A 72,089-nucleotide genomic window follows, 5' to 3' on the forward strand; every position below is an offset into this window, starting at 1 on the left:
TGAATGGATAAAGAAGATGTGGACAATGGAATATTATTCTGCCATAAAAACTAATGAAATTTTGCCATTTGCAACAACATAGATGAAGCTAGAGTATTATACTAAGTGAAATAAGTCAGAGAAAGACAAATACCATATAATTTCACTCATATGTGGAATCTAAGAAACAAAACAAATGAGCAAAAAGGAAAACAGAGAGAGAGAGAGCGAGAGAGAGAGAAAGAAACCAAGAAATGGACTCCTAATTAGAGAACAAAGTAATGGTTACCAGAGGGGAATGGTTGGGAGGGTTAAGTAGGTGATGGTAATTAAGGAGTGTACTTTTCATGATGAGTACGAGGTGTGGTATGGAATTGTTGAATCACCATATGGTACACTTGAAACTAACACTTAATGTTAGTTAACTGGAATTAAAATAAAAACTTAAAAGAATAGAACAAATTTGGGGAAGACACAAATGTAAAGATAATCCATGTTCATGGATTGGAAGAACTAATATTATTAAAATATATATAACTACCCAGTGATCTTCAGTTTCAATTCAGTCCCTATCAAAATCTCAATGACATTTTTTCACAGAAAGAGTAAAAATAATCATAAAATTTGTTTAGAAGTACAAAAGATCCTAAACAGCCCAAGTAAGAAACAGAGGTAGAGGCACTGCACTTCCTGACTTCAAACTATATTAACAAAGCCATAGTAATCAAAACAGTATGGTATTTAACCTAAAAATAGATACATAGACCAATGGAACAGAATAGAGATTCCAGTATGAAAACATTGAAATGGATTAAAGACTTACATGTAAGACCTGACATTATAAAACTCCTAGACAAAATATAGATAAAATCCTCCTTGTTATTGGTCTTGGTAATGATTTTTTGCAAATCACACCAAAAGCACAGGCAACAAAAGCAAAAATAACTAAGTGAGGCTACATCAACCTAGAAAACTTTTTTAGAGCAAAGGAAATAAGAAACTGATACAACATTATATGACTTGGAGAAAATATTTATAAACCATATATCTATCTGATAAGAGGTTAATATCCAAAATATATAAGGATTTTATACAACTTTATAGCAAAATAACAAATACTCTGATTTAAAAAGGGCAATGGAAGGGCACCTGGATGACTTACTAAGTTAAGTGTTAGACTCTTGATTTCAGCTCAGGTCATGATCTCAGGGTCATGAGTTCAAGCCTTTCATGGAGCTTCCCACTCAGCAGGGAGCCTGCTTGAGATTCTATCTCTCACTCGGCCCCTCCCCTACTCTCTCTCACTCATGCTCTCCATCTCTCTTTCCCAAATAAATAAGTAAAATCTTTTTTTAAAAAGGGCAGTGGACCTGAATAGGCATTTGCCTAACACATACAAATGGTGAACAAGTACATGAAAAGGTGTTCAACATTACTAATCATCAGAGAAATGCAAATAAAAACCACAATGAGGGGATCCCTGGGTGGCGCATCGGTTTGGCGTCTGCCTTTGGCCCAGGGCGCGATCCTGGAGACCCGGGATCGAATCCCACGTCGGGCTCCCGGTGCATGGAGCCTGCTTCTGTCTCTGCCTCTCTCTCTCTCTCTCTCTCTCTGTGTGTGTGTGACTATCATAAATAAAAAAAAATTAAAAAAAAAATAAAAAATAAAAACCACAATGAGATAACACTTCATGCTTGTTAGGTTGGCTTTTGTCAAAAAGACAACAGATAACAGTTGTTGGTGGCGATGTGGAGAAATCAAATCCCTTGTATACTGTTGGTGGAAATGTAAATTGGTACAGCCATTATGGAAAACATTATGGAGATTCCTAGAAAAAATAAAAATAGAACGACCATATGGTCTAGCAATCCCACTTCTGGGTATATATCCAAAGGAAATTAAATTACTATCTTGAAGAGATATCTGCTCTTCCCTGTTCACTGTAGCAAATTCACAATAGCTAAGACATGGATACAACTTAAGTGTCTATCAATGGGGATGCCTGGGTGGCTCAGTGGTTGAGCGTCTGTCTTTGGTTCAGGTCATGACCCTGGCATCTGGAGATCAAGTCCTTTATCAGGTTCCCTGCAGGGAGCCTGCTTCTCCCTCTGCCTGTGTCTCTGCCTCTCTCTCTCTGTATGTCTCTCATGAATAAATAAATAAAATCTTAGAAAAAGAGTGTCTATCAATGAATAAATGGATAAACATGTAGTGTATGTGAAAACACACATACACACACACACATACACACACAATGGAATGTTATTTAGCCTTAAAAAGGAATAAAATACTGCCATTTGCTATAACACTGATGAACCTAGAGGACACTATGCTAAGTGAAATTAGTGCAAAAAGTGCTGTTTGGTCTCACTTATATATGGAATCTAATGGGAGAAATAACTCAGAAATAGTAGAAATGTGTTTACCAGGGGCTTGGGGGTAGGGTAGATGGAGTCATGCTTATCGAGGGGTACAAGACTTCAGATATAAGTGAAAATCCCCTGGGAAGCTAATGTACATGCTATAATGACATGCTGACTACAGTTTACAAAACAATTGTGTACTTGGAATTTTAAAGTAAATAGGCCTTAAGTGATATTATCATACATAAAAAAGGTAACTATGTGGGGACGCCTGGGTAGCTCAGCGGTTGAGCATCTGCCTTCAGCTCAGGGTATGATCCTGGAGTCTCAGGATCGAGTCCCACATTGGGCTCCCTGCATGGAGCCTGCTTCTCCTTCTGCCTGTGTCTCTGCCTCTGTGTGTGTGTGTGTGTGTGTGTGTGTGTGTGTGTCTTATGAATAAATAAATAAAATCTTTTTTTAAAAAGGTAACTATGTGAGGTGACAGATTGTTAGTTTACCTGTTTTTGAGAATAATTTCACAAATTATATGTATGTCAAATCATTTCATTGTAAAATTTAAATGTATACATTTTTATTTGTCAATTATACCTCAAAAAAAGCTACTCCAAAACATATGGATTCTGAAAAAAGCCATGCTAAGAGAGAAGTTTATAGTGTTAAATGCTTACATTAAAAAAGTGAAAAGATCTCACATCAATAACTGAACTTTATGTGTCAAGGAATTAGAAAAGAATGTTAGCAGAAGGATGGAAACTAAAGATCAGAGCAGAGATAAGTGAAATAGAGAATAGAAAAACTGTATAAAAACATCAGTGAAATCAAGAATTGGTTATTGAAAACACCAACAAAATAGACAAACCATTATCTAGACTAAGAAAAAAGGAGGAGATTCAAATAACTAAAATGAGAAATTTAAGAGGGGACATTACAACTGATGTCACAGCAATAAAAAGGATTATAAGAACTAAGAACAATTACACACTAACAAATTGGATAACCTAGAAGACATGGCTATATTCCTAGAAACATATACCGACCAAAACTCAATCATGTAGAAACTTTAAAGAATATGAACAGACATAACTAGTTAGTGGATGAGAGCAGTAATAAAAAGCCTTCCAACAAAGAAAAGCTAAGCACCAAATGGCTTCACTGGGAATTCTACCAAACTTTTAAAGAAGAATTCATACCAATCTTCCTTAAACTCCTTCAAAGAATTAAAGAGGAGGGAACACTTTTTTTTAACACTTTGAAACTCATTTTTAGGCCAGCATTATTCTGATACCAAAACCAAACACAAGAAAACTACAGACCAATATCTCTGATAAGTATTAATGTGAAAATATTCAACAAAATTCTAGTTAATAAATTCAACATCACATTAAAAGGATTATACACTTTGACAAAATGAAGCTTATACCTGAAAATCAATAGTGGTTCATCATATGAAAATCAATCAATGTAATACATGAAATTAATAGAATGAAGGACAAAACCACATAATCACCTCATTTGATGCAGAAAAGACATTTGAAAAAATTCAACACCCTTTCATGAGGAAAACACTCAACAAACTAGGAATAGAAGTAAACTACCCCAATATAATAAAAGGCAGGTGTGAAAAGCCTACAACTAACATTATACTCAGTAGTGAAATACTGAAAAATTTTCCTCTAAGATCTAAGCAATGATGTCCCTTCTTACCACTGCTTTTCAAACTGGAAAAAGGAAAGTCTCTTTAATAAATGGTACTGGGAAAATTGGACAGCCACATGCAGAAGAATGAAACTAGACCACTCTCTTACACCATACACAAAGATCAACTCAAAATGGATGAAAGATCTAAATGTGAGACAAGATTCCATCAAAATCCTAGAGGATAATATGGGCAACACCCTTTATGAACTTGGCCACAGCAACTTCTTGCAAGATACATCTATGAAGGCAAGAGAAACAAAAGGAAAAATGAATTCTTGAGACTTTATCAAGATAAAAAGCTTCTGCACAGCAAAAGAAACAGTCAACAAAACTCAAAGACAACCTACAGAATGGGAGAAGATATTTGCAAATGACATATGAGATAAAGGGCTAGTATCCAAGATCTATAAAGAACATTTTCAACTCAACAGCAAAGAAACAAACAATCCAATCATGAAATGGGCAAAGGACATGAAGAGAAATCTCACAGAGGAAGACATAGACATGGCCAACATGCACATGAGAAAATGCTCTGCATCACTTGCCATCAGGGAAATACAAATCAAAACCACAATGAGATACCCCCTCACACTAGTGAGAATGGGGAAAATTAACAAGGCAGGAAATAACAAATGTTGGAGAGGATGTGGAGAAAGAGGAACCCTCTTGCAATGTTGGTGGGAATGTGAACTGGTGCAGCCACTCTGGAAAACTGTGTGGAGGTTCCTCAGAGTTAAAAATAGACTTGTCCTACCACCCAGCAATTACACTGCTGGGGATTTACCCCAAAAGATACAGATGCAGTGAAACACTGGGACACTGCACCCTGATATTTCTAGCAGCAATGTCCACAATAGCCAAACTGTGGAAGGAGCCTCGGTGTCCATCGAAAGATGAATGGATAAAGAAGATGTGGTTTATGTATACAATGGAATATCACTCAGCCATTAGAAATGACAAATACCCACCATTTGCTTCGATGTGGATGGAACTGGAGGGTATTATGCTGAGTGAAGTAAGTCAATTGGAAAAGGACATTTTATGGTCTCATTCACTTGGAGAATATAAAAAATAGTGAAAGGGAATAAAGGGGAGAGGAGAGAAAATGAGTGGGACGTATCAGTGAGGGTGACAGAACATGAGAGACTCCTAACTCTGGGAAATGAACAAGGGGTAGTGGAAGGGGAGGTAGGTGGGAGGTTGGAGTGACTGGGTGACAAGCACTGAGGGGGGAACTTGGCGGGATGAGCACTGGGTGTTATGCTGTATGTTGGCAAATTGAACTCCAATAAAAAAAAATACCGAAAAAAATGGCACTGAGGGGACACCTGACTGCCCCCGCAGTCAGTTAAGCAACCAACTCTTGATTTCAGCTCAGATCATGATCTCAGGGTTGTGAGGTGGAGCCTTACATCAGACTCCACACTGGATATGGATTCTCTCTCTGCCCCTCCCCTGCTTACTCTCTCTCTCTCTCTCTCTCTCTCTCTCTCAAAAAAAATAGTAAAGTTCTGTACAGAACAATTAGGCAAGAAAAGAAATAAAACGATTCAAATTGGAAAGAAAGAAGTAAAATGATCTCTCTTCACAGCTGACATGATCTTACATGTCAAAACCTTGATGATAACACACACACACACACACACACACACACAACCCTGTTAAAACTAATGTATGATTTTAGCAAAGTTGCAGGATACAAAATTAACAAACAAAAATGAGTTATATTCCTATACCCTAAGAATGACCAATTCAGAAAGGAAATTAAACAATCACACTTATGGGTATATATCCAAAAGAATTAAAATCAGAATCTCAAAGTGATACTGCTCTTCCATGTTCATTGCCACATTATTCACAACAGCCAAGATACGGAAACAATGTAAGTATATGTCAATGAATGAATGGATTAAGAATGTATGTCATATGTATGCAATAAATATTATTCAGTCTTTATTTTTTATGATAGTCATACAGAGAGAGAGAGAGAGAGAGGCAGAGACATAGGCAGAGGGAGAAGCAGGCTCCATGCACCGGGAGCCTGACGTGGGACTCGATCCCGGGTCTCCAGGATCGCGCCCTGGGCCAAAGGCAGGTGCCAAACCGCTGCGCCACCCAGGGATTCCCTATTCAGTCTTTAAAAGAAAGAAATCTTGACATTTGTGACAACATGGAAGAATCTGGAGGACATCACACTAAGTGAAATAAGCCAGACAAAAACAAATATTGCACCATCTCACTTACATGTCAAATCTAAAAAGGTCAAACTCATAAAAACAGAGAGTAGAATGGTGATTGCTAGGGGCTGAGGGGTTGGGGAAAATTGGGAAACATCAGTCAAAGAGTACAAATTTTCAGCTAAGTAAGACACTTAAGTTCTGGAAATCTAATGTACAGCATGATTATTGGTATTATACTGTATTGTTTACTTGAAATTTGATAAGAGAGTAGATCTTGAGCATTCTCACTATGGGAAAAAAAGGAAAAATGGTAACTATGTGAGGTAATGTATATGTTAATTAGCTTGATTGTGATAATCATTTCACACTGTATATATGCATCAAAACACCATGTTGTATATACTAAATATATATAATTTCTCTTTGTTAATTATGCCTGTATAAAGCTGAAAAATAAGGTAGCCATATATCAAGCTAGGCTCTAAATTAAGTTCAGGTTTTTTTGTTTTTAATTTGATAATATATTGTATTTAACCCAATATACACCAAGTATTATTATGTTAATATATAATTCGTGTTTAAGAACTTTAAGTTAAACAATAATGCTAGATACCACAGTCTTTTGGACCACTAAATTCTTAATTAAAGAAACAATAAAAATCATAAAAACTAAATTCCATCTTCAATTTTTCTTCTATGACTGCAAGATTTCAAAACCTAAAGAAAAATATGCATGAATTGATCAATGTGTAATGTCAATATTAATCAGTAAAAGATGCTTAATAAACTATAGGTATAAAATGTATGGAAAATTCGGTTAAAATTTTTCAAATACTTTGAACAAATTTTAGTAAATAATGCAAGCCTTGAACCCAAAGGACATGTTGAAAGGCCTTTTCATTTTATTTTTTTAAAGATTTTATTTATGTATTTGAAAGAGAGAGAGAGAGAGCACAAGCAGGGAGCAGGGGTAGAGGGAGAGGGAGAAGCGGACTCCCCACCAAGCAGGGAGCTCAACTCAGGGCTCAGTCCCCAGACTCCAGGATCATGACCTGAGCCAAAGGTAGATGTTTAACCTACTGAGCCATCCAGGTGCCCCTAAAAGACCTTTTTAAAAATTACATTTTTAGAAATTACATTTTAAAATTATTCACACTGTAAAATATTTAAAGTTATAAACTGTATCCATGGATTGAGTTACTAAAAACACTTTTAGTCAGACATCCAGTTATCTAGGAGGCAGAAAATATCCAATTTCTCATTGTATATTAAAGAAAGCATTGACTTTATTTAATTCTAAATTGTTTCTAGGATGGTGAAAACTATTTGTTGATCTATTAATTAATTTTTAATATCCCAAAATATAGTTCTATTTTACTTAAATATAAAAATAACCAGAAACACAGGTAATATTAATGAGCAGTCTATGTCATCTTCTATAAAACGGATGAAAGGTTTCCAAATAATATTTACAATATATTGAAACTGATAAGGAAACTAAATTATGGACACTCATTAAAAGAGTGGACACATTTCTGAATAAATATCTAATATAGTCCTCAATCAAAATATAAATAATTTTTGCTAAGAGTCTGTTTATAAATGCTTCAGTATTTAAAGATAAATGAAACAAAAAATAGCAAATTTGATTGTCACTACAATGCACCAATGTAACAAAAAGATTTTATATTAAGATATTTCGAGTCAATAAAAAACAGGCATACAGATTAGAAAGGAAGTAATAAAATTAACTATTCACTGACATGAGGCGGGGGTAAGATGGCGGATCCCCAAGTCACCTCTCCCCACCAATTTACCTAGATAACATTCAAATCATCCTGAAAACCTACGAATGAAACCTTAGATTTAAAAGAGAACAGCTGGAATGCTACAGTGAGAAGAGTTTGCACTTCTATCAAGTACAACTTGTTTTTGGCCACTCTGCACTGAGCAAAATGACTAGAAGTAAAAACTCACCTCAAAAGAAAGAATCAGAAACAGTCCTCTCTCCCACAGAGATACAAAATCTGGATTACAATTCAATGCCAGAAAGCCAATTCAGAAGCACTATTATACAGCTACTGGTGGCTCTAGAAAAAAGCACAAAGGCCTCAAGAGACTTCATGACTGCAGAATTTAGATCTAATCAGGCCTAAATTAAAAGTCAGTTAAGGAGGAGGGGCAAGATGGTGGAAGAGTAGGGTCCCCAATTCACCTGTCCCCACCAAATTACCTAGATAACCTTCAAATCATCCTGAAAATCTACGAATTCGGCCTGAGATTTAAAGAGAGACCAGCTGGAATGCTACAGTGAGAAGAGTTCGCGCTTCTATCAAGGTAGGAAGACGGGGAAAAAGAAATAAAGAAACAAAAGGCCTCCGAGGGGGAGGAGCCCCGCGAGGAGCCGGGCTGAGGCCGGGGCGAGTGTCCCCAGGACAGGAGAGCCCCGTCCCGGAGAAGCAGGAGCTGCACCAACCTTCCCGGGCGGAAAGGGGCTCGCAGGGAGTTGGAGCAGGACCCAGGAGGGCGGGGATGCCCTCGGGCTCCCGGGGACACTAACAGACACCTGCGACCCGGGAGAGTGCGCCGAGCTCCCTAAGGGCTGCAGCGAGCACGGCGGGACCCAGGAGCAGCTCGGGGCTCGGGAGCGGCTCCAGGGAGGGAGCTGCGGGGCGGGAGCGCGAATCCCACAGCACAGGCGCCAGAGCACAGGGCGCCGGGACACAGCCCAGGATCCGGCCTCCCCCAGACAAGCAGAGGCCGGGAGGGCCCAGGACAGCAAGGACGCTCTTGCCCCGAGCTGAGCAGATCAGCGGCCCCGCCCCGGAGCCTCCAGACCCTGCAGAAGGAGAGCCCCGTAGTTCCTGCGGGGGCTGACTCCAGGCTTCCAGAGCTGCCATAACCACTGTGGTTGTTCCTCCAGGGCCTCACGGGGTAAACAACCCCCACTGAGCACTGCACCAGGCAGGGGCAGAGCAGCTCCCCCAAGTGCTAACACCTGAAAATCATCACAGCAGGCCCCTCCCCCAGAAGACCAGCTGGACGGACCAGTTCCAGGGAAAGTCAAGGGACTTAACGTACACAGAATCAGGGATCCCTGGGTGGCGCAGCGGTTTGGCGCCTGCCTTTGGCCCAGGGCGCGATCCTGGAGATCTGGGATCGAATCCCACGTCGGGCTCCCGGTGCATGGAGCCTGCTTCTCCCTCTGCCTATGTCTCTGCCTCTCTCTCTCTCTCTGTGTGTGTGTGTGTGTGTGTGTGAGACTATCATAAATAAATAAAAATTAAACAAAAAAGTCTACAGAATCAGAAGATACTCGCCCGTGTTTTTTGTTTTTTTTTTCTTTTTTCTTTTCTTTTTGATTTCTGATTGCTTCCCCCACCCCCCTTCTTTTCACCTTTCTTTCTTTTTCTTTCTCTTTTTCTTCTTTTTTCCTTTTTTTTTTGTTTTTCTTTTTTCTCTTTCTCTTTTCTTTCCTTCGCTCTCTTTCTCTCCTTTTCCCAATACAACTTGTTTTTGGCCACTCTGCACTGAGCAAAATGACTAGAAGGAAAACCTCAACTCAAAAGAAAGAATCAGAAACAGCCCTCTCTCCCACAGAGTTACAAAATCTGGATTACAATTCAATGTCAGAAAGCCAATTCAGAAGCACTATTATACAGCTACTGGTGGCTCTAGAAAAAAGCATTAAGGACTCACGAGACTTCATGACTTCAGAATTTAGATCCAATCAGGCAGAAATTAAAAATCAATTGAATGAGATGCAATCCAAACTAGAAGTCCTAACGACGAGGGTTAACGAGGTGGAAGAACGAGTGAGTGACATAGAAGACAAGTTAATGGCAAAGAGGGAAACTGAGGAAAAAAGAGACAGACAATTAAGGGACCATGAAGACAATAGCCAAACTGTGGAGGGACCCTCGGTGTCCATCGAAGGATGAATGGATAAAGAAGAAGTGGTTTATGTATACAATGGAATATTACTCAGCCATTAGAAACGACAAATACCCACCATTTGCTTCAACGTGAATGGAACTGGAGGGTATTTTGCTGAGTGAAGTAAGTCAATCGGAGAAGGACAAACAGTGTATGTTCTCATTCATTTGGGGAATATGAATAATAGTGAAAGGGAATATAAGGGAAGGGAGAAGAAATGTGTGAGAAATATCAGAAAGGGAGACAGAACATAGAGACTTCTAACTCTGGGAAATGAACTAGGGGTGGTGGAGGGGGAGGAGGGCGGGGGGTGGGGGTGAATGGGTGACGGGCACTGAGGGGGACAGGATGAGCACTGGGTGTTATTCTGTATGTTGGTAAATTGAACACCAATAAAAATTAATTTATAAAAAAAAAGATTCATGGAAACTAATGAGAATGAAGATACACTGTTCAAAATCTTTGGGATGCAGCAAAAGCAGTCCTGAGGGGGAAATACATCGCAATACAAGCATCCATTCAAAAACTGGAAAGAACTCAAATACAAAAGCTAACCTTACACCTAAAGGAGATAGAGAAAGAACAGCAAATGGACCCGACACCCAGCAGAAGAAGAGAGTTAATTAAAATTCGAGCAGAACTCAACGAAATTGAGACCAGAAGAACTGTGGAACAGATCAACAGAACCAGGAGTTGGTTCTTTGAAAGAATTAATAAGATACATAAACCATTAGCCAACCTTATTAAAAAGAAGAGAGAGAAGACTCAAATTAATAAAATCATGAATGAGAAAGGAGAGATCACCACCAACACCAAGGAAATACAAACGATTTTAAAAACATATTATGAACAGCTCTACGCCAATAAACTGGCAATCTAGAAGAAATGGACGCATTCCTGGAAAGCCACAAACTACCAAAACTGGAACTGGAAGAAACAGAAAACCTGAACAGGCCAATAACCAGGGAGGAAATTGAAGAAGTCATCAAAAACCTCCCAAGACACAAGAGTCCAGGGCCAGATGGCTTCCCAGGGGAATTCTATCAAACGTTTAAAGAAGAAATCATACCTATTCTACTAAAGCTGTTTGGAAAGATAGAAAGAGATGGAGTACTTCCAAATTCATTCTATGAGGCCAGCATCACCTTAATTCCAAAACCAGACAAAGACCCCACTAAAAAGGAGAATTAAAGACCAATATCCCTGATGAACATGGATGCAAAAATTCTCAACAACATACTAGCCAATAGGATCCAACAACACATTAAGAAAATTATTCACCATGACCAAGTAGGATTTATCCCCGGGACACAAGGCTGGTTCAACACTCGTAAAACAATCAATGTGATTCATCATATCAGCAAGAGAAAAACCAAGAACCATATGATCCTCTCATTAGATGTAGAGAAAGCATTTGACAAAATACAGCATCCATTCCTGATCAAAACTCTTCAGAGTGTAGGGATAGAGGGGACTTTCCTCGACATCTTAAAAGCCATCTACGAAAAGCCCACAGCAAATATCATTCTCAATGGGGAAGCACTGGGAGCCTTTCCCCTAAGATCAGGAACAAGACAGGGATGTCTACTCTCACCACTGCTATTCAACATAGTATTGGAACTCCTAGCCTCAGCAATCAGACAACAAAAAGACATTAAAGGCATTCAAATTGGCAAAGAAGAAGTCAAACTCTCCCTCTTCGCCGATGACATGATACTCTACATAGAAAACCCAAAAGCCTCCACCCCAAGATTGCTAGAACTCATACAGCAATTTGGTAGCATGGCAGGATGCAAAATCAATGCCCAGAAATCAGTGGCATTTCTATACACTAACAATGAGACTGAAGAAAGAGAAATGAAGGAGTCAATCCCATTTACAATTGCACCCAGAAGCATAAGATACCTAGGAATAAACCTAACCAAAGAGGTAAAGGATCTATACCCTAAAAACTATAGAACACTTCTGAAAGAAATTGAGGAAGACACAAAGAGATGGAAAAGTATTCCATGCTCATGGATTGGCAGAATTAATATTGTGAAAATGTCAATGTTACCCAGGGCAATTTACACGTATAATGCAGTCCCTGTCAAAATACCATGGACTTTCTTCAGAGACTTAGAACAAATTATTTTAAGATTTGTGTGGAATCAGAAAAGACCCCGAACAGCCAGGGGAATTTTAAAAAAGAAAACCAGAGCTGGGGGCATCACAATGCCAGATTTCAGGTTGTACTACAAAGCTGTGGTCATCAAGACAGTGCAGTACTGGCACAAAAACAGACATATAGATCAATGGAAAAGAATAGAGAACCCAGAAGTGGACCCTGAACTTTATGGTCAACTAATATACGATAAAGGAGGAAAGATGATCCACTGGAAGAAAGACACTCTCTTCAATAAATGGTGCTGGGAAAATTGGACATCCACATGCAGAAGTATGAAACTGGACCACTCTCTTGCACCATACACAAAGATAAACTCAAAATAGATGAAAGATCTAAATGTGAGACAAGATTCCATCAAAATCCCAGAGGAGAACTCAGGCAACACCCTTTTTGAACTTGGCCACAGCAACCGGAGAAGGACAAACAGTGTATGCTCTCATTCATCTGGGGAATATGAATAATAGTGAAAGGGAATATAAGGGAAGGGAGAAGAAATGTGTGAGAAATATCAGAAAGGGAGACAGAACATAAAGACTTCTAACTCTGGGAAATGAACTACGGGTGGTGGAGGGGGAGGAGGGTGGGGGGTGGGGGTGAATGGGTGACGGGCACTGAGGGGGACACTTGATGGGATGAGCACTGGGTGTTATTCTGTATGTTGGTAAATTGAACACCAATAAAAATTAATTAAAAAAAAAAGATAAGAAGCTTTTGCACAGCAAAGGATACAGTCAACAGAACTAAAAGACAACCTACAGAATGGGAGGAGATATTTGCAAATAACATATTGGATAAATGGCTAGTTTCCAAAATCTATAAAGAACTTATTAAACTCAACAGCCAAGAAACAAACAATCCAATCATGAAATGGGCAAAGGACAGGAAGAGAAATCTCACAGAGGAAGACATAGACATGGCCAACATGCACATGAGAAAATGCTCTGCATCACTTGCCATCAGAGAAATACAAATCAAAACCACAATGAGATACCACCTCACACCAATGAGAATGGGGAAAATTAACAAGGCAGGAAACAACAAATGTTGGAGAGGATGCGGAGAAAAGGGAACCCTCTTACACTGTTGGTCGGAATGTGAACTGGTGCAGCCACTCTGGAAAACTGTGTGGAGGTTCCTCAAAGAATTAAAAATAGACCTGCCCTACGACCCAGCAATTGCACTGTTAGGGATTTACCCCAAAGATACAGGTGCAATGAAACATTGGGACACCTGCACCCCGATGTTTATAGCAGCAATGTCCACAATAGCCAAACTGTGGAAGGAGCCTCGGTGTCCACTGAAAGATGAATGGATAAAGAAGATGTGGTTTATGTATACAATGGAATATTACTCAGCCATTAGAAACGACAAATACCCACCATTTGCTTCAACGTGGATGGAACTGGAGGGTATTATGCTGAGTGAAGTAAGTCAATCGGAGAAGGACAGTGTATGTTCTCATTCATTTGGGGAATATGAGTAATAGTGAAATGGAATATAAGGTAAGGGAGAAGAAATGTGTGGGAAATATCAGAAAGGGAGACAGAACATAAAGACTTCTAACTCTGGGAAATGAACTAGGGCTGGTGGAAGGGGAGGAGGGCGGGGGTGGGGGTGAATGGGTGACGGGCATGGAGGGGGACACTTGACGGGATGAGCACTGGGTGTTATTCTGTATGTTGGCAAATTGAAAACCAATAAAAATTAATTTATTAAAAAAAAAGTCAGTTAAATGAGATGCAATCCAAACTGGAGGTCCTAACTTGAGGGTTAATGAGGTAGAAGAACGAATGAGTGACATAGAAGACAAGTTGATGGCAAAGAGGGAAACTGAGCAAAAAACAGAAAAACAATTAAAAGATCATGAGGATAGGTTAAGGGAAATAAATAACAGCCTCAGAAGGAAAAATCTACGTTTAATTGGGGTTCCCAAGGGCGCTGAAAGGGACAGAGGTCCAGAAAGTGTATTTGAACAAATCATAGCTGAGAACTTTCCTAATCTGGGAAGGGAAACAGGCATTCAGATCCAGGAGATAGAGAGATTCCCCCCCCCCTAAAATCAATAAAAACTGCTCAACACCTCGACATTTAATAGTGAAACTTGCAAATTCCAAAGATAAAGAGAGAAGATCCTTAAAGCAGCAAGAGACAAGAAATCCCTAACTTTTATGGGGAGAAGCATTAGGATAACAGCAGACCTCTGCACAGATACCTGTCAGGCCAGAAAGGGCTGGCAGGATAAATCCAGGGTCCTAAATGAGAAGAACATACAACCAAGAATACTTTATCCAGCAAGGCTCTCATTCAGAATAGAAGGAGAGATAAAGAGCTTCCAAGATAGGCAAAAACTGAAAGAATATGTGACCACCAAGCTGGCTCTGCAAGAATATTAAGGGGGACCCTGTAAAAGAAAGAGGAAGTCCAAGGAAACAATCCACAAAAACAGGCACTGAATAGGTAACATGATGACACTAAATTCACATCTTTCAATAGTAACTCTGAATGTAAATGGGCCTAATGACCCCATCAAAAGACGCAGGGTTTCAAACTGGATAATAAAGCAAGACCCATCTATTTGCTGTCTACAAGAGACTCATTTTAGACCTAAGGACACCTCCAGCCTGAAAATGAAAGGTTGGAGAACCATTTACCATTCAAATGATCCTCAAAAGAAAGCAGGGGTAGCCATCCTTATATCAGATAAATTAGTTTATCCCAAAGACTGTAGTAAGAGATGAAGAGGGACACTATATCATACTTAAAGGATCTATCCAACAAGAGTACCTAACAATCATGAATATTTATGCCCCGAATGTGGGAGCTGCCCAATATATCAATCAATTAATAACCAAAGTTAAGACATACTTAGATAATAAGACACTTATACTTGGAGACTTGAATACAGTGCTTTCTACAATCGGCAGGTATAAGCACAACATCTCCAAAGAAACAAAAGCTTGAAATCATACACTGGACCAGATGGACTTCACAGATATTTACAGAACTTTACATCCAAATGCAACTGAATACACATTCTTCTCAAGGACACATGGAACTTTCTCCAGAATAGACTACATACTGGGTCACAAATCAGGTCTTAACTGATACCAAAAGTTTGGGATCGTCCCCTGCAAATTTTCAGACCATAATGCTTTGAAACTAGAACTAGATCACAAGAAGAAGTTTGGGAGGATTTCAAACACATGAAGGTTAAGGACCATCCTGCTAAAAGATGAAAGGTCAACCAAGAATTAAAAGGGGTCAAGAATTTAAAAGATTCATGGAAACTAATGAGAATGAAGATACAACCGTTCAAAATCTTTGGGATACAGCAAAAGCAATCCTGAGGGGGAAATACATTGCAATATTCAGTGACATGGTTGTCTACATAGCTAGTCCTAATAAATCTACAAAAAAACACCAAATCCTCCAGAAAATAATAATTTCATTTAGCAAAATCACAAGATACAAATTTAACACATAAAAATCAATCATATTTTCATATATTGCTAATGAACAGTTTGAAAACTGAAATTAAAAACAATACCATTTTATGTCTTCCTCTGTGAGATTTCTCTTCATGTCTTTCCCCATTTCATGATTGGATTGTTTGTTTCTTTGGTGTTGAGTTTAATAAGTTCTTTATAGATCTTGGAAACTAGCCCTTTATCTGATACGTCATTTGCAAATATCTTCTCCCATTCTGTAGGTTGTCTTTTAGTTTTGCTGCCTGTATCCTTTGCTGTGCAAAAGCTTCTTATCTTGATGAAGTCCCAATAGTTCATTTTTGCTTTTGTTTCTTTTGCCTTCGTGGATGTATCGTGTAAGAAGTTACTGTGGCTGAGTTCAAAAAGGGTGTTGCCTGTGTTCTCCTCTAGGATTTTGATGGAATCTTGTCTCACATTTAGATCTTTCATCCATTTTGAGTTTATCTTTGTGTATGGTGCACATGAGAAAACGCTCTGCATCCCTTGCCATCAGGGAAATACAAATCAAAACCACAATGAGATACCACCTCACACCAGTGAGAATGGGGAAAATTAACAAGGCAGGAAGCCACAAATGTTGGAGAGGATGCGGAGAAAAGGGAAGCCTCTTACACTTTTGGTGGGAATGTGAACTGGTGCAGCCACTCTGGAAAACTGTGTGGAGGTTCCTCAAAGAGTTAAAAATAGACCTGCCCTACGACCTAGCAATTGCACTGTTGGGGATTTACCCCAAAGATGCAGATGCAATGAAACGCCGGGACACCTGCACCCCGATGTTTCTAGCAGCAATGTCCACAATAGCCAAACTGTGGAAGGAGCCTCAGTGTCCATCGAAAGATGAATGGATAAAGATGTGGTCTATGTATACAATGGAATATTACTCAGCCATTAGAAACAACAAATACCCACCATTTGCTTCAACGTGGATGGAACTGGAGGGTATTATGCTGAGTGAAGTAAGTCAATCGGAGGACAAACAGTGTATGTTCTCATTCATTTGGGGAATATAAATAATAGTGAAATGGAATATAAGGGAAGGGAGAAGAAATGTGTGGGAAATATTAGAAAGGGAGACAGAACATAAAGACTTCTAACTCTGGGAAATGAACTAGGGCTGGTGGAAGGGGAGGAGGGCGGGGGGTGGGGGTGAATGGGTGACGGGCACTGAGGGGGGCACTTGACAGGATGAGCACTGGGTGTTATTCTGTATGTTGGTAAACTGAACAACAATAAAAAATAAATTTATTATAAAAAATGAAAAAAAACAATACCATTTTAATAGCTTCAAATAAATAAAGTATGTAGGTATAATTCTAACAAACCATATGCAATATCTGTGTGGTGGAAAGAACAAAATACTGATGAAAGAAATAAAGAAAAGCAAAATATATGGAGAGGCATGTCATGTTCATGAATTCAAAGACCCAACATTGTAACTCTGTCAATCTTCCAAAGTTGGTCCACAGGTTTTAATGCAGTTACAATAAAAAGGGTACTTGTTATGATGAGCAGTGGGTGTTGTGTGTAAGTGATAAATCACTGAATTTTACTCCAGAAACCAATATTGCACTGCATGTTAACTAACGAAATTTAATTAAAAAAATACTCCAGCAGGACTTTTTGTAGTTATAGAAAAGCTTATTCTAAAATTTATACAGAAATGCAAAGAAACTAATATAGCCATAGACAGTTTTAAAAAGCAAACTGAATGGGGGTGACAGAACATGAGAGACACCTAACTCTGGGAAACCAACAAGGGAAAGGGAGGTCAGTGGGGGGTTGGGGTGACTGGGTGATGGGCACTGAGGGCAGCACTTGGCGGGATGAGCACTGGGTGTTATGCTATATATCGGCAAATTGAACTCCAATAAAAAAAATTTAAAAAGCAAACTGAAGCTGAAGGAATTATGTGATTTATTTATTATAAAAACATAACATAAAATTTATCATCTTATGGTATGTAAATTTGTTTTTTTTAATTTTTATTTATTTATGATAGTCACAGAGAGAGAGAGAGAGAGAGGCAGAGACATAGGCAGAGGGAGAAGCAGGCTCCATGCACCGGGAGCCCGACATGGGATTCGATCCCGGGTCTCCAGGATCGCACCCTGGGCCAAAGGCAGGCACTAAACTGCTGTGCCACCCAGGGATCCCTGGTATGTAAATTTGTAATGTAAGTGCCTGACATTGAACTTTTGATTGCCAAGGCATCCATTTTAAAGACATCTGTCTTGAAGAAACATATTGCCAGCTACACAACTAGATAAAAAGCCAGGCTGCTCCACCCATGAAGTTCCCTTTTAGAAAGCCCTGATTGATTTAGGTAACCCATCACTTAAGTGACCCTACATTTCCCTTCATGTGCTTTAATCCTCAATCTTATGTTTTAAATTCACCAATACAGGGTGAACCCATAAAACCCTAGGCATCCCACCCTCAATCACAATAATTGGAAAGCCCCAGGTCCATGTTCTCTGTTTCTCACCTGCAACCTTGCTGTGTGGCCTCTGGTGTGTCAGCGACGTACTCTCCACGACTTAATGTGTAATGAACATTTTTTTCAAAGTTCCTTGATTATTGTTGCTGAAGTGCATCTTGCAATCATAATAAAAACCACAAGGACTGGTCCAGCCACAACACTGACTCTGATTGGGAGAAATGCATGTAGGGGCTCACCACAAGTTATATGGGCCCAGGTGAGTGCCCCCAGGGATTCCCAACTGAGAGCATCACTATTGATATGCTGAGACTGACACAAAACAGCCAGTTTAGCAGCAGGAGTGCATGATTGCTCTTGTAGTTAACTGAAGGGAATGCCCTTTAGCTGCAACTGACTTAATAACTGATTAACCCAGGTGTGTAGCACCATCTGGGAAGGTAACACTGCTTGCTAGTGGTCTGTCACTCTGCTATGTGCTTTTGCATATTGCCTCAGTTGTGTGTTGCCTGCAGTATCCATCCTAAAATGTCACTGCTGCCATAATAACTCAACAATCTCCCCAGAGCAACGTGATCAAGGCCGTATGGTCTAAGGAGATAATTAGACCACTTAATTGATAATGTGTGTGAGGGTCCTCCATGCCTTGAGGCCAAGGATAGCTAAGGATGGGGACTGTATCACAAGGCTATTGTCAGTGCAGGGTGGGGGTCTTGAAGCTAAAGGCATGAGTAAAGGATATTATCCTAGGTAAAGTGGGCCATGACTGCTGAGTTGGTGGGTCCAGCAAGGACTATGTGTCGGCCCAGATGAGTAAAATAGCCATGCAACAGGAGACCAATGGTACCATGAAAAGGGGAATGCAGCAGAGAACTACCATCTCTATATCAGTGCTTCAACTTGATGCTGTTGCTTTTCATCCCCTGACCTGATGGGTTATTGTGGGTCCAATTCCTGTGTGATGTTGCTTAAAAATTAATGGACAAATATAAAAGTCCTGAACGTCTGGTGCCAGCATCTCCTAAGAACCCCAAGGAGGTATACTAGCTTCTTGATAAATGCAAAACCCCTGTGAAGATTCCTGGGCGTTGCTTTGTGCCTTGGCATTCCAACATGCCAAGTCTCTGGTATTATGCTCCAGACTTTTCCCAAAGACTCTGCATATTGTGAAAGTTGATTCCAGTCCTAGGGAGGCTGGATTGGGACACTCTGGAAAGGGAAGTGGCTGCCTCTGAAGAAGGCTTACAGAGGTGTCGTCCACAAATTTTTCTGATGACCTGTAAATTTAAAGTAACAGGAGAAAATCAGAAAGTAGAAGCTGAGATCAGGAACTATACCTTAACTGAAATTAAAACCTTTTTTAAAAGATTTCATGCAGCAGGAAAAAGAGAAGGGAACTAATTAACTGTTACAGGTTTTAGAACAGCCTCTGAATTGTTACTGACAGCTGCCAAAATGCTTGAACTGACTAGTATCTCTAAAGATCCTAAAATCCATAACCTTCTCAAAGATACATCTAGGCTATATGTCCACCTCTTCTGGGACCACAGATCCTGAGTCCCCTTCATTGCCTTTTCTCTAAGTGGAGCAGAATCAAGAAGCATGCCTCGTGAGTCTTCCCTTACACCAAGGGAAAAGCTGACAGGGTTATCAAGGCCTCTAATAAGGAAGAAGAGGAGAAGGGAATGCAAAGGTCTCTAAAGCCATGGATATTAATACCATGGCCCTTTCTCTCCTCATATGGATAATCATTACCCGGCACCATGCCTGTTTTTCAATCACAGTAATCACTGTTAAAGTTCACAGTGAATGGAAAACATTAAATGAGGTCAGTCTCTTGCTGCACAAAATTGGCATGGTCCAATGGATTATCATTTCCATGACCACAGTGACCCAAATTACCCCCTCTATTTCTGACTCTGAAGAGGCCCCATTTTACTGAGTCCAGAGAATTCCTTTTACTGGGTGCTCCCTCTAATTCCAGGGTGGCACTGTTACATTTTATTGGGACTTCCAAAGCCATCTAAGAGACACTGAAGAAATAAATTATTGGTACTTCTCAAGATAAAACGCTTCTGCACAGCAAAGGAAACAATCAACAAAACTAAAAGGCAACCTTCAGAATGGAGAAGATATTTCCACATGATATATCTGATGAAGGGTTAGTATCCATAATCTATAAAGAACTTATCAAACTCAACACCCAAAAATCAAATAATCCAGTTAATAATGGGCAGAAGACATGAGCAGACATTTTTCCAAGAAGATATCTAGATCTCTAACCAACATGTGAAAAGATGCTCAACATCACTCATCAGGAGGAAAATACAAATTAAAACCATAATTAATAACACCTCACACCTGGCAGAGTGGATAAAATTAACAACACAGAAAACAACAGATGTTCCTGAGGATGTGGAGAAAGGGGGACCCACTTACCCTGTTAGTGGGAATGCAAACTGGTGCAGCCACTCTGGAAAACAGTATGGAGGTTCCTCCAAAAGTTAAAAATAGAACTGCTACATGATCCAGCAATCACACTATTAGGTATTTGCCCAAAGGTTACAAAAACACTGATTCAAAGGGATGATGCACCCCGATATTCATAGCACATTATCAACAATAGCCAAATTATGGGAAGATCCCAAATGTCCATTGACTGATGAATGGATAAAGAAGATGCAGTATATATATACAATGGAATAATACTCAGCCAAAAAAAATGAAATCTTGGCATTTGCAATGACATGGATGGAGCCAAAGTGTATTATGCTAAGCAAAATAAGTCAGTCAGAGAAAGACAAATACCATATGATTTCACTCATATGTGGAGTTTTTTAAAGATTTATTTATTTATTTTAGAGAGCTAGAGAACATGAGGAGGGGTAGAGAGATATAGAGAATATCTCAAGCAGACTTCCTGATAAGCACAGAGTGCTCAGTCCCACAACTCCGAGATCATGACCTGAGCTAAAATCAAGAATCAGATGCTTAACTGACAGAACCACCCAGGTGCCCTTCATATGTGGAATTTAAGAAACAAAACAGATGAACATGGGAAAAAGAGAGATGCAAACCATAAAACAGAATCTTAACTATAGAGAACAAGCTGAGGTTTACTGGAGGGGAGGTGGAGGGAGTATGGGTTATATGGTAATAGGTATCAAGGAAGGCACTGTGATGAGCAATGAGTATTGTATATAAATGATGAATCACTAAATTCTACTCTTGAAACTAATATTACGTTATATGTTAACTAACGAATTTAAATAAAAACTTGAAAATAAAAAGTAAGAAAAAAAATTAAAATTAAAGGTACTGGAGGGCATTGATATGGTTGCTAGACATGGGGGAGATCCCACCCAGATACTCAGATACTCCAGTCTCATGCCCCTCTACACACGCTGCCCCAGAAATTTCCCTTGAACAAATTTCCCTCAACAAAAAGGACTCCTCACTCCCTTCCCAATAAACCCTCACCTATTTTTGCCCCTTATAGAAATACACAGGTAAACCCCTACTGGGAGTTACACAAAGTTGAGGTTCTTGGCCACTTAATCTCTGGACAGCCAGTCTTTAAACCCCAGGCCCTAGGGGTTTAAAGAATACTAGAAAACTAGTATTCTTTCAGCTACAGCCCTGCCATCCATCCTCTTGCCACACAGCCACCCTCTAACTCTTCTGATGCCACTATTCCCTCTTCTCCCTTCCCTGACTTTGAAGATTGGCAGACATCTTCTAACCTCCTACCCTAGGAAATTGATGGCTCCCTGGGGCTTGTCCCACCTTTTGGGGACAATCGCCTCTGGTAGTCCATTGAGACAATAAAAATGCACAGTTCTGAAGCACCTGGGTGGCTCAGTCAGTTAAGTGTCAGACTCTTGATTTCAGCTCAGGTCATGATCTCAGGTTTATGAGATCAAGCCCTGTGTCAGGCTCCATGCTGGGCATGGCCTGCTTAGGATTCTCTCTCTCCTTCCTCTGATCCTCCTCACATCTCTAAAAAAAAAATGCATAGTCCTTTCTGGCCCTATTAGACATTGGAGCCCAAGTTACTGTCATTCCAAGCAATACCACCAAATTCCCCGAAGGGGAGCCCTTCTACCTACAGGACATTGCTGGTGTACAAACCCATTCAGGTGTAACTATTTGGACTAGTCACCTTAACTGGCTTCCTTTGGTGGTGACTCCTATGGTTCTTTCTTTCCCTATTATACATGTGGAGGCATTTGACACAATGCCATACTACATGGAACAAGCCCAAGTTCTTGGCCTTCCTGGTAGGATTTGCCAAATGGATACCAGCAACTTTCCCTCCTCAGGTCACTTCCCAATAACTGACTTAGAGATGACACTGAATGCCTACACCCCGTCATTAAAAATTTTCTTGAGACAGGAGTCATTAAGCCCACAAACTCCCCTAAAAGCCCATTTGGATGGTACTTAAGAGAACCACTAATGAATGGCATCTCATGATTGGCTATTGAAATCTCCCCCAATTAAGGCTCCAATTCCTATTATAAAATTGACTGGGGACATACAATGGCCCAAGGAGCATCCATGGGTCATTGACCTTGCTAATATGTTCTTCTCTGTTCCCATTTCAGAGGAATTCCAAAACCTTTCACTACTGAAGGGGCTCAGTATATATTTATGTGGTCCCCAGTAGGAAATTTAAATAGCCCTGCAATTGCATATAACCTCTGATGCCAGGATTTAAATCCCTCACAATTGGAAAGGTACCGTTTTTTGCCATTGTATGCTTAGGAGTCCCTCTGAGGAAGTATGGGAAAATTTACACATCCTCACAGACTTCCTACACCAACAATTGCACCTCACAAGGTCCAAGGCCCAGTCTCATCTCTCAAGTTTCTGGGCATCACCTAGTCCTTTGAGGGCTGAGAAATTTCTCCAACAATCAAACATAAATTATTCAGCATTAAACTATCCACTACATTCAAATAGGCACAACACATACTAGGACTTTTCATGTCCTGGAGGCAACACATCCCTCGTATCTAATTCTTTGCCCTATATATGCAATCATATGAAAGTCTACCACCTTCCATTGGGATGAAGCCCAACAGTGTGCTTTGGAAGCTGCCCAGCAGGCAGTTCAGTAAGCCTTACTTTTGGTCCCACCTGGCTTCACATTCCAACTCACACCACATCTGACTATGCCTCCTGGAGTTTCTGGACAAGACAAAAGAGGAGTCTACCTGGCTTCCTATGGAGTTTTGGACTAACTGCCTACCTCCAGTTGCAACTTGATATACTCCCCTTGAGTGCCAGCTTTTGTTGGGCTTTTAGAAAGTGAGGCCATAACAGGCCCCCACTGGGTAATACCTCAGACTCAAGTTCCTATATTGCCCTGAGAGATGCCTCCCAGTAGAACCTTAGCACAACCACTGATGCCTCCTTGGTTAAATGGAAATGGTACCTTTAGGAGAGGGTTAAACCTGATGTCAAAGGCCTTGCCAAATTATAAGAAAATACGGCTTCCCCCATGCTCAGTCCCTTGCCTGAAAGCCTAGAGGAAGTGATAGTGGTGCCCTGCTTCCTCTTCTTCTGGCTGTTTGGGGAACCACTTGGGATCAACCATCAGAGATGGACAATGAGTGTCGTTTACTGATGGAAGAATATACAACTTTGTACAACACTGTACACAATGCAGCTTTCTGTAGAGCCACAGCATTCTACCTAGCATTAGGTACCTCACTAGCTGTGGAGGACACTCGAGGCTCAACCCGGTGGAACTTGTAGCTAGCTGTTCACTTAGTTCTTAAGGAAGCAAAAAGGGGCTTTTCACAACTCCACATTTTTATATATTCCTGATTTGTTGCTAACAGTCTTGTGGTTTGATCTGGCCAGTGGCTAAGGGACAATTTTCTCATTAAAGGCAAGCCCTTCTGGGGCACTCAGATATGGAATTAATTAGCAAAGTCCCCAGTTTCTATTATTGTTTCTCACATTCTGCTCATATTAACCACTGCACACTAGAAGCCATTTCAATTTCAGAGTCCCTCATTAAGCCCTCCACACTCTGCCTGGTATGGGCTCCTCAGGTATTAACTTTTCCTGCTAGCTCACAAAATGGGTCCACACAACCTCAGGTCATCAGGGAATTCAGCCTTAATAACTGGGGTTCAAGTGAAGGGATGCCCTCAATCCTCAGTGCCAGCCAAGGTTGTGATAGATGAGTGCATTCTTTGTTCCCATACCAAACAATGGAGACTATCCAGATGGGGATATACTCCAGGGGGAAACCAACCATACTTCTGTTTTGGCATATTGACTTCATCAACCCACTGTCCCCTTCTGCTGGGGCTTCCAGATAAAAATCATTAAAATCATCAGTACTTACATGGAATTCTTCTCAGTGACCCTCACCCAGAATTTCTCTCCAAACAGGTAATATCTTCTTTACTAAATTTGTTCTTGTTCACTTTGGATCACCAAACATTATTGACTCTAACTACAGTACTCATTTTACCCCTCAGGAGACTAAACAGTGGTCTATCCAACATAATATTCTTCAGAACATCAATCTAGACTATTACTGCAAGGCAGCAGGCCTCATTAAGCACCATAACAGCTTTCCTTTTTATAGTATAGTTGACATGTAATAGCATATTAGTTTCAAGTGTACAACATAGTAACTAAACAATTACATAAATTACAAAATGCTCACAATAATAAGAATAGTTACCATCTGTCACCATTCATAGTTATTACAATATTATTGGCTCTATTTCCTATACTACAGTTTTTATCCCTGTGACTTATCAATTTTATAACTGTAAGTTTGTACTTCTTAATCCCCTTCACTCATTTTACCCATCCCCTCCTTCACTCCCAGCATCCACCAGTCTGCTCTCTATATTCAAGCCTATTTCTTTTGTTAATTTGTTTTGTTTTAAAATTCCATATATACATGAAATCATACAGTACTTGTCTTTCTATCTACTTATATCACTTAACATAACACCCTCTAGATCCATCCATGTTGTCACTAATGGTAAGATTCCATTTTTTTTAATGACTATTAGTCCGTTGTGTGTATATATATAATATCCTCCTTATCCATTCATTTTCCAATGAACACTTAAATTGCTTCCATATTTTGGCTCTTACAAATAAGACTGCAATAAACATAGGGGTACATATATCTTTTAGAATTAGTGTTTTCTGTTTTTGTTTTCTTTGGGTAAATACCCAGAAATGAAATTACCAAGTAGTATGGTATTTCTATTTTTAATTTTTTGAGGAACTTCCATTCTGTTTTCCATAGTAGCTATACCAATTTGCATTCCCACCAATAGTGCATGAGAGTTCCATTTTCTCCACATCCTTGCCAATGCTTGTTATTTCTTTTCTTTTTGATACTAGCCATCCTGACTGGTGTGGGGTAATATCTCATGGTTTTGGTTTGATTTCCAAAATGATTGGTAATGTTGAGCATCTTTTCATGTCTGTTAGCCATCTGGATGTCTTCCTTGGAAAAATATCTAGTCAGGCCCATTTTTAAATCAGATTATTTGTTTTGGTGTTGAGATGTAGGAGTTCTTTATATTTTTTGGATATTAGCTTCATATCAGATATATCACAAGTAAATATCTTATCCCATTCAGTAGGTGGTCTTTTCAATTTGTTGATGGTTTCCTTCACTGTATAAAAGATTTGTTTGATGTTTTCCCAATTGTTTCTTTTTTCTTTGCCTGAGGAGAATGTCTAGGAAAAAATGCTACTAAGGCTGATGTCCAAGAGATTACTTCCTATGTTTTCTTTCAGGAGTTCATGGTTTCAGGTCTTACATTTAGGTCTTTAATCCATTTTGAGTTTATTTTTGTGTATGGTGTAAGAAATTTGTCAAGTTTTATTATTTTGCATCTGGCTGTCCTGTTATAACCAGCGCCATTTATGGGAGAAACTGTCCATCCCCTCTTGTATATTATTTCCTTCTTCGTTGAAGAATAATTGACCATATAAGGGTGGGTTTATCTCTGGGCTCTATCTCCTGTCTATTTTGGGGGGTCAGATGATACTGTTTTGATTACTATAGATTTGCAGTATAGATTGACATCTGGAATTGTGATGCCTGCAGCTTTGTTTTTCTTTTTTAATGATTCCTTTGGCTATCTGGGGTCTTTTGTGGTTCCTACAAATTTTAGGATTATTTGTTCTAGTATTATGAAAAATACTATTGGTATTCTGATAGGTATTGTATTGAATCTATAGATTACTTTGGGTAGTATGGACATTTATTAGTTCTTCCAATTCATGAGCATGGTATATCTTTCTATTTATTTGTGCCTCCTTCAGTTTCTCTCATTAAGGTCTATAGTTTTTAAAGTACAGGTCTTTGACCTCCTTGGTTAAATTTTTCCTAGGTATTTAAGTTTTTTTTTTTTGTATTTAAGTTTTTTAATGCAATTGAAATAGGATTTTTTCTTAATTTCTTTTTCTGCTCACCCACCACTAGTGTATAGAGGCACAAAAAATTTCTGCATATTAATTTTAAATCCAGCAACTTTATTGAATTCATTGATTACTTCGAATAGTTTTCTGGTGGAATCTTATTTTAAGTTTTTATTTTAGGGCAGCCCGGGTGGCTCAGCAGTTTAGCACCACCTTCAGCCCAGAGCGTGATCCTGGAGACCCGGGATCGATTCCCACCTCAGGCTCCCTGCATGGAGCCTACTTCTCCCTCTGCCTGTGTCTCTGCCTCTTTCTCTCTCTCTGTGTCTCTCATGAATAAATAAATAAAATCTTTAAAAAAAGTTTTAATTCCAATTAGTTAACATTAAGTGTTATATTAGTTTCAGGTGTACAATATAGTGATTCAACAATTCATACATCACTCAGTACTCATCACAACAAGTGCACTCCTTAATCCTCATCTCCTATTTAACCCATCCCCACACCCACCTCCCCTCTGGTAACCATCACTATGTTCTCTATAATTAAGAGTCTGTTTCTTGGTTTCTCCCTCTCTTTTTTCCCCTTTGTTCATTTGTTTTGTTTCTAAATTCCACATATGAGTGAAATCATATGGTATTTGTCTTTCTCTGACTAACTTGTTTCACTTACCATAATCCTCTCTAGTTCCATCCATGTCATTTGCAAAAGGCAAGATTTCATTTTTATGGCTGAATCATATTCCATTGTATATACATACCACATCTTATCCATTCATCAATCAAGGGAGACTTGGGTGTTTCCATAAATTGGCTATTGCAGATAATGCTGCTATAAACATTGGGGTACATGTATCCTTTTGAATTCTTATTTTTGTATTCTTTGGGTAAATACCTAGTGGAGCAACTGCTGGATCATAGGGTAGTTCCATTTTTGTCTTTTTGAGGAACCTCCATACTGTTTTCCAGAGTGGCTGTGCCAGTTTGCATTCCCACTGACAGTGTTAGGAGGGTTCCCCTTTCTGCACATCCTTGCCAACACCTGTTGTTTCTTGTTTTGCTGACTTTAGCCATTCTGAAAGGTATAAGCTGACATCTTATTGTAGTTTTTTAGAGAGAGAGAGAGAATGTATACGAGGAGGGGGAGGAGCAAAGGGAGAAAAGAGAGAATTTTTTTTTTTTTATAAACAATAGAAATTTATTTCTCACAGTTCTGGAGGTTGAAAGTCTGAGATCAGTGTGCCAGCATGGTGATGGCCCTCTAGAAAATGGCAGACGTCTGTGAAGAGAGAGAATCTTAAGCAGCCTCCATGCTCAGTGCAGAGTCAGATTTGGGACTTGATCTCACAACCTGAGTCAAATCGAGTCATACACTTAACTGACTGAGCCACCTAGGCACCCTTCTCATTGTAGTTTTGATTTCCATTTCCCTAATGATGAATGATGTTAAGCATCTTTTCTTCTGTTGTCCACCTGGATGTCACCTTTGGAAAAATGCCTATTCATATCCTCTGCCCATGTTTAAATTGGATTATTTGGGTTTTGGATGTTGAGTTTGATAAGTTCTTTATAGATTTTGGATACTAACCATTCATCAGATATTTCACTTGCAAACACTTTCTCCCATTCCAAATGTTGTCTTTTAGTTTTGTTGATTGTCTCCCTCAATGTGCAAAAGCTTTTTATTTTTATATAATGCAAACAGTTTATTGTCGCTTTTGCTTCCCTTGTCTCAGGAGGTCTCTCTGGAAAAAAAGTTGCTGTGGCTGAGGTCAAAGAAGTTACTGCCTGTGTTCTCTTCTAGGATTTTTATGGTTTTAGATCTCACATTTAGGTTTTTAATGCATTTGTATTTATATCTGTGTATGGTGTAAGAAAATGGTCCAGTCTCATTCTTTTGCATGTTGCTGTCCAGTTTTCCCAATACCATTTGTTGAAGAGACTGTCTTTTTTAAAAAAAATATTTTATTTATTTATTTGAGAGAGATAGAGTGCACAAGCAGAGGGAAACGGAGGCTCTCTGCCAAGCAGGAAGCCCAATGTGGGGCTCGATCCCAGGACCCTGGGGTCATGACCTGAGCCAAAGGCAGATGCTTAACCAACTGAGCCACCCAGGTATCCCAAAAGTGTCTTTTCCCATTTGATATCCTTTCCTGCTTTGTCAAAGATTGATGGACAATATAATTGTGAGTTCATTTCTGGGTTTTTGATTCTGTGCCATTTCTGTGCCAGTACTATATTGTTTTAATTACTACAGTTTTGAAATATAATGTGAAGTCCCCCAAGTTTGCTTTTCTTTTGCAAACTTGTTTTGGCTATTCAGGGTCTTTTGTGGTTCCACACAAATTTTAGGATTGTTTGTTCTAGTTCTGTGAAAAATGCTGTTGGTATTTTCATAGAGATTGCATTAAATGTGTAGATTTCTTGGGGGTAGTATAGACATTTTAACAATATTCTTCAATCCATGCGCATGGAATGTCTTTCCATTTCTTCAGGTTATCTTCAATGGCTTTCATCAGTGTTTTCTAGTTTTCACAATACAGGTCTTTTCACCTCTTTGGTGAGATTTATTCCTAGGTATCATTTTGTTTTGATGTAATTGTAAATGAGATTGATTCTTTAATTTCTCCTGCTGCTTCATTATTGGTGTATAAAAATTCAACTTATTTCTGTGCATTGATTTTGTATCCTGCAACTACTGAATTTATCAGTTCTAGCAGTTTTTTTTTTTGTGGAGTTTTTCAGATTTTTTATATATCGTATCATGTCCTCTGCAAACAGTGAGAGTTTTACTCCTTCCTTACTGATTTGCAGGCTTTTTATCTTGTTGTTGTCTGCTGTAAATAGGACTTCCAGTACTATCCAGTACTATGTTAAATAACAGTAGGTGTGGATTTTTGTATATGGCCTTTATTATGTTGAGGTATGTTCCCTCTATCCCTACTTTGTTGAGGGTTTTTATCATGAATGGATATTGTACTTTGTCAAATGCTTTTTCTGCATTCATTTAATCAATCATATGGGTCTCAGCCTTTCTTTTATTAATGTAGTGTATCATGCTGATTGATTTGCAAGTATTTAACGACTCTGGCCCCTCAAGAATAAATCCCACTTGATTGTGGTGAATGATTTTTTTTAAGTGTATGGTTAGATTTGGTTTGTTAATATTTTGTTGAGGATTTTTGCACTTGTGTTCCTCAGGGATATTGGCCTGTTAGTTCTCTTTTTTAGTGGACTCTTTATCTCAGGTTTTGGTTTCTGGGTAATGCTACCTTCATAGAATGAACTTGGAAGTTATCCTTCCTTTACTACTTTTTGGAACAGTTTGAGAAGAATAGGTATGAATTCTTTAAATGTTTGGTAGGATTTACCTGTGAAGTCATCTGGTCCTGGACTTTCTTTGTTGGCAGTCTTTTTACTATTGATTCAACTTCTTGGCAGGTTTTCTATCTGTACAAGTATTCCATTTCTTCCTGTTTCAGTTTTAGTAGCTTACATGTTTATAGGAATTTGTCCATTTCTTCTAGATTGTCCCATTTGTTGGCACATAGTTTTTCATAATATTCTCTTATAACTGTGTTTCTTTGGTGTTGGCTGATATTTCTCCTCTCTCATCAGTGATTTTATTTACTTGGGTCTCTTCCCATTTCTTCTTTATAACTGGGTGAAAGCTTTATCAATTTTATTAATTTTTTTCAAGGAACCAGCTTCTGGTTTCATTGATCAATTTTTTTCTGTATTTCTATATCATTTGTTTCTGATCTAATCTTTGTTATTTCATTCCTTCTGCTAACTTTCATCTGTTCTTTTTTCAGCTTCTCTAGGTGTAAGGTTAGGTGTCTATTTGAGATTTTTCTTTTTCTTGAGGTAGGCCTGTATTGCTATATACTTTCCTCGTAGGACTGCTTTTGCTGCATCCCAAAGGTTTTGGACTGTTGTGTGTTGTCATTTTCATTTGTCCATGTACTTTTTTATTTCTTCTTTTATTTACTGATTGACCTATTCTTTGTTTAGTAGAGTATTGTTTAACCTCCATATATTTGTGGTCTTTGCAGATTTTTTTCTTGTGGTTCACATCCAGTTTCATAGCATTGTGGTCAGAAAATATGCATCATATGATCTCAATCTTTATGTACTTACTGAGTCCTCATTTGTGACCAGTGTGTGATCTATTCTGGAGGATGTCCCATGTGCACTTGAATACAATTTGTCTTCTGCTGCTTTAGGATGTAATGTTCTGAATATATTTGTTAAGCCCATCTAGCCCAGTGTGTCATGCAAAGCCATTGTTTCCTTATTGATTTTTGACTTTATGATCTGTCTAACTTAATCACAATGTTAGATTGGTGTTAAAGTTTCTTACTATTATTGTATTATTATCAATGAGTTCCTTGATGTTTGTTACTAATTATTTTATATAATAGGTGCTCCCATGTTGGGTGCATAAATATTTACAATTATTATGTCTTCTTGTTTGACTCTCCCCTTTATGATTACATAGCATCCTCTTGGTCTTGTGTTACAGTCTTTGTTTTAAAGTCTAGTGCATCTGAGGAGGAGGGGCAAGATGGCGGAAGAGTAGGGTCCCCAAATCACCTGTCCCCACCAAATTACCTAGATAACCTTCAAATCATCCTGAAAATCTACGAATTCGGCCTGAGATTTAAAAAGAGAACAGCTGGAATGCTACAGTGAGAAGAGTTCGCGCTTCTATCATGGTAGGAAGACGGGGAAAAAGAAATAAAGAAACAAAAGGCCTCCAAGGGAGAGGGGCCCCGCGAGGAGCCCGGCTGAGGCCGGGGCGAGTGTCCCCAGGACAGGAGAGCCCCGTCCCGGAGAAGCAGGAGCTGCACCAACCTTCCCGGGCGGAAAGGGGCTCGCAGGGAGTTGGAGCAGGACCCAGGAGGGCGGGGATGCCCTCGGGCTCCCTGGGACACTAACAGACACCTGCGAGCCCAGGAGAGTGCGCCGAGCTCCCTAAGGGCTGCAGCGCGCACGGCGGGACCCGGGAGCAGCTCAGAGGGGCTCGGGCGGCGGCTCCACAGAGAGGCGGCTGCGCGGCCGGGAGGGCGAATCCAACAGCGCAGGCCCCGGAGCACAGGGCGCCGGGACACAGCCCAGGATCTGGCCTCCCCCCGGGACAGGCAGAGGCCGGGAGGGCCCAGGACAGCAAGGACGCTCCTGCCCGGGGCTGAGCAGATCAGCGACCCGCCCCGGAGCCTCCAGGCCCTGCAGAAGGAAAGCTCAGTAGTTACTGCGGGGGCTGAATCCAGGTTTCCAGAGCTGCCGTAACCACTGTGGCTGTTCTTCCTGGGGCCTCACGGGGTAAACAACCCTCACTGAGCCCTGCACCAGGCAGGGGCAGAGCAGCTCCCCCAAGTGCTAACACCTGAAAATCAGCACAGCAGGCCCCTCCCCCAGAAGACCAGCTAGACGTACCAGTTCCAGGGGAAGTTAAGGGACTTAAAGTATACAGAATCAGAAGATAATCCCCCGTGTTTTTTTTTTCTTTTTTTTCTTTTTGATTTCTGATTGCTTCCCCCACCCCCCTTTTTTTCACCTTTCTTTCTTTTTCTCTTTTTCTTCTTTTTTTCTTTTTTTTCTTCTTTTTCTTTTTTCTTTTTTTCTTTTCTTTCCTTCTTTCTCTTTTTCCCCTTTTCCCAATACAATTTGTTTTTGGCCACTCTGCACTGAGCAAAATGACTAGAAGGAAAACCTCACCTCAAAAGAAAGAATCAGAAACAGTCCTCTCTCCCACAGAGTTACAAAATCTGGATTACAATTAAATGTCAGAAAGCCAATTCAGAAACACTATTATAAGCTACTGGTGGCTCTAGAAAAAAGCATTAAGGACTCAAGAGACTTCATGACTGCAGAATTTAGATCCAATCAGGCAGAAATTAAAAATCAATTGAATGAGATGCAATCCCAACTAGAACTCCTAACGACGAGCGTTAACGAGGTGGAAGAACAAGTGAGTGACATAGAAGACAAGTTAATGGCAAAGAGGGAAACTGAGGAAAAAAAGAGACAATTAAAAGACCATGAAGACAGATTAAGGGAAATAAATGACAGCCTAAGGAAGAAAAACCTACGTTTAATTGGGGTTCCCGAGGGCGCCGAAAGGGCCAGAGGGCCAGAATATGTATTTGAACAAATCCTAGCTGAAAACTTTCCCAATCTTGGAAGGGAAACAGGCATTCAGATCCAGGAAATAGAGAGATCCCCCCTAAAATCAATAAAAACCGTTCAACACCTCGACATTTAATAGTGAAGCTTGCAAATTCCAAGATAAAGAGAGATCCTTAAAGCAGCAAGAGACAAGAAGTCCCTGACAGACTGGATAAAAAAGCAGGACCCATCTATTTGCTGTCTACAAGAGACTCACTTTAGACAGAAGGACACCTACAACCTGAAAATAAAAGGTTGGAGAACCATTTACCATTCAAATGGTTCTCAAAAGAAAACAGGGGTAGCCATCCTTATATCAGATAAACTAAAATTTACCCCGAAGACTACAGTGAGAGATGAAGAGGGACACTATCTAATACTTAAAGGATCTATCCAACAAGAGGACTTAACAATCCTCAATATATATGCCCCTAATGTGGGAGCTGCCAAATACTTAAACCAATTATTAACCAAAGTGAAGAAATACTTAGATAATAATACACTTACACTTGGTGACTTCAATCTAGCTCTTTCTACCCTCGATAGGTCTTCTAAGCACAACATCTCCAAAGAAACGAGAGCTTTAAATGATACACTGGACCAGATAGATTTCACAGATATCTACAGAACTTTACATCCAAACTCAACTGAATACACATTCTTCTCAAGTGCACATGGAACTTTCTCCAGAATAGACCACATACTGGGTCACAAATCAGGTCTGAACCAATACCAAAAGATTGGGATCGTCCCCTGCATATTCTTAGACCATAATGCCTTGAAATTAGAACTAAATCACAACAAGAAGTTTGGAAGGACATCAAACACGTGGAGGTTAAGGACCATCCTGCTAAAAGATGAAAGGGTCAACCAGGAAATTAAGGAAGAATTAAAAAGATTCATAGAAACTAATGGGAATGAAGATACAACCGTTCAAAATCTTTGGGATGCAGCAAAAGCAGTCCTGAGGGGGAAATACATCGCAATACAAGCATCCATTCAAAAACTGGAAAGAACTCAAATACAAAAGCTAACCTTACACATAAAGGAGCTAGAGAAAACACAGGAAATGGACCCTACGCCCAGCAGAAGAAGAGAGTTAATTAAAATTCGAGCAGAACTCAAGGAAATTGAGACCAGAAGAACTGTGGAACAGATCAACAGAACCAGGATTTGGTTCTTTGAAAGAATTAATAAGATAGATAAACCATTAGCTAACCTTATTAGAAAGAAGAGAGAGAAGACTCAAATTAATAAAATCATGAATGAGAAAGGAGAGATCACTACCAACACCAAGGAAATACAAACGATTTTAAAAACATATTATGAACAGCTCTACGCCAATAAATTAGGCAATCTAGAAGAAATGGACGCATTCCTGGAAAGCCACAAACTACCAAAACTGTAACTGGAAGAAATAGAAAACCTGAACAGGCCAATAACCAGGGAGGAAATTGAAGAAGTCATCAAAAACCTCCCAAGACACAAGAGTCCAGGGCCAGATGGCTTCCCAGGGGAATTCTATCAAACGTTTAAAGAAGAAATCATACCTATTCTACTAAAGCTGTTTGGAAAGATAGAAAGAGATGGAGTACTTCCAAATTCATTCTATGAGGCCAGCATCACCTTAATTCCAAAACCAGACAAAGACCCCACCAAAAAGGAGAATTATAGACCAATATCCCTGATGAACATGGATGCAAAAATTCTCAACAAGATACTAGCCAATAGGATCCAACAACACATTAAGAAAATTATTCACCATGACCAAGTAGGATTTATCCCCGGGACACAAGGCTGGTTCAACACTCGTAAAACAATCAATGTGATTCATCATATCAGCAAGAGAAAAACCAAGAACCATATGATCCCCTCATTAAATGCAGAGAAAGCATTTGACAAAATACAGCATCCATTCCTGATCAAAACTCTTCAGAGTGTAGGGATAGAGGGAACTTTCCTCGACATCTTAAAAGCCATCTACGAAAAGCCCACAGCAAATATCATTCTCAATGGGGAAGCACTGGGAGCCTTTCCCCTAAGATCAGGAACCAGACAGGGATGTCCACTCTCACCACTGCTATTCAACATAGTATTGGAAGTCCTAGCCTCAGCAATCAGACAACAAAAAGACATTAAAGGCATTCAAATTGGCAAAGAAGAAGTCAAACTCTCCTTCTTCGCCGATGACATGATACTCTACATAGAAAACCCAAAAGCCTCCACCCCAAGATTGCTAGAACTCATACAGCAATTTGGTAGCGTGGCAGGATACAAAATCAATGCCCAGAAATCAGTGGCATTTCTATACACTAACAATGAGACTGAAGAAAGAGAAATGAAGGAGTCAATCCCATTTACAATTGCACCCAAAAGCATAAGATACCTAGGAATAAACCTAACCAAAGAGGTCAAGGATCTATACCCTAAAAACTATAGAACACTTCTGAAAGAAATTGAGGAAGACACAAAGAGATGGAAAAATATTCCATGCTCATGGATTAGAAGAATTAATATTGTGAAAATGTCAATGTTACCCAGGGCAATTTATACATTTAATGCAATCCCTTTCAAAATACCATGGACTTTCTTCAGAGAGTTAGAACAAATTATTTTAAGATTTGTGTGGAATCAGAAAAGACCCCGAATAGCCAGGGGAATTTAAAAGAGCTGGGGGCATCACAATGCCAGATTTCAGGTTGTACTACAAAGCTGTGGTCATCAAGACACTGTGGTACTGGCACAAAAACAGACACATAGATCAATGGAACAGAATAGAGAACCCAGAAGTGGACCCTGACCTTTATGGTCTACTAATATTCGATAAAGAAAGAAAGACTATCCACTGGAAGAAAGACAGTCTCTTCAATAAGTGGTGCTGGGAAAATTGGACATCCACATGCAGAAGAATGAAACTAGACCACTCTCTTGCACCATACACAAAGATAAACTCAAAATGGATGAAAGATTTAAATGTGAGACAAGACTCCATCAAAATCCTAGAGGAGAACACAGGCAACACCCTTTTTGAACTCGGCCACAGTAACTTCTTGCAAGATACATCCATGAAAGCAAAAGAAACAAAAGCAAAAATGAACTATTGGGACTTCATCAAGATAAGAAGCTTTTGTACAGCAAAAGATACAGTCAACAAAACTAAAAGACAACCTACAGAATGGGAGAAGATATTTGCAAATGACATATCAGATAAAGGGCTAGTTTCCAAAATCTATAAAGAACTTATTAAACTCAACACCAAAGAAACAATCCAATCATGAAATGGGCAAAGGACAGGAAGAGAAATCTCACAGAGGAAGACATAGACATGGCCAACATGCACATGAGAAAATGCTCTGCATCACTTGCCATCAGGGAAATACAAATCAAAACCACAATGAGATACCACCTCACACCAGTGAGAATGGGGAAAATTAACAAGGCAGGAAACAACAAATGTTGGAGAGGATGCAGAGAAAAGGGAACCGTCTTACACTGTTGGTGGGAATGTGAACTGGTGCAGCCACTCTGGAAAACTGTGTGGAGGTTCCTCAAAGAGTTAAAAATAGACCTGCCCTACGACCCAGCAATTGCACTGTTAGGGATTTACCCCAAAGAATCAGATACAATGAAACACCGGGACACCTGCACCCCGATGTTTCTAGCAGCAATGTCCACAATAGCCAAACTGTGGAAGGAGCCTCGGTGTCCATCGAAAGATGAATGTATAAAGAAGATGTGGTTTATGTATACAATGGAATATTACTCAGCCATTAGAAGCGACAAATACCCACCATTTGCTTCAACGTGGATGGAACTGGAGGGTGTTATGCTGAGTGAAGTAAGTCAATCGGAGAAGGACAAACAGTGTATGTTCACATTCATTTGGGGAATATAAATAATAGTGAAAGGGAATATAAGGGAAGGGAGAAGAAATGTGTGGGAAATATTAGAAAGGGAGACAGAACATAAAGACTCCTAACTCTGGGAAACGAACTAGGGCTGGTGGAAGGGGAGGAGGGCGGGGGGTGGGGGTGAATGGGTGACAGGCACTGAGGGGGACACTTGACGGGATGAGCACTGGGTGTTATTCTGTATGTCGGTAAGTTGAACACCAATAAAAAATTAATTTATTAAAAAAATAAAGTCTAGTGCATCTGATACAAGTATTGCTATTCCAGCTTTCTTTTGACAGTCATTTGTATGAGAAGTGGTGTCCCCCCTCAATCTGCAGGTATCTTTAGGTCTAAAATGAGTCTCCCGTAGGCAGCATATAAATGGGTCTTTTTTATTTCATCCATTCTGACACCCTATGTCCTTTTCATTGGAGAGTTCAGTCCATTTATAGTCAAAGTATTTATTGATAGATATGTATTTATTACCATTTTATTACTTGTTTTGTCATTGTTTCTGGAAGTTTTATCTGATCATTTCTTGTCTTTGTTACTTTTGGTCTCTCCTTTCCACTCAGAGTTTCCTTGAATATTTTTTGCATGGCTGGTTTAGTGGTCACAAACACCTTTAGTTTTTATTTGTCTGGGAAACTTTATTTCTCCTATTCTTAATGATAGCCTTGACAGATAGAGTACTCCTGGCTACAGATTTTTCCTTTCAACACTTTGAATATATCATGCCACTTTTTTCTGGCTTGGAAAGTTTCTGTGGATAAATCCCCTGATAGCCTTATGAGTTTTCCCTTGTCAGTTAAGGACTTCTTTTGTCTTGATGCTTTAAAATGTTTTCTTTGGGGAGGGGCAAGATGATGGTAGAGTAGAGGCCCTCAACTCACCTGGCCCCACAAACTTACCTAGCTAGCTTTCAAAGCATCCTGAACTCCTACAAATTCAACCTGAGGATTTAAAGAGAGAACAGCTGGAATGCTACAGAGAGAAAAGTTTTCGATTCTAACAAGGTAGGAAGGTGAAAAAAAGTTTTCAAAAAAGAATAAAATGGGGAAGAAGAACCACAAGTAGCTGAGCTGAAGTGGAGCAGCGAAAGCCTCCAGGACAGGAAAGCCCAGATCTAGAGAAGAGGGAACTTTAAAAATCTGTGCCAGAGTTTTCTGTGATGGAAAAGTGCTTAGCAGGGAAATCAGGCAAAATCCCAGGAGGGGCAGTGAATGAAGCCTCAAGATTCCCAGAGTCACTATAAGAGGAGGGTCACCCAGAGGAAAGCTCACTGCAAACCGAGGTCTGATATCTGTAAAGAGCTGGAGTTTCACAGCCCTCCAGGGCATTTGGGAGAAGATAGTCAGTTAGGCAGGCCTGCTCCAGATGGAGGTGGCTGAGCCCTCTTCCCTTCAGGCCAGGAGGCCCCTGGGAGTGTGGTTCTAGTGGCACAGGGCTCTGGATCCCAGGGCGCTCAAGCAGGCAAAGCCAGCGATCCTGTATTCCCCCTGGGACAGGCAGAATCATGCAGGGCACAGGAAAGTGAGAACTCTCCTGCCACTGGGTGCCCCACAAGCTGTGCAGGTCAGTGCACCTGCGCCTGCACCCAGGAGCATCTAGGGCAGTGCAGACTGGAAGACTACAGTTAGTTACTCATGGGGAGCTTGACTCCAGAGCTGGATATTTGGTTGCTGTCGTTGTTTTTTCCTATTTGTTTCACCTTGTGCTGGGGAGAGGTGGGGCTGCCAGGGAACAAAGGCCTCACAGGAAAAACAGCTCCCACTGGGCCTGGCACCTGGCAGAGGGTGGGGCATCTCCGCCCAGGCACAGACACCTGAGAATCAGCACAGCAGACCCCTCCCCCAGAAGAACAGCTGGAAGAACAAGGGAAGAGCAAGTTTATTGGCCAAGCAGCACTGGAAAGCTCAAGGATCAAGGGAAAATCTAGGGAAAATAATATATAGGACTAGAAAGTTCTTTTTTTTTTCTTTTTCCATTATGACTCATTTTTTCCACCAGACTAAAAATTTCCAATAATTTTTCTCTTTTCCCACCTTAACTACAATATTTTACCAGTTCTTCATTTTAAGTTTTTTTTCCTTTTTGACCTTCTATTTCTACAATTACATGTCATAGATATATTTCTCACTTTTGGATTCCCTTCAACGTATTCAATTTAATTTTGGTACATATACAAGATATGGGTTTTTGGTTTGTGTTTTTTGCTTTTTCTGCCTTGTTTTGTTTTACAATGGTGGAAGTTAATACCTTCTAAAACATGACCAACATACACCCAGAACCAAGTAGAATATCGTGCTGGTTCATTCTGTGAGATTATATTCTCTCTTCCTTCCCATTCTACCCCCTCTTTAATCTTGTTTATGCTTTGGTGGTCAATGCTGGGGCTTTATTTAAGTTTTGCTAGATTATATAAATTTGGGATTGGGCCTCTTCTAAGATACAAAACAAAATACACTCAGAAACAATAGGATCACCTGCTGGGACCCCTCAGGTAAACTACATTCTCTCTCCACTACCACTTCTTCACCAGCACTATCGCTCCATTTTTCTCTTTTTTTCCTCATTCCATTACTTTTTTCATTCTTTCAATCATTTTCTTTTTTCTTCTTTGTGGTTTTGTGGCTTTTATTTTTACTACTTTGTTTTAAAATTTGTTTTTCACTTTAGTGGTCCTTGTGTTTTATTTTGTTCTGTTCTGCTTTTTCTTTTAGTTTCTATTCTCTGACCTATTCAGAACTATGTAGGGTGTATTTTACTTAGGTCATGGTTGATATTTTTGACTCAGCCCGCTCATACGGTCACTCTGCACTGGACAAAATGACTAGAAGGAATCTCACCACAAAAGAAAGAACCAGAATCAGTACTCTATGCCACAGAGTTACATAATTTGGATTTCAATAGGATGTTAGAAAGTCAATTCAGAAGTATAATTGTAAAGCTACTGGTGGCTCTAGAAAAAAGCATAAAGACTCCAGAGACGTCATTACTGCAGAAATGAGATGTAATCAAGCCAAAATTTAAAAATAGATTAAATGAGATGCAATCAAAACTGGATGTCCTAATTGCTAAGGTTAATGAGGTGGAAGAGAGAGTGGGTGACATAGAAGACAAGTTGATAGAAAGGAAGGAAGCTGAGGAAAAAGAGAAAAACAATTAAGATCCCATGAGCAAAGGCTTGGAGAAATAAATGATTGCTTGAGAAGGAAGAACTTACATATAATTGTGATTCCAGAAGAGGCAGAAGAGAGAGAGAGACAGAGAGAGGACCACAAAGTATATTTGAACATATCATAGCTGAGAACTTCCCAAATCTGGGGAAGGAAACAAGCATTCAGATCCAAGAGATAGAGATGACACCCCCCCAAAATCAATAAAAACCTCACAACATCTTGACATTTAATAGTGAAACTTGAAAATTTCAAAGATAAAAAGAAAATTCTTAAACCAGTTCAAGACTAGAGATTCTTAACCTATATGGGGAGAGATATCATATTAATAGCAGACCTCTCCACAGAGACCTGGCATGCCAGAAAGGGCTGGCAGGATATATTCAGGGTCCTAAATGAGAAGAACATTCAGCCAAGAATACTTTATCCAGCAAGGCTCTCATTCACAAGAGAAGGAGAGATAAAGAGTTTCCAAGATAGGCAAAAACTGAAAGAATATGTGAACACCAAACCAGCTCTGCAGGAAATACTAAGGAGGACTCTGTAAAAGAAAGAGGAAGCCCAAAGAAATACTCCACAAAAGCAGGGATTGAATAGGTATTACAATGACACTAAATTCATATCTTTCAATAGTTACTCTGAATGTGAATGGGCTAAATGATCCCATCAAAAGACACAGGGCATGGGACTAGATAAAAAATCAAGACCCATCTATTTGCTGTCTACAAGAGACTCATTTTAGGCCTAAAGACACCTCCAGCTTGAAAATGAAGGGATGGAGAACCATTTACCATTCAAATGGTCTTCAAAAGAAAGTTGGAGTAGGAATCCTCATATCAGATAAATCAGAGTTATACCAAAGACTGTAGAAAAAGATGAAGAGGGACACTATATCATACTTAAAGGGTCTATCCAACAAGAAGAGCTAACAATCATGAATATTTATGTCCTAATGTGGGAGCTGACAAGTATATCAATCAATTAATCACCAAAGTAAAGAGATACTTAAATAATAATAATACACTAATAGTAGAATATTTCCACAGAGCACTTTCAGGAAATGACAGATCTTCTAAGCAGAACATCACCAAAGAAACAAGGACCTTAAATGATACACTGGACCAAATAGATTTCACAGATATATATACAACTTTCCATCCAAACGCAACTGAAAGCACATTCCTCTCAAGTGCACGTGGAAATTTCTCCAGAATAGACCACATACTGGGTAAAAAAATCAGTTCTCAACTGTTACAAAAAAAACCTGGGATTGTCCCCTACATATTTTCAGACCACAATACTTTGAAACTAGAACTCAATCACAGGAAGAAATTTGGAAGAAACGCAAACACGTGGAGGTTAAAGAGCATCATACTAAAAGATGAATGGGTCAACCAGTAAATGAGAGAAGAATTCAAAAGATTCATGGAACTAATGAGAATGAAGGTGCAACCTTTCAAAATCTTTGTGATACAGCAAAAGCAGTCCTAAGAGGGAAATATATCACAATACAAGCCTCCCTAAAAAATTGGGAAAAACTCAAACACACAAGAGAACCTCACACCCAAAGGGTGGAGAAAAAAAGAGCAAATAAAGCTATACCAACCAGAAGAAGAGAGATAATAAAGATTTGAGCAGAAATGAAATAGAGACCAGAAGAACTATAGAACAGATCAACAAAACCAGGGGTTGGTTCTTTGAAAGAATTAATAAGATAGATAAACCCCCAGCCAGCCTTATTAAAAAGAAAGGAAAAAAGACTTAAATTAATAAAATCATGGATGAAAGAGGAGAAATCACAACCAATACCAAGGAAATACAAATGATTTCTAAAACGTATTAGGAGCAGCTCTACGCCAATAAATTAGGCAACCTAGAAGAAATGGATGCATTTCTAGAAAACTACAAATTACCAAAACTGAAACAGGAAGAAGTAGAAAACCTGAACAGGCCAATAACCAGGGAGGAAATTGAAGCAGTCATCAAAAACCTCCCAAGACACAAAAGTCCAGGGCCAGATGGCTTCCTAGAGGAATTCTAGCACATGTTTAAAGAAGAAATAATACCTATTCTACTAAAGCTGTTCTGAAGGATAGAAAGGGACGGAATATTTCCAACTCGTTTTATGAAGCCAGCATTACCTTGATTCCAAAACCAAAGACCCCACCAAAAAGGAGAATTATAGGCCAATATCCCTGATGAACACAAATGCAAACACTCTCAACAAGATATTAGCCAATAGGATCCAACAATACATTAAGATTATTCACCATGACCAAGTGGGATTTATCCCCGGGATGCAAGGCTGGTTCAACACTCATAAAACAATCAACATGATAGATCACATCAAAAAGAGAAAAAACAAGAACCATATGATCCTCTCAATAGAGGCAGAGAAAGCATTTGACAAAATACAGCATCCATTCCTGATCAAAACTCTTCAGAGTGTAGGGTAGAGGGAACATTCCTCAGCATCTTAAACGCTATCTGTGAAAAGCCCACAGTAAATATCATTCTCAGTGGGGAAAAACTGAGAGCCTTTACCCTAAGATCAGGAACATGACAGGGATGTCCACTCTCACCACTGCTATTCAACATAGTACTAGAAGTCCTAGCCCCAGCAATCAGACAAGAAAAAGAAATAAAAGGCATTCAAATGGGCAAAGATGTCAAACTCTCCCTCTTCACAGATGACATGATACTGTGCATAGAAAACTCAAAAGACTCCACCCCAAGATTGCTAGAACTCATACAGCAGTTCGGCAGTGTGGCAGGATACAAAATCAATGCCCAGAAATCAGTGGCATTTCTATACACTAACAATGAGACTGAAGAAACAGAAATTAAGGAGTCAATCCCATTTACAATTGCACCCCAAAGCATAAGATACCTAGGAATAAACCTAACCAAAGAGGTAAAGGATATATACCCTAAAAACTACAGAACACTTCTGAAAAAAATTGAGGAAGACACAAAGAGATGGAAAAATATTCCATGCTCATGGATTGGAAGAATTAGTATTGTGAAAATGTCAATGTTACCCAGGGCTATTTACACGTTCAATGCAAACCCTATCAAAATACCATGGAGTTTCTTCAGAGAGTTGGAGCAAATAATCTTAAGATTTGTATGGAATCAGAAAAGACCCTGAATACCCAGGAGAATATTGAAAAAGAAAACCAATGCCGGGGCATCACAATGCCAGATTTGTAGCTATATTACAGAGCTGTGACCATCAAGACAGTGTGGTACTGGCACAAAAACAGACACATAGATCAATGGAACAGAATAAAGACCCCAGAAATGGGACCTCAACTCTATGGTCAACTAATATTCAGCAAAGCAGGGAAGAATATCCACTGGAAAAATGGACAGTCTCTTCAATAAATGGTGCTGGGAAAATTGGACAGCCACATGTAGAAGAATGAAATTAGACTATTCTCTTACACAATACACAAAGACAAACTCAAAATGGATGAAAATCTAAATTTGAGACAAGATTCCTTCAAAATCCTAGAGGAGAACACAGGCAACACCCTTTTTGAACTCGGCCACAGTAACTTCTTGCAAGATACATCCACGAAGGCAAAAGAAACAAAAGCAAAAATGAACTATTGGGACTTCATCAAGATAAGAAGCTTTTGCACAGCAAAGGATACAGTCCACAAAACTCAAAGACAACCTACAGAAAGGGAGAAGATATTTGTAAATGACGTATCAGATAAAGGGCTAGTTTCCAAGATCTATAAAGAACTAATTAAACTCAACAGCAAAGAGAGAAACAATCCAATCATGAAATGGGCAAAAGACATGAAGAGAAATCTCACAGAGGAAGACATAGACATGGCCAACATGCACATGAGAAAATGCTCTGCATCACTTGCCATCAGGGAAATACAAATCAAAACCACAATGAGATACCCCCTCACACCAATGAGAATGGGGAAAATTAACAAGGCAAGAAACCACAAATGTTGGAGAGGATGCAGAGAAAAGGGAACCCTCTTGCACTGTTGGTGGGAATGTGAACTGGTGCAGCCACTCTGGAAAACTGTGTGGAGGTTCCTCAAAGAGTTAAAAATAGACCTGCCCTATGACCCAGCAATTGCACTGTTGGGGATTTACCCCAAAGATTCAGATGCAATGAAATGCCGGGACACCTGCACCACGATGTTTCTAGCAGCCATGTCCACAATAGCCAAACTGTGGAAGGAGCCTCGGTGTCCACAGAAAGATGAATGGATAAAGAAGATGTGGTTTATGTATACAATGGAATATTACTCAGCCATTAGAAATGACAAATACCCACCATTTGCTTCAACGTGGATGGAACTGGAGGGTATTATGCTGAGTGAAGTAAGTCAATCGGAGAAGGACAAACATTATATGTTCTCATTCATTTGGGGAATATAAATAATAGTGAAAGGGAATATAAGGGAAGGGAGAAGAAATGGGTAGGAAATATCAGAAAGGGAGACCGAACATAAAGACTTCTAACTCTGGGAAATGAACTAGGGGTGGTGGAAGGGGAAGAGGGAGGGGGTAGGGGTGAATGGGTGACGGGCACTGAGGGGGGCACTTGACGGGATGAGCACTGGGTGTTATTCTGTATGTTGGCAAATTGAACACCAATAAAAAATAAATTTATTATTTAAAAAAAAGATTCCATCCAAATTCTAGGGGAGAACACAGGCAACACCCTTTATGAACTTGGCTACAGCAACCTCTTGCAAGATACATCTATGAAGGCCAAGGAAACAAAAGCAAAAATGAGCTATTGGGACTTAATCAAGATAAAAAGCTTCTGCTCAGCAAAAGAAACAGTCAACAAAACTCAAAGACAACCTACAGAATGGAAGAAGATATTTGCAAATGACCTATCAGATAAAGGGCTAGTATCCAAGATCTATGAAGAACTTATTAAACTCAACACCCAAGCACCAAAAAATCCAATCATGAAATGGGCAAAAGACATGAACAGATATTTCACCAAAGAAGACATACACATGGCCAACGAGCACATGAGAAAATGCTCTGCATCACTGGCCATCAGGGAAATACAAATCAAAACCACAATGAGATACCCTCACACCAGTGAGAATGGTGAAAATTAACAAGACAGGAAACAACAAATGATGGAGAGGATGTGGAGAAAGGGGAACCCTCTTGCACTGTTGGTGGGAATGTGAACTGCTACAGCCACTCTGGAAAACTGTGTGGAGGTTCCTCAAAGAGTTAAAAATAGAGCTACCCTAGGACCCAGCAATTGCACTGCTGGGGACTTACCCCAAAGATACAGATGCAGTGAAACACTGGGACACCTGCACCCCGATGTTCATAGCAGCAATGTCCGCAACATCCAAACTGTGGAAGGAGACACGATGTCCTTCGACAGATGAATGGATAAAGAAGATGTGGTCTATGTATACAATGGAATATTACCCAGTGGTCAGAAAGACGCATATCCACCATTTGCTTCAACATGGATGGAGCTGGAGGGTATTATGCTGGGTGAAGTAAATCAATTGGAGGACACACATCATATGGTTTCACTCGTATGGGGAATATAAGAAATAGGAAAAGGGATTTTGAAGGAAAGGAGGGGAACTGAGTGGGAAAAATTAGAGAGGGATACAAATCATGAGAGACTCCTAAGTCTGGGAAACAAACAAAGGATTGCAGAAGGGGAGGTGGGTGGGGGATTGCAGTAACTGGTGATGAGCACTGAGGAGGGCACTTGATGGGATGAGCACTGAGTGTTATACTATATGTTGGCAAATTGAACATTAATAAAAAGAAAAAAACAAAACAAATAAATAAAATGTTTTCTTTATCAGTATATTTTACCAATTTAATTACAATGTGTCTTGGTGTGGAACTGCTTTTGTTTATTTTTTTAGGGGTTCTCTGTGCCTCCTGGATCTCGATTATTTTTTTTTCTTTCCCAGATTAGGAAGTTTTGAGCTATTCTCACTTCAAATGAACTTGCTGCTCCCTTTTTTCTCTCTTCTGGGACTCCTATGATATGATTGTTACTATGTTTGAAGGAGTTACTGAGTTCCTTAAGTGTGTTCTCATTTTGCTTAACTCCTTTTCCTCTCTTGTTCAGCTTGATTATTTTCCATTACTCTGTCTTCTAGGTCATTAATTCATTCTTCTGCTTTTCCAGCTTACTGTTCATTCCATTAGGCATATTTCTCATTTCGTTTATTGAGCTCTTTATTTCTGCTATGTTATTCCTTACTTCTGTGTTAATGTTCTCACTCATGTCTTCCACTCTTCTCAAGTCCAGTGAGTTTCCTTATGGTCACTGTTTTATTTTATTTTTTTTGGTCATTGTTTTATTTTTTTTGTTTTTTTAATAAATTAATTTTTATTGGTGTTCAATTTACCAACATACAGAATAACACCCAGTGCTCATCCCGTCAAGTGTCCCCCTCAGTGCCCGTCACCCATTCACCCCCACCCCCCGCCCTCCTCCCCCTCTACCACCACTAGTTCATTTCCCAGAGTTAGAAGTCTTTATGTTCTGTCTCCCTTTCTGATATTTCCCACACATTTCTTCTCCCTTCCCTTATATTCCCTTTCACTATTATTCATATTCCCCAAATGAATGAGAACATACACTGTTGGTCATTGTTTTAAATACTCCATTACGCATGTTACTTATATCTGTTTTACTTAGATCACATAGCTGAGGAATCTTGTCACTCACTCATACTCTTCCTTTCCCCATGGAAGAAATCATGGGAGAGGGAGAGGGTGTCTCTTGTCACTGAGCTATGCCACCTTAAAGGAAGGGTGATGCAAGTGCAGGGATACTTTTCCTCTTACCATTTACAATAAGTCCAGGATCAGATTATTTTTGCTCCATTGTTATACAAGAACTTCTCCACTGGACCCCTGGACTTCCATGAAAGCACTCACATCTATAGAGGATTATGAAAATTAATGTTCTGAAGGTAGAGAAGATAGTGTAAACCTCCCAGTTTGCCATTTTGCTAATGTCACTCTGAATCCAGTAAGTTTTGTTATTTTGTTCTTTTGTTTTCATTTGTCTCAGATAACTTTTTCATTCTCTTGTAATTTCTTCTTTGATTATTTGGTTAAGAGTGAATAGTTTAACTTCTACACATTTGTAGACTTTCCTGTTTCTTACTATTGATTTCTGATTTCATTCCATTGTGGTCAAAGATTTTTTGTATGAATTCAATCTTCTTAAATTTGTTCAGCACTGTTTTGTGATGTAATGTGAATGCTTATGTGTGCTTGAGTAGAATGTGCATTCTGCTGCTGTTAAAATGAAATGTTCTATATACATCTGCTAAGTCTATTTGGTCTATTGTGTTGGTCCAGTCCTCTGTTTCCTAATTGACCTTCTGTCTGGTTTTTCTATCAATAACTGAAAATGAAGTATGAAAGTCTCCTATTGTTATTGTACTGCTGTTTATTTCTCCTTTTGGTTTTGTCAATGTTTTCTTCATACATTTGGGAGCTCTATTTTAGTATATGTGCTGCCAAAGCGAGCACTATTTGGGAGCTCTAATATTAGGTGCACATATTTATAATCATTATATCCTCCTTCCTTATGTATATATTTACCTTTACCAGGGAGTTTCATATTTTCATATGGTTTTGTGTTATCATTTTTAAGCTCAACTTGAAGGAATCCCTTTAGCATTTCTTATAGGGCAAATGTTGTGGTAATAAATTCAGGTTTTATCTAATAAAATCTTAATTTCTTTTTCATTTCTGAAGGATAGTTTTGCTGGATATATCATTGATTATATCATCCCACTTTCTTCTAACCTGGAAGATTTCTGCTAAGAAATCCATTAATAATTTTAATGGATTTTAAGGAGCTCACTTATATGTAATGAGTTGCTCTTGCTGCTTTCAAGATTCTTTGTGACTTTTGACTGTTTGCTGAAATGTGTCTTGGTGTAGGCCTCTTTATACTTATCCTAGTTAGAGTTTTATGAGGTTCTTGAATTCATATGTTCATTTGTCCTCAGATTTGGAAGTTTTCAGCCATTAGCTCTTCATATAGATTCTCTGTACCCTTTTCCTCTTTCTTCTCCTTCTGGAACTTCCATAATGCATATGTTGCTCCTCTTGATGGTGTCTCTTAGACTCTGTTCAGTATTTTCATTCTTTTTCTTCACCTGTCTCAGTAATTTTGAAGTCTTTGAACTTCAGTGATTCGTCTGCCTGGTCACGCCTACTGTGGAACCCCTCTAGTGACTTTTTCAGTTCAGTAATTATATTCTTCAGTTTCTGAATTTTATGTCTTTTTTTTCATAACTTCTAACTTTTTCTCAATATTCTAATTTACTTCCTGAATTTTTTCCCTTGATTTTGCCTGTATTCTCTTTTACGGCAGTTATTTTGAACTTGTTGCATGGTGAGTCATATATCTCTTTTATTCTAGGAATGGCATCAGTATATTTAATTTGTTCCTTTGACTGAGCCATGTTTCCCTGTTTCTTTCTATACCTTGTTATGTTCTATTGGGTCTTTGGCATTTGAAAAATCAGCCATCTCTCCCAGTCTTTGTGGTCTGGTTTTGTATAGGGAAGACTTTCTCCAATCACTCAGCTAGAGATTCAGGAATCGTCTAAAGCTTTTTCTGGGAACACATTCTCTCAGGGCTTGTATGTGAATTCCTAATTTAAGAGATTTGACAATGTCTGTTCGGCAAGCTCCCCCTGGTGTCTATTTGCGATACTGCAAGCCTGTAGTAGTATACTAAGCCACAGTACTGGACCACCATCTAGTGTCCTTTTGTGATATTGCAGACCCTGGTGCATGTTACTTTCCCTTGTTCTTAAATGCTTCGAAACTGACTTTTATTTAAGATTTTATTTATTTATTCATGAGACACACACACACACACACACACAGAGAAAGAGAGAGAGAGAGAGAAGGAGAAGCAGGTTCCATGCAGTGAGCCCGATGTGGGACTCAACCGCCACACTCCAGGATCATGCCCTGAGTCAAAGGCAGACGCTCAACCACTGAGCCACCCAGGTGTCTGGAAACTGACAACATTTTAGAGTCAAAGTAAGTAAGTAAGGCAAAAGCCAGTATCTCAGGCAACTCCCCCAAAAGTCAGAACACTGGATGTGTGTTCTACTCTTCTCTTTCCCTCCCAAGGGAAATTTGGGAGTTTTCTCTCAATCATGCCTACTGTGCTGGGAGGAGGGGCTCTAGTGAGTGAGTACCATGAATTTTTCTTAAAGATTTTTTATTTGTTTATTTGAGAATGAGAGAGAGGGTGGGTGAGGGGGCATAAATAGGAGGGAGGAGCAGAGGGAGAGGGAGAAGCAGACTCCCCACTGAGCAGGAAGCCTGATGCAGGACTCAATCCCAGCACTCTGGGATCATGACCTGAGCCAAAGAGAGACACTTAACAGACTGCCACTCAGGCACCCCTACCATGAATTTTTCTGTCAAGCTTTGATGCAGTTGGCTTCATACTCACCTGGGGTGCTGGAACCTCTTAACTGGTCTTTTGATATCCTACAAAGGCAATTGGTCTGTGTACTGTGTTAAGTTGGTGTTTGTGTGGGTGGAGGTTCTGGGGCTTCCTATCCTATCTTGCTGATGACACTACCCATGAGTCTATTCATTCTTTTTCTTTAAATAGATTTAGTGATTTATAATTCACATGCCACACAATTGACCCATTTAAAGTGTACAACTTAGTGGTTTTTAATATATTTACAGATATGGGCAACTACCACCAGTCAATTTTAGAGCATTTTCATCACCTCAAAAAGGAACCCTGTAAAATTTAGCTACCCTCATCTTTCCAAACCCTAAACAACCACTAATCTTCTGTGTCTACAGATTTCCCTATTCTGGATATTTCATAAGAATGAAATCATGAAATCATGATTGCTTAAGACTGGCTTGTTTTGTTTAGCATAATGATTTTAAGCTTCAACCATGGAGCACATATCAATACATCATTACTTTTATGGCTGAATAATATTCCATTGTATGGTAATACTATACAAAAAATTTATAAATATCTTTTCATAGTTTTTCAAAAAAAAACAAATCGAACCCCAAAAATGTATAAAAATAATTATATACCAGGACCAGTTTTTCCAACTATGAAAGGTTTGTCCAATATTTAAATATCAGTGTAATCCATTGTATTAATAGGCTTAAAAAACCAGTATCAGTTCTTGAGAAAACTTAATACTTACATGTGAATTTAAATAAAGCTATTTTTTAAGTCTTTGTATACCAGGAATAGAAGGGAACTGTTATTTTGTTGGTTTTTTTTACATTTATATTCATAAGGAATATTGTTCTGTAGTTTTATATTTTATGTGAAGTGTTTGGCTACTTTTGGCATCAAGGTAATACTGGTCTCACAGAATAAAGCTGAAGCTGTTCCTTTTTTTATTTTTTGAAGAGTTTATATAAAATTGATACTTTTTTAAATAATTAGAATTTGCTAATGAAGTGATATATGGTCCTGGGGTTTTTGTTACAGGCATACATTTTACTGATATAACTTAGATAACATAAAATCCAACCTCATAAAGCATGCATTTGTGAATTAGTATGTTAGAGTTGAGAACTCTTACCACAATTAATTTTAAAATACATTCACTGCCTTTTAAAAAGTCTATACCAACTAGCATTCTCTTGCCCACCATGCTCCCCACTATATTCCTATGCAACCAATAATTTACTTTCCAGCTATGTTTTTGCCTATTACGCACATTTCATATAAACTATAGGGTTCTTTGTGACTCGCTTCTTTCATGTAGCATGTTTTTTCTTATTTATTTACTTACTTACTTATTTTATTGGAGTTCAATTTGCCAACATATAGCATATCACCCAGTGCTCTTCCCGTCAAGTGCCCCCCTTGGTGCCCGTCACCCAGTCACCCCGACCCCTCGCCCACCTCCCCTTCCACTATCCCTGTTCGTTCCCCAGAGTTAGGAGTCTCATTTCTGTCACCCACACTGAGCATAATGTTAATTTCATCTAATGTTAAATCATATATCAGTACTTCGCTGTTTTGAATGCCTGAATAATATTTCATTGTATGGAAATGTCACATTTGTTTATCCATTAATTGACATTTAGATTGTTCCCACTTTTTGGAAATTATCATGAATGCTGCTATGAACATTTGTGTATAATTTTTTATGAACATGTTTTCACTTCTCTTGCATATATACCTAGGAATAGAATTTGTCTATGTTAACTCAATGCTTAACCTTTTGATGTTTTGTTTCACATAGCAGTTGCACCATTTCCCATTACTACTAGCAATATATGAGGTTTCCAATTTCTCTGTCGTTATCATTTGTTATTCTTTCTTTTAAGTAGGCTCCACACTCCCACGGAGCCCAACGTATGGAATGAACTCATGACCCTGACATTGAGATCTGAAATGAGATCAAGAGTCAGATGTTTAACCAACTAAATCACCCAGGAGCCCCTATCTTCTATTATAGCCTTACTTCTGTGTGTCAAGTGGAATCTTATTGTTGTTTTGACTTGTATTTCTCTAACAACTGATGATAGCATCTTTTCAAGTGCTTATTGGTCATTTATATATCTTCTTTGAAAAACTCAAATCCTTTGTCCATTTTTAAGTTGGGTTGTATGTGTTTCATTTTGTCATTTACATAGGCTACACACCCAGCATGGAGCCCAATGTGGAGCTTGAATTCATGACCCTGAGATCAAGACCTGAGCCCAAATCTAGTGTCGGACACTTAACTGAGCCACCCAGGTGCCCCAGGTTGTAGGTCTTCAGTTGAAAGAACTCTTAAATGAATGTTAAGAGTTCACACATTCTAGATACTAGACTCTAACCAGATATATGATGCAAATATTTTTGTGGATTTGCTTTTCATTTTATTGAACATGAATTTTCTTTTTATAGAAAATTCCTTACATGAATTTTCAATGAGTAAAATTTTAGTGTCATTTGAAGAAAAGAAATTCTTAAATTTTGATAAACATAATTTATATTTTCTTTTGTTATTTTTCCTTTAGGTACTATATCTAAAAAGCCATGACCTAATCTAAGTACAAGAACATGTACACTTATGACTTTTTAAATTGTTTTTATTTTAATTCCAGTATAATTAACACACAGTGTTGTATTAGTTTCAGGTGTACAATATAGTGATTCAACAATTCCATACATCACCCAGTGCTCATCACAAATGCACTTGTTAATCCTCATCACTTATTTCACCATCACATCTATCAGAATGGCTAAAATAAAAAAGCAACAAGTATTGACAAGGAAGTGGAGAAAAAGGAAACCTCTTGCACTGTTAGTGGAAATGCAAACTGATGCAGCCACTGTGGAAAAAAGTATAGAGTTTCATTAAAAAGTTAAAAATAAAACTACCCTACATCCAACAATTGCACAATTTGTATTTACCCCAAAATACAAAAACACCTATGCCTTCTTGTAATAATTTTATAGTTCTACTTCTTACATATAGGTCTTTGATACAGAGTTAATATGCATATATAGTGTGAGACAGGGTTACAAATCTCCCAGCAAGATTTGTTGAAAAGATTGTTTTTTTTTTTTTCTATTGAATTGTCTTGGCATCCGTATTGAAAAGCAAGACATACTGGTTTATTTCCGGACTCTCAATTGTATTCCATTGATCTATATAACTATCTTCATGACAGTATCACACTGCTCTGATTACTATAGGTTTGTAGTAAATTATGAAACAGGGAAATGAGTCCTCCAACTTTGTTGCTCTTTTTCAAGATTCTTTTAGCTCTTATAGGTTCCTTGAATTTCCATATGAATGTTAAGATCAGATTGCCAATGTTAAGGAAAAACAAGCGTCTGAAATTTTGATAGAGATTACATTGAATCAATAGATCATTTTGGGTAGTACTAGCATCTTAACAATATTAAGCCCTCCGATCTATAAACATAGAATATCTTTTAATTTATTTAATTTAATCCAATATTGTGTAATTTTCAGTGTACAAGTCATTCATTTCCTTGCTTATCCTAATATTTTATTCTTTTTGATGCTATTGTAAATAGTTATTTTAATTCATTTTTGGATTATTAATTGCTAATATAAAGAAGTACAACTGATTTTTATATTGGTCTTGTATCCTGCAATGTTTCTGAACTCACTTATTTTTTTTAAAGATTTTATTTATTTATTCATGAGAGACAGCGAGAGAGAGTGAGAAAGAGGCAGAGGCAGAGGGAGAAGCAGGCTCCATGCAGGGAGCCTGATGTGGGACTCGATCTGAGAACTCCAGGATCACACCCTGGGCCGAAGGCAGGCACTAAACGGCGGAGCCATCCAGGGATCCCCTGAACTCACTTATTAGTTCCAAAAGTTTTGTGTGTGTAGATTCCTTAGGAAATTATATAGAAAATTATGTCTTCTGAAAGTAAATATAGTTTTACTCCTTTCCTTCTGACCTGGATATTCTTGTTTTTTCAGGTTTAATAAGATGGAACTGACAAATCAAAATTGTATACATTTAAGGTATACAATTTTGTGGGGTTTTTTTTTAAGATTTTATTTATTCACGAGAGACACAGAGAGGCAAAGGGAGAGGGAAGAGCAGGCTCCCTGTGGGGAGCGTGATCAGGACTTGATCCCAGGACCCCGGGATCACGACCTGAGCCAAAGGCAGAAGCTCAACCACTGAGCCACCCAGGCATCCTGTGATGTTTTGATAAATGTATACATTGTGAAATGACCACCACAATCAAGTAAATCACCATAGCCATCATCTAATATAATTACCTTTTTGTGGGTGTGGTGAGAACACCTCTTAGTAAATCTCAAGTTTTTGTTTTTTTTTTAATTTTTTATTTATTTATTTATGATAGTCACAGAGAGAGAAAGAGAGAGAGGCAGAGACATAGGCAGAGGGAGAAGCAGGCTCCATGCACCGGGAGCCCTATGTGGGATTCGATCCCGGGTCTCCAGGATCGCGCCCTGGGCCAAAGGCAGGCGCCAAACCGCTGCTCCACCCAGGGATCCCAAATCTCAAGTTTTCAATACAATATTTCTAAGTAGTCATTATGCTATACATTAGATCTCTAGGACTTCCTTATCATGCATAACTGAAACTTTGTACTCTTTTCCCATTTCCCCCTCATCCTAGCCGCTGGCAACAACCTTTCTATTCTTTGCTATGAATTTGACTGTTTTAGATTCCATATTGCATTAGGGTTCTCCAGAGAAACAGAACCAATAGGATGGATGAATTGATATAGAGCTACAGATACAGATACAGCCATATAGCTATGAGGACTGTTATAAACTAGCTCATGTGATTATGGGGGCCAGGAAATCCCAAGATCTGCCGTTTTTAAGCTGGAGAACACAGAAAGCTGGTGATGTAATTCAGTCTGAATCCAGAGGCCTGAGAAATGAGAGGTCAATGGTGTAAGTCCAGTCTGTGTCTAAAGGACCAAGAGCCAGAAGTACCAACCTACAAGGTCAGGAGAAGATGGATAGTCCAACTGAAGCAAAGAGTAAATTTGCCCTTCCTCTGTTTGTTCTATTTAGGCCCTCAATGGATTGGATGATGCCCACCCATATTGGTGAGCCTGGTCTTTATTCAGTCTACTAATTCAAATGTTAATTACTCTGGAAACATCTTCATAGACACATCCAGAAATAATGTTCTACCAACTATCTGAGCATCCTGTAGCCTAGTCATGGTGATATGTAAAACTAACCAACATAAGTCCGTGACTTGTCAGCTTGGCACCATATATATATCTCCTTAAACCATACTTATCTCCAAATAAAAACAATAACAAGGTCATAATTCTACCTAACATGATACAGCTCTCCTGCATGTAACTGAAAATGTATTCATCCTTTCTCCAGAAGATGAGGTAGAGTCCTTGAGCAGTGTTTACTCTTCTGTAATTTAAATAAAATTAGCAAAATTAACACTTAAAAACGGATATAAAGTCAATTCATAAGGGAATAAGAAACAAAGATATTTACTTAATTTATGTGTATATATGACAAACCTATTTGTAACAAAATGAGGAAATATTCATGATCATTACAGTTCTCATTTCTGTAACTAGTCATGGTTGTAGGTGGGATTTATAACTACCTTCTTCTAATACACATTCTGTATTCCCTTTGCCTTCAATGAACACCTACCTCAGCTGGCCATTTTTCTTTAGCTGGCAGGGTAACCCTAACTTTCATTTCTGAACGGTGTGGGCCATTAGTAGTCCTGCCTGGATTGGTTTGTTGTGGTTTTCCATTGATTGTGATCACAAGGCATGGTAATACTGAGAAAAATCCTAAAAGACTATTCCGGACATACTTTTCCTAAGTTCCACTGTGTAGTAGTAATCCAATTTCCCCTTGATAGTCAGGAACAATCATCCCAGGCAATGCCACAACTCTTTTCTTTGCCTGTTGATTTAGAAGCATGAGGACCCCAAAGTGGCCCGATGGCAGTCTTAACTTCCAGCTCAATGGAATCATTGTTGTGTCTCCCAAAAGAAACTTTCCTCCCTCTGGCCTCTAGGCCAGCAGAACATTATATCATGAGAACAGGAAGCAAAAATTTATGGGTCATTATGATAATAGTGAGTGGTGAGCTTTCATTTCCACCTCTTGATTCCTGTACCTGTGAATCCTAGCTGTTGGAAAAACAGCACCACATATTGGACATTTATTCAGAGCATATACAATTTTCTGGAAGGGCTAGCAAAGTACTGCCACCTAGCTGGTACTATAACTCTTAAAAAGGTCATTCCACTGTTAAATGAAGCAAGCTGCTTCAGGATAGGGAATATAGTAAGACCAGTGAATTCCATGACCATGAGCCCACTGTCATACTTTGCTGTGAAGTGAGTTCCCTGATCTGCAGGCAATGCTCTGTGAAATACCATGATGGTGAATAAGGCATTCTTTAAGTCCACAGATGGTAGTTTTGGAGGAAGCATTGCATGCATGGTAGGCAAATCTGTATCTATATCTAGAATGTCTATCCCAGTAAGGACAAATGCTGCCCGCCCCCCTAGATGGGAGCAATCTAATGTAATCAACCTGCCACCAGGTAGCTGCTGGTATAATCAGCCATATAGTACCATATAGGAACGGTACTATATAAGGCACTCAGTTTTGGTCTCTACTGTTGGCAGACTGCACACTCAGTGTTGGCCATAGCCATGCTGGGCTTGGTAAATGGCAGTCCATGTTGCTAAGCCTATGTATAAACCACCATCCTAACACTATGGCCACTTTGTTCAGGAGTTGACTGGGCAATGACAGAAGTGGCTGGAAAAAGAGGTGAATGATATCCACAGAATGGGCCATCCTACCCACTTGATCATTAAAATATTCCTCTGGTGAGGAAACCAAATCTTTGGTGAAGATTCACACAGGATATAAATATCTTCACATCTTTTTGTCTTCACATCTTTTTCTAGGATAGAGGCCTATCCATATACCTCTTCCCTAAATTTGTTTGTCACCAATTTTTTAATCATGTTCCTTTCAAAGTTCATGACCATTGGCTGCAGCCCATGAACTGGTATATAATCACACATCTGGTCATTTTTCTTTCCAAGATAAGTTGAATAATCAGAGGTACTACCTGAAGTTCTGCCCACTAGACGGATTTCCCTTTACCACTTTCCTTCAGGGATGTCCCAGGGAGGAGCCACAGTGCTGCAGCTGTCCCCTTTTGAGTGGTACCTGGCATATCATGTAGAACCATCTATAAACCAGGGCCTAGTCTTCTCTTCCTGCCAGTTGATTATAGCAATCAATGCAGGCTGGGAGAGAAATGGCAGTATAGCAGGAGTGGGGTCCATGGGCATTTGGGCTACTTCGTCATGTAGTCTGTGTCTTTAGAGCCTGTTTGGGCCTGATCACATATATATCACTTCCATTTGATGATGGAGTATTATTTTGCATGCCCAACTTTGAGGCTTGCTGGGTCAGACAACACTCAGTTCATGAAAGGCAGCTCAGGTCATATGGTAACTTGGTGGTCCCTGGTCAAGTGTTCAGTCTCAGGCCCAGTAGCAGGCCAAGAGCAGTTTCTCAAAAGGATAGTATTTATCTCCAGATGTTGGCAGGGTCTTCCTCCAAAATCTGAAGGACTATGCTGCAATTCACCTATAGAAGTCTACCAATGGTTTCAAATATCATCTCTGTCACTAACACTTCAAGCACCAATGATCTTCTGGATCATATGGCCCAAGTGCAATACACCTTGATCAGGAGCCTGGACTATTGCAGAGCCTTCTCTTGTTCTGGATTTCAGTCAAACCTAGCAACTTTCCAGGCCACTCAGTAAATGGACTGGAGTAACACAACCGAATGAAAAACATGTTCCTTCCAAAATCCAGAGGCCCACTAGGTACCGTGCCTCTTTCTCAATCATAAAAGGGACCAAATATAATTTATCCTTCACCTTAGATGTCTCAATGTTGATGTTCCACACCACTGGATCCCTAGAAATTTCAGAGAGAAGATCCCTGCATTTTAGTTGAATTTATTTCCCACCCTCTGACATACAAGTATATCACTAGTAAGTCTAGACTAGTTGCTAATTCTCACTCACTAGGTCCAATTAGCATAATGTCATCAATACAAGAGAACAGCATGACATCTTGTGGAAGGTAAAGGCAATCACAATTCTGTAAACTAAATGACATAGAGCTTGATGGTTGATGTACCCCTGAAGTACAACAGTGAAAGTATACTGCTGGCCTTGCCAACTGAAAGCAGACTGCTTCTGGTGGGCCTTATGGACAAGGATAGAGAAAAAATGCATCTCCCAAATCAATAGCTGCATACTATGTGCCATGTAATCTGTTAATTTGCTCAAGCAATGAAAACACATCTGGTACAGCACCTGCAACTGCAATCACTACCTAGTTAGGCTTAAAATAACCATTATTCTCCATCTGTCTTCTGCATAGGTCAAATAGAAGAGTTGAAGGGGTATGTGGTAGAAATCACCACTCCTGCATCTTTCACCTCCTCAATGGTGGCACTAGTCTCTACAATCCCTCCAGTAATGTGGATTTTTAAAAAATTATTATTGAAGTATTTTTGATTTATTATTTTCCCAGGTAGAGGCAGTTTTAATAGCTTCTATTTGGCCTTCCCCACCATAATAGCCCTCACTCCACAGATCAGGAAACCAATATGGGGAGTCTGCCAGCTGTTATGTGTGTCTATTCCAGCTATAGTCTGGAACTGAGGAAATAATCACAGAATGGGTTTGGGGACCCACTGGACTCACTGTGAGACAGACCTGAGGTAAAACCCCATTGATCACCTGACATCTATAGGCCCATACTCTGATTGCAGGGCCACAGAGATGTTTCAAGTCTCCTAAAATCAGTGTCAGTTCAAAGTCAGTGCCTAGTAGTCCCTGAAAGGTCTGATTATTTCCTCTTGTTCAATGTAGTTACCTCACGTTGGTCCTATAGAGTAACAGTCTAAAATTTCAATGTACTGAGGTCCTTTCTCAAGGGAACTGGCCTCCTCTTCATTCAAAGGGTTCTGGGCTTGCCAACTGCCTCAAGTGTGGGAATTTATTGAGAAGTTGTGACTCTTGATTTTTAGGATATGAGTTAGAATTTTGTTCATGTGACCTATAACTTTTCTGTTTATACAAACCAAGTAAGACTCTAGTAGGTTTCCTATTTATTTCACTTTTTAGAACACAATAACTAGTCAGTGCCATAAGTCTGCATGAATCATAAAAATCTGCTGTTTGACTCTACTGTCCATTACAATAACCACACCCACCTTCCCTTTGGGGTTTGAGAGCCACTACTTGGCCCCTGCCATCCCAGGATCCAATTACTCCCATTGCATTTAGGTTTTCCAACTGAGTGTCTGTAATTCCCACTGTAAGTTCTGGCCTACAGAGAAGAGCAATCACAGAGCTCTTTAAGGACGCTAGGGCTCCATCATATCCTTCAACAGATAAATGGATAAAGAAGATGTGGTGTGTATACACACACACACACACACACACACACACACACACACACACACATACACACACACAATAGAATATTACTCAGCTATCAGAAAGGATGAATACCTACCATTTGCTTCCACATGAATAGAACTGGAGGGTATTATGCTCAGTGAAATAAGTCAATTGGAGAAAGAAAATCATCATATGGTTTCACTCATATATGGAATATAAGAAATAGTGAAAGGGACTATAAGGGAAAGGAGGGAAACTGAGTGGGGATAAATTAGAGAGGAAGACAAACCATGAGAGACTCCTAACTCTGGGAAACAAAGAGTTGCAGAAGGGGAAGAAGGTGAAAGGATGGGGTAACGGGGTCATGGGCACTAAGGAGGGCACTTGATGGGATGAGCACTGAGTGTTATATTATGTTGGCAAACTAAATTTAAATAAAATATATTTTTAAAGATTTTATTTATTTTTTCATGAGAGACACAGAGAGAGAGAAAGAGACGCAGAGATACAGGCAGAGGCAGAAGTAGGCTCCATGCAGGAAGCCTGACGTGGGACTCGATTCCAGGTCCCCAGGATCAGGCCCTGGGCTGAAGGCAGCGCTAAACCACTGAGCTGCCCGGGCTGCCCAATAAAATATTTTTTAAAAAAGGATGCTAGAGCTCCAGTCACAAAATTATTTCTCAAAGTATTAGTGAAAGGTATGTCTTCTGGACCCTCCCAGTATGGATGAGTACATCTTAAGTGACAAATCCATTTGAACACTCCAATCTAAACCTCTAAACTCCTTCCTCTACATTAAACCAAGGAAGATGGGACATTTCCAATTCATGTAAGGTGGGCCATCTTTTGGTCCATATTTCAATCAATGAACAAATCAACCATTACAGCCCTTTCTAACTTCTGAAGATATATTACATGCAGAATTTCTGCTTAGTGAGCAGAAGAAGGTCACTGAGATAATGTGACCACTGGTTGACCCATGAGCAGAACCCAAGAAATCAGATGCATAAAGCTTTTAACTAATATTTATGGAGAAGACTTTTAAGATTTGTATTTGCCCTTGATGAATAATCTTATGGAAACTGTACACTAAATTTGGGGTAAGGAAGCATCAATAGTAGTTGGTATTTTAAAACTTGATCTGGGGACACCTGGGTGGCTCAGCAGTTGAGCGTCTGCCTTCCACTCAGGGCATAATCCCAAGGTCCTGGATCAAGTTCCACATCAGGCTCACTGAGAAGAGCCTGCTTCTCTCTCTGCCTATGTCTCTGCCTCTGTGTGTGTGTCTCATGAATAAATAAATACATTAAAAAAAAAAGAATGCACCAGCCCCAGGCACCTTGGAATAGCAAAACAAACAAACAAACAAAAGCTATGGCTTTAAAGAGCAACAGAAATATCAAAGAACAAGTCCTAAAGCTCAAAGAGCAGGGTTGCTGCAAGAACTCTCTGGAATTGAAGGGACTGGTGGCACCATTGTTTACATTCCCCTTCCACATTAACAGTGACGATAGGAACAGGGTTTAGGTACCCTAGCCACTTAGCTGCTCAACAAGTACTAGGCCCAGCCCACACCAGTCCCAGATTACCCCCAAGATGGTCCAACTGCTTGAAATCACCCTGAGCTCCAACCAACCCACCAAGACAACTCCAGCGGGACATACTGTAGGACAATCCTAGACAGTGACCATTACACTTCCAGCCAACTGACCAAGGTGTCACAAGTACAAAGAATCCTGGAACATTTCAGGCCCACACCTAATTCAGCTCCAATCTTCCAGGGCAATCCCTGCATGAAGTGCCATGAAACCTCCCAGCCACAGCCATGTCAGCTCCAGTTACCCACCTGGGCAACCATTCATGGAACATCACAAAACTTCCCAGCCCACAGACACTTTAGGTCCAACCAGCCTGCCAGTGTATCCCATGTATAAAGTACCCTCAAACCACTCAGCCTGCACCCACTTTGGATCTTACAATCTTGCGAGCGTCCACTGTGGGGAGCACCCCAGGACCCCATGGCCCATGCCTGCTTCAACTCCAGATGCCCTGTTAGGGCACCCACTGTGTGGAATGTGCCAGGATTCCTATGCTGTACCCACTACAGCTCCAGCCTCAGCCAAAGAAACCAGGCACACATAGTCTAAACAGGGAATGTATCTACATAAGACTATTCCTTCAATTATAGAAGTAGCTATACTGTATAATTCACAGGAAGAAACAAAAACTCAAACAAAATGAGGAAAGAGGAATATACTCTGACAGAACAAAACAGAATCTCAGAAAAAGAACTAAACAAATGGAGATAAGCAATCTACCTGATAAAAAGTTCACAGTAATGGCCATAAGGAAACACACTGGATGTGAAAGAATAGATGAACTCAGAATTTCAACAGAGAAAATATAAAAAGAACTAATCACACCTGAAGAATATAACTGAAATGAAAAACACACCAGATTGTACTACAAAGCAGTGGTCATCAAGACAGTGTGGTACTGGCACAAAAACAGACACATAGATCAATGGAACAGAATAGAGAACCCAGAAGTGGACCCTGAACTTTGTGGTCAACTAATATTCGTTAAAGGAGGAAAGACTATCCATTGGAAGAAAGACAGTCTCTTCAATAAATGGTGCTGGGAAAACTGGACATCCACAGGCAGAAGAATGAAACTAGACCACTCTCTTTCACCATACACAAAGATAAACTCAAAATGGATGAAAGATCTAAATGTGAGACAAGATTCCATCAAAATCCTAGAGGAGAACACAGGCAACACCCTTTTTGAACTCAGCCACAGTAACTTCTTGCAAGATACATCCATGAAGACAAAAGAAACAAAAGCAAAAATGAACTATTGGGACTTCATCAAGATAAGAAGCTTTTGCACAGCAAAGGATAGAGTCAACAAAACTAAAAGACAACCTACAGAATGGGAGAAGATATTTGCAAATGACCTATCAGATAAAGGACTAGTTTCCAAGATCTATAAAGAACTTATTCAACTCAACAGCAAAGAAAAAAACAATCCAATCATGAAATAGGCAAAAGACATGAAGAGAAATCTCACAGAGGAAGACATAGACATGGCCAACACGCACATGAGAAAATGCTCTGCATCACTTGCCATCAGGGAAATACAAATCAAAACCACAATGAGATACCCCCTCACACCAGTGAGAATGGGGAAAATTAACAAGGCAGGAAACAACAAATGTGGGAGAGGATGCGGAGAAAAGGGAACCCTCCTGCACTGTTGGTGGGAATGTGAACTGGTGCAGCCACTCTGGAAAACTGTGTGGAGGTTCCTCAAAGAGTTAAAAATAGACCTGCCCTACGACCCAGAAATTGCACTGTTGGGATTTACCCCAAAGATACAGATGCAATGAAATGCCGGGACACCTGCACCCCGATGTTTCTAGCAGCAATGTCCACAATAGCCAAACTGTGGAAGGAGCCTCGGTGTCCATCGAAAGAAGAATGGATAAAGAAGATGTGGTTTATGTATACAATGGAATATTACTCAGCCATTAGAAACGACAAATACCCACCATTTGCTTCAACGTGGATGGACTGGAGGGTATTATGCTGAGTGAAGTAAGTCAATCGGAGAAGGACAAACATTATATGGTCCCATTCATTTGGGGAATATAAATAATAGTGAAAGGGAATAGAAGGGAAGGGAGAAGAAATGGGTAGGAAATATCAGAAAGGGAGACAGAACATGAAGACTCCTAACTCTGGGAAACGAACTAGGGGTGGTGGAAGGGGAGGAGGGCGGGGGGTGGGGGTGAATGGGTAACGGGCACTGAGGGGGGCACTTGACGGGATGAACACTGGGTGTTATTCTGTATGCTGGTAAATTGAACACCAATAAAAAATAAATTTATTAAAAAAAACACCAGAGGAAATCAAAAGCAAATTAAAAGATAAAGAGGAACAGATTAGTGATCTAGAGGCTGGGTAGCAGGAACCACCCAAGCAATACTACAAAAAAAAAAAAAAGAATTTAAAAAAAAAGATTAAGGGACTTCTGAGAGACATCAAGCATACTAATATTCACATCACAGGGGTCCCAAAAGAAGAAGATATAAAGAGGCAAAAAACTTACCTGAAGAAATAGCTAAAATCTCCCTAGCCTAGGGAAGGAAACAGATATCCATATCCCAGAAGCAAAGATACACAAACAAGATGAATCCAAGGAGATCCACATCAAGACGTAATTATGAAAAGTATCAAAACTAAAACATAAAGAGAAAATCCTGAAAAACTCAAGAGAAAAGAATACTTACATACAAGGGAAATCCCACAGGGTTATCAACTGATTTTTCAGCAGAAAGTTTGCTAGTCAGAAGGGAGTAACATAAAAAAAAAAAAAAGGAAGGGAGTAACATGATATACTCAAAGTGCTAAAAAGAAAGAACTTACAACCAAGAATACTCGACCCAACAAGGTTATCCTTGAGCATTAAGAGACACTTACCCAGAGAAACAAGAGATAAAGGAGTTCATCACCAGTAAATGTTCCTTATGAAAACGGTTAAAGGGACTTCTTTAAGTGGAAAACAAAAGGTAATAAAATTATTTGTTTAATAAATAAAATTATGAAAGAAAAAAGATTCACAAGTAAAAGCATACATATAGGAAAGATGGTAGATCAACCAATTATAAAACTAGTATGAAAAGTAAAAGACAAAAGTAATAAAATCAATTATACCTAAAAAATCAGTTAAGGGATTCACAAAATAAAAAGATGTAAAATATAACATCATATACATAAAACACAGAGGGGGAAGTAAAAAATGAAACAGACTCTTAACTGTAGAAAACAAAGTTATGGTTACCAGATGGGAGTGGGAGATGGATGAAATAGGTGATGGGGATTAAGAAGTGCACTTTTCATGATGAGCACCGGGTGATGTACAGAATTTATGAATCGAATCACTCACTATATGGTAACCTAAAACTAATATAGTATGTATGTTAACTATCTTGGAATTAAAAAAATTTTTAAATGAAGGTCTTTTAAAATGTGTTAAAATTTAAATAACCATCAAATTAATACAGAACACTATATACTTAGGATATCAATCTATAAACTTCGTTATAAGCACAAACCAAAACCTATAATAAATACACAAAAAAATAGAAAGGAACCAAGTATGCCGCTAAAGAAACTCAACAATTACAAGGGGAAAAAGAGAACAAAGAACAACAAAACATCCAGAAAACAGTAAATAAAATGGCATAACTACACACCTATCAATAATTAAATATAAATACTCTAAATGCTCCACTAAAAAAATATAGGATGACTGAATGAAAAACAAAAAGCAAGATCCATCTATAAGATGTCTGGAAAAGACTTCAAACCAAACAACCATTGAAAGTAAAAGGATGGAAAAACATATTCCATGCAAATGGTAGTGGGAAAAATGTATGGGCAGCAATGCTTAGACAAAATAGACTTTAAAACAAAGACTAAGAGGCCGGGAAGATGGTGGAGTAAGAGGACCTAAGCTTGCCTCCTCCCATACATACAACTAGGTAACACTAACATCAGTGTAAATAACCAAGAAAATGACATAAAGACTAACAGAACAAACTCCACAACTAAAGACAGAGAAGAAGCCACAGAGAAAAAAGGAGGAAGGGAGGAGACCTGGTCTGGGAGTGAAATGGACTTGTGGAAGTCCACAGTCGGAAGGAGCTGGGGGTGCAGAGAAGGGCAAGAGACAGAGTATAACACTGTGGAGTATAGACACGGAAGAAGAATCCCCATAGTATTTGGTTTTGAAAGCAAGGGGGTGCCAAATTTCATAAGTTGTTACAATGAGCGAGACTTAAGATCTGGAATTTTAAAAATCAGTGAGCTCTGTCCTAGGAGCACACAGAGGATGTTAAAAAGCTATGCTCCACTCTCAAAGAGACAGCATGACAAACCACTTGCAGAGATACAGCCTATCGGGTACATGGAAGGGAGAGTGATTTCCTCATCTCTGAACTTGTGTTGGAGAAGCAGGGATCACAGGGAGACTCCTCGAGGAACAAAGGAGCTGGAAGGTGCCATGTCCATTCCCCGCCCCTCAGCATAAACACACAGCCGCCTGTAAGAACCAGTGTGATGCCAATACTCACTCCCTAACTTGCTTACACAATCCTGTCTCAACTGAGAGATCTACCCTTTCAAGTCATGTTGGCCTCAATCTCTTGCTAAAGGGCCTCTTCCCCAGAAGACATGTCCAAGCATTGTCAGTCTCCCATCCCACGTATTTTGTGGGACCTTAGTTCTGGTGATGGCCACAAAAGCAACTGCAACTACAGCAGTGGTCCCTACTGAAGCCTGAGGCATGCCTTGTTAAGGTTGCACATACTGTTCACATGTACTTTGCAGATCCCCTTAGCCAGCCTAATCCCGGCATCAGGTCTCATTTCAAAAGCAGACCAGCATGTATCTTGTTACAATTAACCCAACACAAGCCAGGGACAAAACACAACACACAACAAAGACAGCCACTGCACACAAGTGAACTGAATGAAAACTCAGCCAGGACACAACAAGGAACACAAAACATGCACAGGAGATACCTCCAAAGTGCCAGGTCCTGGGGAACAGGGACATTGCACTGTGTAGCACTATAGGACCTGTACTTCATACAGCTATTACCATCAAGAGAGAAAGACAGAAGTGACTTAACACAAAGAAACAGAGAGTTACACAAAATGAAGAGACAGAGAAATATATCCCAAATGAAAGAACAGGGGGAAAAACCACAGCAAGGAACCTAAGCAAAACAGATATACGTAATATGCCTGACAGAGAATTTAAAGTAATCATCAGATACTCACTGAAGTTAGAAAAGACTGGAGAACAACAGTGAGACTCTTAACAGACAAAATGAACCAATCAAAAATAAAGAACATAATAAATCAAAAATAAACTTGATGGGGGCACCTGGGGGGCTCAGTTGGTTAAGAAGCTGCCTCTGGCTCAGGTCATGATCCCAGAGTTCTGGGATCAAGCCCCACGTCAGGCTCCCTACTCAGCAGGAAGTCTGCTTCTCCCTCTACTCTCTGCTCAAGCTCTTTTTCACTATCTCTGTCTCTCTCATAAATAAATAAAATCTTTAAAAAAAATTTTTTAAATGAACGTGATGGAATAAATAGCAGGTAAGAGGAAGTAGAGAATCAAATTAAGACCTGAAAGATACAGTAATGAAGACTCAACAAGCTGAAGAAATGAGGGAAAAACTTGCACAAAATGAGAATAGACTCAAAGAACTCCGGAACTCCATCAAGCATAATTTTGCATTATAAGGATCCCAGAAGAAAGAGAGAAAATTTGTTTGAAGAAATAATAGCTCAAAATTTCTCTAATCTAAGGAACAAAACAGATATGCAGATCCAGGAAGCAAAAAGGTCACCCCCAAAACTCAACCCAAGAAGCTCTACATGACTAATAGCATTAAAATGGCAAAAACTAAAGATAAATAAATTTTCTTTAAAGTAGCAAGAGGAAATAAAAAACTTATATGCAAAGGAAACCCCATAAGGCTATGAGCAAATTTGTCAGCAGAAACTTTACAGGCCAGAAGAGAAGAGCATGATATATTGAAACTGCTGAAAGGGAAAAATCTGGAGCCAAGAACACTATATCCACTATGACTATCATTCAGGGGTTCCTGGGTGGCTCAGTCAGTTGAGCATCTGCCTTCAACTCAGGGAATGATCACAGGGTCCTGGGATTGAGCCCTGAGTCAGGCTCCCTACTCAGGAGGAGCCTGCCTCTCCCTCCCCTCCTCACTTGTGCTCTATCACTATCTCTTTCTCAAATAAAATCTTTAAAAAAAAAGAAAAGACTATCATTCAGAATAAAAGGACTAATAAACAGGTAAATGAAACTAACAGCTGGTTCTTTGAAAGAATTGATAAAATTGATAAAACCCAAATGAATGCTTTTTGTTTTTGTTTTTGTTTTAAATCATGGTGTCTTTCATTTATTTTTTTTATAGGAGTTCAATTTGCCAACATATACCATAACACCCAGTGCTTATCCCATCAAGCGCCCCCCTCAGTGCCCATAACCCAGTCACCCCCACCCCCCGCCCACCTCCCTTTCCACCACCCCTTGATCATTTCCCAGAGTTAGGAGTCTCTCATATTCTGTTTCCCTTTCTGATATTTCCCACCCTTTTCTTCTCCTTTCCCCTTTATTCCCTTTCACTATTTTTTATATTCCCCAAATGAATGAGACCATATAATGTTTCTCCTTCTCCGATTGACTTATTTCACTCAGCATAATACCCTCCAGTTCCATCCACCTCGAAGCAAACGGTGGGTATTTGTCCTTTCTAATGGATAAGTAATATTCCATTGTATACATAGACCATTATCTTCTTTATCCATTCATCTTTCGATGGACACTGAGGCTCCTTCCACAGTTTGGCTATGGTGGACATTGCTGCTATAAACATCGGGGTGGAGGTGTCCCAGCGTTTCACTGCATCTGTATCTTTGTGCTAAATCCCCAGCAGTGCAACTGCTGGGTCGAAGAACAGATCTATTTTTTTTAGCTCTTTGAGGAACCTCCACAGAGTTTACCAGAATGGCTGTACCAAAACATTCCAACCAACAGTGCATGAGGGTTCCACTTTCTCTACATCCTCTCCAATATTTGTTGTTTTCTGCCTTGTTAATTTTCCCCATTCTCACTGGTGTGAGGGGGTATCTCATTGTGGTTTTGATTTGTATTTCTCTGATGGCAAGTGATGCAGAGCATTTTCTCATGTGCTTGCTGGCAATATCTATGTCTTCCTCTGTGAGATTTCTCTTCATGTCTTTTGCCCATTTCATGACTGGATTGTTTGTTTCTTGGCTGTTGAGTTTAAGAAGTTGTTATAGATCTTGGAAACTAGCCCTTTATCTGATACATCATTTGCAAATATCTTCTCCCATTCTGTAGGTTGTCTTTCAGTTTTGTTGACTGTATCTTTTGCTGTGCAAAAGCTTCTTATCTTGATGAAGTCCCAATAGTTCATCTTTGCTATTGTTTCTCTTGCCTTCATGGATGTATCTTGCAAGAAGTTACTGTGGCCAAGTTCAAAAAGGGTGTTGCCTTTGTTCTCCTCTAGGATTTTGATAGAATCTTGTCTCACATTAAGATCTTTCATCCATTTTGAGTTTATCTATCTGTATGGTGTAAGAGAATGGTCTAGTTTCATTCTTCTGCATGTGGCTGTCCAATTTTCCCAGCACCATTTATTGAAGAGACTGTCTTTTTTCCAGTGGAGAGTCTCCTGCTTTGTCGAATATTAGTTGACCATAAAGTTGAGGGTTCACTTCTGGATTCTCTATTCTGTTCCATTGATCTATGTGTCTGTTTTTGTGCCAGTACCGTACTGTCTTGATGACCACAGCTTTGTAGTACAACCTGAAATCTGGCATTGTGATGCCCCCAGCTATGGTTTTCTTTTTCAATATTCCCCCGGCTATTCGGGGTCTTTTCTGATTCCACACAAATCTTAAGATGATTTGTTCCAACTCTCTGAAGAAAGTCTATGGTATTTTGATAGGGATTGCATTAAATGTGTAAATTGCCCTAGGTAGCATTGACATTTTCACAATATCAATTCTTCCAATCCATGAGCATGGAATATTTTTCCATCTCTTTTGTGTCTTCCTCAATTTCTTTCAGAAGTGTTCTGTAGTTTTTAGGATAGAGATCCTTTACCACTTTGGTTAGGTTTATTCCTAGGTATCTTATGCTTTGGGGTGCAATTTAAATGGGATTGACTCCTTCATTTCTCTTTCTTCAGTCTCATTGTTAGTGTATAGAAATGCCACTGATTTCTGGGCATTGATTTTGTATCCTGCCACACTGCCAAATTGCTGTATGAGTTCTAGCAATCTTGGGGTGGAGTCTTGTGTTTTCTAGGCACAGTATCATGTCATCTACGAATAGGGAGAGTTTGACTTCTTCTTTGCCAATTTGAATGCCTTTGATTTCTTTTTGTTGCCTGATTGCTGAGGGTAGGACTTCTAGGACTATGTCAAATAGCAGTGGTGAGAGTGGACATCCCTGTCTTGTTCCTGATCTAAGGGGAAAGGCTCCCAGTGTTTCCCCACTGAGAATGATATTTCCTGTGGGCTTTTCATAGATGGCTTTTAAGATGCTGAGGAATGTTCCCTCTATCTCTACACTCTGAAGAGTTTTGATCAGGAATGGATGCTGTCTTTTGTCAAATGATTTCTCTGCATCTATTGAGAGGATCATATGGTTCTTGTTTTTTCTCTTGCTGATATGATCAATCACATTGATTGCTTTACGAGTGTTGAACCAGCCTTGCATCCCGGGGGTAAATCCCACTTGGTCATGGTGAATAATCTTCTTAATGAATTGTTGGATCCTATTCTCCTTTATGGTGGGGTCTTTGTCTGGTTTTGGAATTAAGGTGATGCTGGCCTCATAAAGCGAGTTTGGAAGTGTTCCGTCTCTTTCTATCTTTCTGAACAGCTTTAGTAGAATAGGTATGGTTTCTTCTTTAAACGTTTGATAGAATTCCCCTGGGAAGCCATCTGGCCCTGGACTTTTGTGTCCTGGGAGGTTGTTGATGACTGCTTTAATTTCCTCCCTGGTTATTGGCCTGTTCAGGTTGTCTATTTCTTCCTGTTCCAGCTTTGGTAGTTTCTGGTTTTTCAGAAATGTGTCCATTTCTTCTAGATTGCCTAATTTATTGGCGTATACCTGCTGAAATGTTTTTAAAATCGTTTGTCTTTCCTTGGTGTTGGTGGTAATCTCTCCTTTCTCATTCATGATTTTATTAATTTGAGTCTTTTCTCTGTTAAGAAGGCTGGCTGGGGGTTTATCTATCTTATTCTTTCAAAGAACCAACTCCTGGTTTTGTTAATCTGTTCCACAGTTTTTCTGGTCTCTATTTCATTGAGTTCTGCTCAAATCTTTGTTAACACCCTTCTTCTGCTGTGTGTAGGATCTACTTACTGTTTTTTCTCCAGCTCCTTTAGGTGCAAGGTTAGCTTTTGTATTTGAGTTCTTTCCAGTTTTTGGATGGATGCTTGTATTGCGATGTATTTCCCCCTCAGGACTGCTTTTGCTATATCCCAAAGATTTTGAATGGTTGTATCTTCATTCTCACTAGTTTCCATGAATCTTTTTAATTCTTCTCTAATTTCCTGGTTGACCCTTTCTTCTTTTAGCAGGATGGTCCTTAACCTCCACATGTTTGAAATCATTCCAAACTTCTTGTGATTTAGTTCGAATTTCTTTTTTTTTTTTAGTTCAAATTTCAAAGCATTATGGTCTGAAAATATGCAGGGGACGATCCCAATCTTTTGGTATTGGTTCAGACCTAATTTGTGACCCAGTATGTGGTGTATTCTGGAGAAAGTTCCATGTGCCCTTGAGAAGAATGTGTATTCAGTTGAGTTTGGATGTAAAGTTCTGTAGATATCTGTGAAATCCATCTGGTCCAGTGTATCATTTAAAGCTCTTGTTTCTTTGGAGACGTTGTGCTTAGAAAACCTGTCGATTGTAGAAAGTGCTACATTCAAGTCACCAAGTATAAGTGTATTATTATCTATGTCTTAACTTTGGTTATTGATTGATATACTTCGCAGCTCCCACATTCAGGGCATAAATATTGATGACTGTTAGGTCCTCTTGTTGGATAGATCCTTTAAGTATGATATAGTGTCCCTCTTCATCTCTTACTACAGTCTTCGGAATAAACTTTAGTTTATCTGATATAAGGATGGCTACCCCTGCTTTCTTTTGAAGACGATTTGAATGGTAAATGATTCTCCAACCTTTTATTTTGAGGCTGTAGGTGTCCATAGGTCTAAAATGAGTCTCTTGTACAGAGCAAATAGATGGCTCTTGCTTTTTTTATCCAGTCTGAAATCCTATGCCTTTTGATGGGGTCATTAAGCCCATTCACATTCAGAGTTACTATTGAAAGATGTGAATTTAGTGTCATCATGATACCTATTCAGTCCCTGTTTTTGTGGATTATTCCCTTTAAGTTCCACTATTACAGAATCCCCCTTAGTATTTCTTGCAGAGCCGGCTTCATGGTCACATATTCTTTCAGTTTCTGCCTATCTTGGAAGCTCTTTATCTCTCCTTCTATTCTGAATGAGAGCCTTGCTGGATAAAGTATTCTTGGCTGCATGTTCTTCTCATTTAGGTCCCTGAATATATCCTGCCAGCCCTTTCTGGCCTGCCAGGTATCTGTGCAGAGGTCTGCTGTTATCCTAATGCTTCTCCCCATAAAAGTTAGGGATTTCTTGTCTCTTGCTGCTTTAAGGATCTTCTCTTTATCTTTGGAATTTGCAAGTTTCACTATTAAATGTTGAGGTGTTGAGTGGTTTTTATTGATTTTGGGGGGGGGGATCTCTCTGTCTCCTGGATCTGAATGCCTGTTTCCCTTCCCAAGTTAGGAAAGTTCTCAGCTATGATTTGTTCAAATCCATATTCTGGACCTCTGTCCCTCTCGGCAGCCTCGGGAACCCCAATTAAACATAGATTTTCCCTTCTGAGGCTGTCATTTATTTCCCTTAACCTATCCTCATGCTCTTTTGTTTTTCTCTTTTTTCCTCAGTTTCCCTCCTTGCCATCAATTTGTCTTCTATGTCACTCACTCATTCTTCTACTTCGTTAACCCTTGTCGTTAGGACCTCCAGTTTGGATTGCATCTCATTTAATTGATTCTTAATTTCTGCCTGATTAGATCTAAATTCTGCCATCACAAAGTCTCTTGAATCCTTTATGCTTTTTTCCAGAGCCATCAGTAGCTTTATAACTGTGCTTCTGAATTGGCTTTCTGACGTTGAATTGTAATCCAAATTTTGTAACTCTGCGGGAGAGGACTGTTTCTGATTCTTTCTTTTGAGGTGAGTTTTTCCTTCTAGTCGTTTTGCTCAGTGCAGAGTGGCCAAAAACAAGTTGTACTGGGAAAAGGAGAAAAAGAGTAAAAATAAAAAAGAGAGAAAAGAAAAAAGGGGGGGAGCAAACAGAAAACAAAAAACAAGGGGGAGTATCGTCTGATTCTATATACTGTAAATCCCTCATCTTCCCCCTGGAACTTTCTAGTGCTCTTTGGTCAATAACCTGCTTTTCCCCTGTCCTTCTAGCTGGTCTTCTGGGGGAGGGGAGGGGGGTCTCCCCA

This window comes from Nyctereutes procyonoides, unplaced genomic scaffold, assembly GCF_905146905.1.
Source record: "Nyctereutes procyonoides isolate TBG_1078 unplaced genomic scaffold, NYPRO_anot_genome, whole genome shotgun sequence".
In the NCBI taxonomy this organism is placed as follows: Eukaryota; Metazoa; Chordata; class Mammalia; order Carnivora; family Canidae; genus Nyctereutes; species Nyctereutes procyonoides.